The 57,529-nt window shown below is 41.7% G+C and overlaps 1 long non-coding RNA gene and 1 pseudogene across 2 annotated transcripts; one reads left to right on the top strand and one right to left on the bottom strand.

Moving 5' to 3' along the window:
• Window positions 1-2,051: 2,051 nt before the first annotated feature.
• LOC309841139 lies at window positions 2,052-4,140 on the top strand. The gene is made up of 2 exons (XR_014298973.1): window positions 2,052-2,549; window positions 2,945-4,140. It is a non-coding gene; the product is annotated as an uncharacterized lncRNA (long non-coding RNA).
• A 13,030-nt stretch (window positions 4,141-17,170) lies between these two features.
• On the bottom strand, window positions 17,171-18,092 carry LOC309841138 (MICOS complex subunit MIC26 pseudogene; annotated as a pseudogene). Its single transcript has one exon. The product of its transcript is annotated as an MICOS complex subunit MIC26 pseudogene (transcript).
• Window positions 18,093-57,529: the final 39,437 nt, after the last annotated feature.

Here is a 57,529-nt window from a genome sequence, read left to right as displayed (position 1 = left end):
CGTGATCTCAGGGTTATGGGATGGAGCCCTGCATTGGGCAAACAAAAAACCCCAAAGCTATGTACTCATGTTTTATAGATGAGAAATAAAAGACCCAGCTCACGCAGCTCATAGATGGTGATGCTGGCACTCTGTCTGGGCTTTCTGATCTAACTGCATGTCTTCGCCTTTTCACTCTGACTGCTTTTGGAATTGACCACCTCCGGGGAAGGCAAGTCCAGCATCACTGGTACCTAGTGCATTCACTCACTCTGTGACCTTGAAGGCTACAAACAGAGGTTTATGTCTCAGAGTGGGTGTTTCTGGCTTCAGTTTTCATCCTAAAACCCCCTGTTCTAGAATGAGCACCAGCTGGTCACCAGCACTGACAGGGCACACAGTGCACCATGAGTTCTAGAGAGAGAGGAGAGATTTTCAAAGGCACTACTGTATGGACATTATGGCTAGGGCACACGTTCAATGTTGTGTCGGCATCTGGGACGATGTTGTGGAGTGGACCTGTGACTTGACATACCCTTAGTTAAAATGGCATCTTTCCCAGATGCTTAGTTTCCAAACAGAAAACAGCCTGAAATTTCATTTTTTTTTTAAGTTTTTCCTCCAAAATCCTTGCCAGTGTATTGATGTTTATGGAAAGAATGTTTTTAATCAGCTAAGTGTATTGAAGTATGTAAAGTTCTCGGAAGGAATATAGCCCACCAGGGAGGCAGAGAGAAGGGGCTTCTGGCAAAAACAAATGGAGGACCCCATACTCAACATCACTGGAAAGAAACTAAGTCCAATAAAAGGATAGTGATGGGGGCAGATTATGGAAAAAAAAAAAAATCTGTGAGACTGGAACACATGGCATGCAAATAGTCCAAAGAAGAACATGTAAATTAGCATCAGATTTCCAAAGAATCTGTGAGTTGAGAGCCTAGAGAGACCATCTCTCCAGATGATGCTACCGAACCCCAGGAAAGGAAGCAACTTGCTCTAGTAAAAACAGCTACCATCAAAGAGGGCTCACAGGACATCAGGCCTTGATTTCAATACTCCATGTGAATCAGTCCACTTCATTGTCCCAGAAAGGGCAGGGAGCCTGAGGTTTGTTCCCTACTGGCAGATGGTGAAACAGATGCTTAGGAAGGTTAAGGTCCTTGCCCAGCTCATCTCATTAGTAAGGGGCAAAGCAGTGATCCAAATCAAGGCAGTTTAGTTCCCAGCCAGCCCATCGTCACAATCAGGGCGCTCCTGGAACTGTTGCAGATCAGCCCCAGAAGCAAGACGAAAGCCCCGTGCCCCAGTCCCCTGGTCTTGTTTGTTACACCATCCGCTCTCTCCTCAGGTGGGCCCAAAAGGTTCTCCCCTCAGAGCCATGGAGGCTGATCCTTACGTGGAATGCTCTTCTCCTGCGTCTTCATGGAGCCTGCTCCCTCGGGTCCTTTTCTGACGACCCCAGATAAAAGGGCAACATATTCTGCCCTCTGCAGCTCTGGATGCCAGACACTCCTTACTTGGCTTCCTTTGTGGAGAACAGATCTCCCCATCTACTTGCTATATACGTGCTCATTGTGGCTGTGGTCCTGCAGTGTCTCCTACTGAGTACAAGCTCATGAAGGCAGCGTCTATGCTTTCTTCAATGACATATTCTGGGTGCCCAGCACATATAAGCATTCAATAAACATTTGATGAGAAAGTAAATGAATAAATGAACAAATGTGTGAATGGTAAATCATTCCCTGACCCAAAGCAGAGAACTCAGGTGCTCTGTGCAGCACCATGAAAATCAACCCCAGCTGCTTGTGACTAAGATGCTCCCCAAACATCTCACTCTGGTCCAGATCCATCCTCTTCCAGGAAATCTGAATCCTTCCACCATGAGCTCCCAGCAAGATTCATTTCTTGAATTGTAATATCATGTCTTCTATTAAACTGTAGGTACTTCTGAAAGGAAGAACATCCTACGTTAATTAACATTAATTAATTATCATAATAATTATCATTAACTAACATTAATTATCAGCCATTAACACTTGTGAATATACTAAAGTAATACATAAACAAGATTTTATATGTAACGGATCCAAACTCAAATACAGCTAGCGTGGTTGGAGTGTTTGGAACATGCCAGTCATAGTGCTAGGTACTTCACACATTGCACTAATTGCCAAGTATTTCCGGCTCTCTGCCTTCCTGGCACTTGCGGGAATTGCACTTCCCAGGCCCTTTGTGGTGGGTGGCACCGTGTGACCAGTTCCAGCCAATCAGAAGCCAATGGCCGTGTTACCCACCTAGCCTGCTAATGAAAGGCTCATGAAACCCCTCCGAGCTCTCTTTTTCTTTCTGCTAGCCAACTGGCCCCATCGAGGTGGTGACTGCTTAGTCAGCCTGGGCCCCTGAGTGACAGTGAGGAGCACAGGACCCACATGACCCCAGTGTCTACACTGCAATCTTTTGAGTTAATCTGTGCTATCTCTGCTTTATGAGAAAAGAAGAGGCTCGACATTATTAAAGGATATCCACAAGGTTACGTGGCCAGCAAGTGAGAGAGCCAGGAAGGGAACCAGGTGTGTTTGATGCTAAAGCCTATAACATTTATCTACTTTTACTCTCTCTCCCAGATCTTTATTGAATAAATAAGGATAGAGAAATGAAAATACCATCTGTTTCCTGGAAAACAGCAGCTTTGTAAGGCACCCCAGCTTTTTGGGGACAAGAAGGCACTGGGATCTTGGGGAAAATGCTTGTACAAACTGGTGATATTCTCCCTGTTCATGTTTTTGCTTGTTGGAGAGGTAGAATCCTTGTTTGATTCTTTCCCATTGCGGACTTATCCGTGAGGAAGTCAGCACTGGGCACCAGCTTTGTGCTGAGGGCTCCCTGACAAACCCAGCACTCAAGCCCGTGCTGAAGGATCTGCAGGCTGCCCACTTGATCCCACTCCTCTTCTATTTTCCTACAGGAAATGGTCACCACTGCTGAAGACAATTGCTCAACTGTTTGTTCTGAGAGCGATGCCGGGGCAAGTCTCCAACCCCCCGTGTACTCTTTATAGTATTTGGCACAAGCTACATGGAAGGGATAGAAAATTCTGAAGTCTGTATCACATAAGAACAAAACAGAAATGCTCGGGAGGCAGGGGCCTCCCGCACAAAATCTTTCACCCCTGCTAGCACGGCACCTAAATTTTTGGCCGTTAGAAATCTTTTCCTTTCGGTTAAAGCAGATTTCTCTTCTTGCCTAGGACCTGCTCAGACTGTTGTATAAAATCTTCCTTTGCCATGTACCCATAGGATTGCCCTAACAACTCATAACAACCACCTCAGCATTGAGGTCTTGCAGAAATAACCCAAAGAATCTGGCAACATAAGAAATGACGGTGCTTCTAGATATTAAACACCTCCATTTTGAAAACTAAAATGCTCCTTAAGGTGTTCTCTTGTTAAGTGGCTTTTTCCTGAAAGAACTCCCACAGAGGATTTTTGTTCTGTTATTGTTCTTTGCAACTGGGGCTGGGGAGGGGCAGAAGCCCATTTTCTCATGAGAACTAAATTGACAAGAACTATCATTGTGCTGTTTAGAACCCAAACTACCTGCACTATATCCACCACAGGCTCGGGGACCTGAGTAGATTCCCAAAGTTTGGACTGAAATTGTTCCATGAGAAGTGTGTTTCTTTCCGAGGGTCAGTGGAAGGGAGCCATGGTGGGCACCTGTGTGGTGAGGGACAGCCACGGACCAAAAGAAATGAAAAGAACTAGAAGATGATGTAGCATGAGAGGAGAGGTTTCAAGGAGAGTAAGGGGGAAATAAGGCATCAGGACTCAAAGACCAGGTCTTGAGGCTAGACATCCAGAACCTCACCTTAAAAAGCCGAGGAGATATAATGATGACCCCATGCAGAGAAGAGAGGCAACATGAGAATTTTTTGTAGACTGAACCATGACATGAAATTGTATTATTTAAGGCTGAATTTTTTTTGAATATCCTTGATTTTCTTGATCTCTTTGGTATATTATCCAAGATCATCTTGTGAAATACTTTGAACCCAGATTCAAGTTGAACATGAAACAAAGCCGAGTGTGAAAAAGAAAAATTGCACAAATCTAAATAAGAAATAATGTAAAATCATTCAATAAATCTCAAACTGGAGCAATATATAAACATTTGGCCCATTTGGAAGCCTGAGTGCAGAGTGGCTGTGGGACGTGGGGGTCCGGTGCTCTGACCCTGCTGTGAAGGAGAACTCACCCCATGTGGCCTGTGTGTGCCCAGCTCCTTCTGCAGGGGAACGGAGGTGTCCCAGAGGAGTAACAGCTGCCTGCTCTTTGTGTGTGTGTATCATGTGGCTGACCGAAAGTGGGTGCTGGCAGAGATTCCTTTGCTCTAGGTTTGCCAGAGATGGAGACGTGATGCTGACAGGGATTGATGGTTCATCCGGTTCTGTGTAATGTGTTACCATAAAGAGAGGAAGAGCTGGGGTCGTGCAGGCCTGGGCTTGATATTGGCTTTGTCATTTGTTTACTCCTCCCTGACTAGAGGCCAACCACTGATGTTTACAAAGCCTCAGTTACCCACGAATAAGATGAGGACAGCTGGATCACGCACGTACACTTTTTATAGGCATGGTAAGTGAGGGATGTGAATAAATTGTCCAGCTCATAGTGGGCACTCACATAATTCCTTTCCTCTTCTGGAGGGAGAAATGGAATTCACAAAGATGCTGAATCGTATGCTGATCTCCATATCCGTTCAGGCCACAGTCCCCGAACCCGGCTAGCGTCCCAGCCTCTTCTGGTCTTGGGTTAGTCAGTCACTCAACAGCCAGAGTGCTTTCCCTAAATCTTAACTCTCACTTCAAAGCCCCATTTGAAATTCCTCAATGGCTTCCTGTTCCCAGATCCTCAGCAGGGCATCAGGAAACCTCTCATGAATTGGCCCCACTTTCTGCTCCAATGTCACTGTTCACTGTCATGAACACCCTCCCTGGCTTTGCCCAGGTCGCACACACTTCCAACCCTTCCTGCCCAGCAGTGCACACAGGACTTGATGATTCCCCACATCTCCCTTCCATAGGCCCTTCTTCTATTTGGGTAACTTTTACCCAAACTCCAGGTCTCAGCTTAGATGTTACTTTCCACTTTCTCTGATCTTCTAATGTGCTCTTCATTGCACTGTACACAAAAGCCTGTCTCAACCTAATGTCCTACTAAAAATCCATGCATACTCATCCCATTGTGGACCAAACTCTAAGCCTCCGAGGGCAGAGTCTTTGTCTTCTTCACTACGTCTCCTCAGCTTAGAGAATGGTGTAGAATAGACAGTAAATTTATTGCTTAACCTTTTAGTTTGAAATGATAAACTCAAAGTTTCAAAAACAGTACAAAGTTCCCATGTATCTTTCACCCGTCTTCCTCTTATGTTAATATCTTATAAAATCATAGTAAAATTATTGAAAACAAGATATCATTGACCCAGGACTTTTAAGTAACCTACAGATCTCATTTGAATTTTACTAATTTTCCCACTGGGAGGTTGTGCTTTATAATATGAAACATACACTTGGTCTTCATCCCCATCCCTGGTACAGAGCTCCTAAAATCCATGGAATTTCCTCTGATGAAAACAGTAGAAATGCCTTTTGTTATGTTTATAAGACGGCCTTTGCAAAGGAGGAGGTCACAAAGGATGGAGACTGGTTGCTCTGTGGTTAGAGGGTTGGAAATTTGAGTCCCTGCCCCTCAACTCCAGGGAGGGAAAAAGGGGCAGAAATTGAGTTTGGTCACCAATGGCCAATGATTTAATCATTTGTGCCTATGTAGTGAAGCCTCTATAAAAACCAAAGGGTGGTGAACTTGGAGGTGCTGGGAGAGTGGCTGCCTGGAGAGGGCCTGGAACCCCCATACCGCTCCCCCATACCTTGCCCTATACATCTATGCATTTGGTTGTTTCTAAGTTATGGTCTTTTATAATAAACTGCTAAATGTAAGCAAATGTTTCTCTGAGTTTTGTGAGCCACTCTAGCAAACTAATGGAACCATAGGAGGGTCCTGGGAACCTCTAAACTATTGCCCAACTGTCAGAAACACAGGTCACAACTTGGACTTTTATTCTATTTTATTTTATTTTTTAAAGATTTTATTTATTTGTTTGACAGAGAGAGAGATCACAAGTAGGCAGAGAGGCAGGCAGAGAGAGAGAAAGGGAAGCAGGCGTCCTGCTGAGCAGAGAGCCCGATGTGGGGCTCAATCCCAGGACCCTGGGATCTTGACCTGAGCCGAAGGCAGAGGCTTAACCCACCGAGCCACCCAGGCGCCCCACAACTTGGACTTTTAATTGACATCTGAAGATCTGAAGTTGGGTGGGTGGCAGGGCTGGGTGCCTTGTGAGACTGGGCCCTTAACCTGTGGGATCTTATGCTCTCTCAAGGTAGATAATGTCAGAACTGAGTTAATTGCATGGTGGTGTGGAAAACACACACTGACATCAGTGTCAGCATCAAACCCGCAGGGTCCTTTTCCTCACCTCATCCTATGTTGCATTTAGCTGTAATGTCTCCTTCGTCTCCTACAACCTGAGATGTTCCTCAGTCCCGTTTTGTCTTTCATGACTTTCATACTTTTGAAGACTCCTGATCAGTTATTTTATAGAATGTTTCTCAAGGTTAGATGGAGGTTATGTATTTTTGGCAAGAAGACCACAGAGTGACGCATTGTTCTTCTCCATGCATCCTATCATGAGGTACTTGATTGTTTATGTGACTTACCCCTGCAATGCTGATGGTGATCATTTAATTAAGGTGGTGTCTGCCAGGTTTTCTATTGTAAAATTACTATTTTCCCTTTGCAATGAATAGGTATTGTGTGAGGAGATACTTTAAGATCAATAAACAATTTTGAATAAATCAATGAATGTTGGAACAAAGGACTGAATCTGAAAGAAATTTAACTAAAAGAGTTGTAAATAGGGACACCTGGGTGGTTCAGTGGGTCACTTGGCTGCCTTCAGCTCAGGTCACGATCTCAGGGTCTTGGGGATAGAGCCCCATGTGGGTCTCCCTGCTCAGCGGGAAGTCTGCTTCTCCTTCTCCCTCTGCATGCTGCTTCCCCTGCTTGTGCTTGCTCTCTCTCTCTCCATCAAAATAAGTAAAATCTAAAAAAAAAAAAAAAAGAAGAAAAAAAAGTTGTAAATGTAAGTTCTGCAATTGCATTAAAAAAATGTAGCAAGGATACAAGAGAGAAAATAAGACAATAAATAAATGAGTCAAAAACCACCATCTAAATAATGTTAAGAGAACAAGCCTAGATATATCACCATTATCTCTTCTTCTCTCATATCACATATTTATATTTAAAAAGTGCTTAAAGAGGTTTCAAGGGTGAGGTGATTAAACACATTTTTATCTTCTGCTAGAGGCCAGTTGCTGTGAAAGATGTCACTCGGCTATGCAAACAAACTGGAGCCCATTCAGAGAAGTGAGCAGTGAGATGTGGCTTTCCTGAGAAAGATCTAAGGAACAAAATATGCCCAAATTACAAAGATAGCACTCAAGACAGTACAGAGTATTATCTTCTTGGGCCATCCTCACAAAAAAACCATCATCTGGGTATCTTCTATAACAGACATGTATTTTCTCATAGTTCTGGAGGCTGGACGTCCAAGAGCATGGTGCCCATTTAGGTCCCAGTGAGGGCTCTCTTCCTGGTTTGCAGATGGCTGCCTTCTAGATGTGTCCTCACAAAGAGAGAGAAAGAGCTCTCAGTTCTCTTCTTATAAGGACACTAATCCTATTGGATCAGGTTCCCATCCTTATTATCTCATTTGACCTTAATTACCTCTATAAAAGCCCCATCTCCAAATATGGTCTTATTGGGGGTTGGGGTTTCAGCATATGAATCTGGGGGGACACACTCAATCCTTAGCCATAGTTAGGTTATCCTCAAGTGTTTCACAGCACTTCGCTGTGTAACAGGATGTTAAAGTGGAACGTCTCTTATCATCTCAGTTTCTGTCGAAACCTCACACCACATGCAATAGGTGTCAACACTCCACATTTAAAGCCAGGTTCTTGGCATGCATTAGCCCATCACCCACCTCCAAATGACAGGAAAGATTAGGAATCCATTAAGAGGCACAGTAATATGAAGTTTCTCTAGGAAAAAGCTGTGTGCTAAAGCTCTCCACAGTTCAGGCCAACTAAGAGGAGCTTCAAAGAACCTCCTAGCATGTTTGACATGTGTCCCTTGGATTGAGGGAGGATTGTGGAGCTGGTATCTAACTCACATTTGGAAGAAAGTCTGGAAGAAAGAGGCTAGGGCGTGGGGGTGGGTGAGGCTCTGTCGACAGAAGGAAGAGAAAGCTCTATCAAAGTGCACTGTGCCAAAAGCCAGACAAAAATATGTGTTTCCCAAGGTCCAAATATGGCCCCTAAGGGAAAGCCTAGCCATGAACTAGTTTGAAGAACTCTATCCAAGGGGCCACTGAAGTGGGGAGGGGTGAGGGTGGGTGACCCCAGAAGAAGAAGATTGTCCTGGGCAGGTAGAATGTCCTAAGCATCCAGCCAAGAGAGGCAACAATCCCATCTGAAAACTGCTGTGGAAAGTCCCCAGTGTGAGGAGCTCAGAGGAACGTGGTAAAGTCCCTTTGCAAAAAAGAAGAAGTACTTGGGTTCTCAACACCAAGGATACTTGTGCCAGGTCACACCTGCACCTGTCAAGTTGGGAGGCCTCTCTTGCCCACCTCTTTCCCCGAAATAGGCAGGGGCAACATGAAGAACAAGAAGGATGCATAGGCCAGAGTGGGGGAGGCAAAGAGAAGCAGTCTTGGCAGGCCTCCCAGCCCCACGCAGGCTTTGAGAGGTGAGGACAAAGGTAGTTTGTCAAAAGAGAGTTTGGCGTTTGGTAAAAGACTATACTAGCTTTTTAATATCTGAAAATGACCAGAACATTCTATAGAATCTTCAGGAAGGAAGAAGGAATTAAGAAAGGAGTGGAGGAAAAATTAAGTTCTTTCCTATTTACCTTCTACCAAGTGCAGCCTTTCAAAAACAGTTTCATGAAGTGTGGTTAGCTGAGCAGCCATGGAGGCCTACATTTAAAAAGGCTCTGGACTTGCCTTAATGCACTGCTGCTACCATCTTGAAATTCTCACCTTGTTACCAATATTTCTTAACAAGGGGTCCCACATTTTCATTTTGCATGGACCCTGCAAATCATGCAGCTGGGCCTAGTTTCTACAGAGCAGGGATGTGGCCATGTTCTATGGAACCCTAAGGGACACACAGTGGGACTGATCATTGAGAGGTGGAGAGAAACAATATTGGGAAGAGTTTTGTTTGGCTGCCCAAACTGAAATAGGCTACAAATAGGAAGGGCTTCCAGTCACCAGGATCCTCAGCTGAGGGTCAGCTACGTGGCAGGAACTGTGGAGACACAATGTAAGTTCTGGACACTGTAGCCTCCCAAATCCCTGCCGATCCTGGGATTATCTAATTCTTTGATTAATCAATCTCCTTCAAGATGTCTTTTTTTTTTTTTTTTTTTTTTTTACCAACTTCACCAGGAAATGAATTCATTAGTAACGAGAACAGGTAAGAATATTTTCAAGTCCAGCCTCTAACCGCTACATGGTTTAGGAGGTTCCCCAACTCCCTCAGTTTCTGTCCAAATTGTGAGCTGTTGTTTTCCTTTATGAGGACATTATTGCCATTACTCACTTTATTTTTGATCATTGTAAGTTGGATCTTAGTATGGCTGGCACACTGTGACTTCTTGCTTCTAAGAAAAAGGCCTAAAAAAATCTCAGAAGTGTTTTGGGCCTAAAGCCACTTTCATTAATCATCATTTTGACAATGAAACATAAACAGACATGACACATATTTATTAAATTTAACGTTCAAAATCTACAGGCGTGTTTTGGTTATTGTTATCATCATCAATATTATTATTCATGTGGGAGAGTGTTCTAGGAGAAGAAAAGAAAGCCCGTTGCTTTCTGGGATCTGCCTCATATAACCTCTCAATCTGAAAAGTACATCTTCTTTGCACCACCTTTATAGAGCTAGTCTCTGAAGGCACAACTTGAGGGTCAAAGCTCCACTACAAAGACCTACCATTGATGACAATGCTGAGTCCAGGAACTGACAGGAAATGGGTATGTTTAGTCATGGTCAGTAAACCCATTTCCTTACAGACTCACTCCCCCTTCATATTAGAAAGCTTTGAGCTTCTTTCATACCATAGTTTGGCCTTGACCTTTCTAGCACTTAGCCTCCCTACAATGGAGTCTATGTATCTCCATACCCTCAGTGCAGGCCTCCTAATTATAGCTATCAGTTAAACTGTCAGGAAGAAATTCCCAGTTCAATCACGTCTTTATCAGACTTCAGCTGCCAATGGGGTCATGTTAGGCGTCAAGTCTGACCTGCCCAGAGCCCCTGTGATGTGTTGGTCTGCATTCTCACTGGGGCCTTTGTGAGCAAGGGGGCCAGACAGCCACCTGGTTGCCCCCAGCTAAGTTCCCTGTCCCACTGCATTGCCCAGAGAGGGTGGAGTCAAGAGAAACAATGGGGCTGACTTAATGTAGGTTCTTCCCTTTGGCTCTATCTTTGGGGAATTTTGTGCACAGGAGTTATACAGGGTTGTCAAAGCCCTAAATTGGAAATGGAGACTCCTGAACAGGGAGGAATCTGGTACCAGGGGGAAATAAATTCTTCAGCTGGGATCTGCTCTCAGAGATTATAGAATCATGGAATTTTATCATTGCCTAGGAACGTAGCTATCATCTGTCTAACATTTATTTAACAGATCAGTGTAAATGTGGCCAAGGGACTTGGGTTTTACTTTTATTGCTGAGTCTGGCTTTCTTGAGTTTCAGGTGAGTAATATTTTAACTTACTATTTTAACATGAGCACCATAATAGGGGAGAATGATGGCTGTTCATATGTGACCTCATATTATTCTCTAGTTGTTTCATGCAAATATGTTTTATCTTTTATACCAGATCACAAAATATCCCAAGAACAGGTCATTTCTTTTCTGTTCCCCATAGAAAGGTACTAGCAAAGAAAATGCTTTAAAGTATTTGCTGAGAGTTAATGTGCCATCTTTACTCATTTTCCTGTTTGGGTGTGTTTCTATGTGTCTGTGTCTCCCTTTATAAATTATAAACACTATGTATAAGTTAAAATAGAACCGCCAAATTTTATAGCTGGTCATACTATCTCATCTAAATGGTGAGCACACAGAGATCCAGAGACCTGAAGTTACTTGCATAAGATCACTCAATTAACATATGATTTAAATGCAGATCCACTTTCTGCTCATTTATGTTACCTCCTTGTGATAGTCATAGATCAATATTGAAGGTCACAAAGAAAATAAGACATCAGAAGAGACAAGGAGAATCAGCCCTGATAATGTTATCATTGTTACTAGTAATACCTTAAATATGTAATTTTATTTTTTTTTCAGTGTTCCAAGATTCATTTTTTATGCACCACACCCAGTGCTCCATGCAATACGTGCCCTCCATAATACCCACCACCAGGGCCTCCCAATCCCCCATCCCTCCTCCACTCCAAAACCCTCAGTTTGTTTCTCAGTGCCCACAGTCTCTCATGGTTTGTCTCCCCCTCCATTTTTGGCCAATTCACTTCTCCTCTCTTTCATCCAATGTCCTCCATGTTATTCTTTATGCTCCACAGTAAGTGAAACCATGTAATAATTGACTCTCCCCGCTTGACTTATTTCAGTCAGCATAATTTCTTCCAGTCCCGCCCATGATGGTACAAAAGTTGGGTATTCATCCTTTCTGTGGAGGCTTAATACTCCATTGTTTATATGGACCACATCTTCTTTATCCATTTGTCTGTTGAAGGGCATCTTGGCTCTTGAGCTGTTAGAGTTTACAAAGATAAACACTGAACAGTTTCTTGTATATCCTTTAGTAACAGGAACCATAAATAAGCCTATGTCCCATGTATGCATGTTTACTTACAGAAAAGGAATTTTCCTATATACATTGCTCTGCACTTTTTTGTTTTGTTTTGTTTTTTCACTTAATGATATTACTTAGTAGGGATCCTCCTGCATTAGCACATGCAGATTTACTTTATGCTTTTTAAAAGGCACTTATGGTTGGATAGACCATAACTTATTTAACCAGTCCCCTACTGATGGGCAGTTAAGTTGTTTCCAGATTTATGCTAAGAAATGTGCATTTTTAAAAACAATCTCCCCTGGAGAGTTTTAAGTAACTAACTTGATATCAGATCAGCATTTTGGAATCACCAATAGGCTTATACCCTTATTTTAGTAGATGATAAAACTAAAGTCCAGACAAGTTTGGGACCTTCAACTATTAGGGGTAAAACCATAACTAGAACCTGGTGTTCCTGAGTCTTCTCCCACCATTCATTCCAGTGCATTTGGGCCACATAAGGGCACTGGACACACTTGCTTTGGTTATTTGTAGCAACCACCTAATATCTGGCCCAACAGAGTCTTTGTTAAAAGAACTGATTCATCAAAATATTCTCATTGTGGTTTAAATTTTACCAGCCCAAAGATCACTGAGTTAAACTTCCCTTTTCGGTAGATGAACCAAAGTGCTTTGAATGAAGACGTAATTCAATAAAAACTTAATACTCTCATAAAATTGAATATTCTCTGGTTCCCCAATGAACTCCAAAACTTATTAGCTTTCTTCTGCAGATGATGTGAGATGGCTTGTTTTACCTAAACTAACCCCATTATGCCTTTAAAAATACATTATTATTTAAATGTCTACGTTTCTTTTATCCTGCAAATGCACAAAAAGCAAGCATAGTATTTCTGGAAAAGAAAGAGCTGGTGGAGGAAATATTCACATGGGGGAAGTTTAGGACATTGATTCAAGAATTAGGAACAACAACAACAACAACAAAACCAGATAGGAGTAGTGCACATTTAGTTTATCAATGGCCCTGGGCAGTGGCTCACCTAATTGCTCATCACAGAATGAGGGAAAGGGGTTGATGTGGATAAGGATTTTCCAGGGATGAGAATCTGAATGCTACCCTGACTTTTCAGACTAAGTGCTTTTGCTTCTTTTTTGTAAAGAAACAAAGAGTCTTTCTTTATTAAACAGTAAAAACCAAAGTTCCTAGTTTGCTCTCAGTAAGGAAAATAATAGCTACCATGCACTGAGCACGTGTTCTGCAGGCATTGTCCTCAAATCTTTACGTGATCACTATTATGCATGGTAGAATGGAAGAACAATCTAAGAGACAAAAGATAAATACTCAGGAACTTCTGTATATCAATTTCTTACTGACTTCTTAAAAGCTTCCATGTGCCCACATGGTGTGGCCCATGGCATTCTTAGTGTTGGAGAAGATCTAGAGCTGATGTGTACCCTGCACCACCTCTCAGCCCTATGCAGACACTGGCAACTTTTCTTCCTACACCATTTCTGATCTTGAAGTGGCCCAGGACCCCACTCTCTGAGTATGCCCACACTTAGCATTAAAAGTGGGTATATGTGAGGTAGTTTGAATATTACTGAGCAAAATTTCGGGGTCACCCAATGTTCCTTCTGGATGATCGATGGGAAACAAGAAGTTCCTCTAAGATAGCTTCTTAGGCCCTTTCATCAAAGGACAGTAGGAGCCTGGCTCCAGTCTTGTGTAGCCCCCCACCGCCAGTAAAGGATGCTGCTGGCAGGCAGAGGCTAGGCAGTTTCTTGATGCTAACCCTAATCCCTATCCTTGTGGTTTCTCATAGCCTGGACTCTCATTTTGAAAGAACCCTACCCTTAGGCAAGGTCCTTCTCTTTCTCTTTTCTCTCTGCTAATATTCCTAGAGCAGTTTTTAATCTAATTTTTGAGTTGATGTTTTTGTTCTTTTAAAATTCTCTTTCCAATCTGTTGCTAAGTTTCCAATTTTAGTCACTACTTTCTAAAATTCCATGTGAATTTTAAGATTTTTTTCCTCTGCTATGAGTCTGAAAAGACAGTTTTGAAAACCAGGAACCCTATGGTATTCTGACTGTGTTCACTTACAGATTTAAAGAAGAGAAGATTTTTAGTAATAAATACTGTATCTATTACTGAGAGCAGATACTTCCATGCTATGCATGCTCTGTGACCTTCTCCATGTTACATCTCTGGACCCAGAAACAGGAATTTCTATTTTAATAAAATAGATTAAGACACATTTTTTGCCTATGGAAACATTCATCCCCTAACTCATTAGGCTTTCTTGTCTTGCTTCTGGGCCTTTACTTTTAAGCCAAAAGATACTACCTCTATTCATTCTCTTTGGGTAAAGTATTCAAGTAAAGTATTCAAGATCCCACTTTTTTCTCTTAGCATTTGTTCATCTCTGTTCCTTAATATATATATTGGAAATCTATGAGGAAACAAAATATTCTCTTGCTTTATGGGATCATTAATCTAGTTTCTTTCCATCAAAGCTATGATTTCCTGGTAACTGAAGCTCAAGAAAAGTATAAACATCTCCCTGGATTTTCTTGCTTCTAGAGCAGGGGTCAGCAAACTTTTTCTGCAAAGTGACAAATACTAAATATTTTAGACTTTGACAGCCCTACAATCTCTGTCACAATGACTCAGCTCTGCCCCATAATGTGAAAACTGCCACAGGAAATATATAAACAACAAGACATAGCTGTGTTCCAATAAAACTTTATTTATAAAAATGGGCAGTAGCCCATAGTGTAGCTGCCTCTGTTCTAGATGATGATGAGGAACAGGAAGAGGAGAATATTGATTACTGATTATTACTGTACAATGAGCATTGCTTTCTCTTTACAAAATATTATGCTAAGTATTCTATTAGTATTATTTCATTTAATCTCCATAATGACTTAGGTTACATATAGTTATTATACCCATTTTATAGTTGAGGAAATGAAGCTTTAAAGTGGCTAAACAATTTCCCCACAGTCAAACAATTAGTAAATGGTGGAGCCACAAATTTAGATCTGACACTAGACTTCACCAGAGTTCACCAGAGCTTTCTATCATTAAACTAAATAGCATGTATGTTCTCTGTTTAAAGCTTTTTGGTCAACTTAGAAACTATTTTTCTTTTTCAAGGTTTTATTTGTTTTACTTTTTTTAGAGAGAGAGTTGGGAGGGAGCGGGAGAGAATCTTAAGCCAATTCCATGTTAATCATAGAATCTGATGTAGGGCTCAATCTCACAACCCTGAGATCATGACCTGAGCCAAAACCAAGAGTCAGATGTTCAACCAACTGAGCTACCCAGGTGCCCCTCTAAGAAACTATTTCTAAACACAATGAACTTGTGATTTCAACTTCAGTGGAAAGATTAAACATGATTTTAATTTGCATAACCTAAGAAGATTTAGGGCTATTGAAACATTTAGTCGAACAAACATTTATTATGCCACTGCTCTAGGCTCCAAATTACTATAGTGAATTGAGGTGGAAAATAATAGAATATGGTAGCTTTACTTGCGACACACTTAGAGTCTTTGGGGGGAACTTTCCTTACTTCTCTTCAAGCCCATCTTGGTTTGAGAAAGTAGGCCCACAGCTGGTATTGCTTAAAGAAGGAAACCAAAAATTATTTGCAAATTATTATCCACAGACACACAAATGCGTTTGCCTTTCTAACATTTTATGATTGATGTTTTCATGTGGATTATTTTTTGTTCCTTTTATTATAGTGATATGATCAGCTTTTAGGGAATTTCAAATGATCTTACAAAAACAAAAGTCTTCTAAGATTTAAAACCCCAAGTCCTGACAGCCTTTCCCTGATGATCTTAGCCTGACTGTTCGCCTCTAACTATCGAACTCCAGCAAGCCTCTCGAACTTTCTGACTCAGTGTCTCCAGCTGTATTAAGAACAGAGACTCTCCTCTCAACACCTCTTTTCCACATAGCCACACTTGCACTGCACCAGGATTTTTTGGTGTTCTAGGAGATTGGGTTACTTCAACAGTACACAATCACATAAGGAAAAGTGAAAGTTCCCACTCTCATAAAGCTAATGACTCATCATAGTTTATATATCTTTCAGTTTTAGGAAAGCTTCTCTCTACTGTCATCCATAAAAGTTCTTCTCTCCTTTACTCCTTCTCCTTACTTCAAATGAAATGCCTTTTTAATTTTGTTCCCCTCCAAACACATTTGTTTAATTGTCATTATGCCTCATTTGCACTAAGTCCAAAAGGAAACCAGTATATGGTGGTGGGATTTGGTGTTGCTTTTCCCCAAAGGTCAAACCTCACACAGCTGCTCATCATGAACTATCTCCAGCTCCCAGCAGCTGCCCAGCGTTTATGTTATGTTAGTGATGTTCTCCAGTTGCAAGGTCCAGAGAGCTTGCTGTTCAGCCAAAAGAAATCCTAAGGGAAAGAGTCAGAATGAATGGCCTCACGTCACGCTTACAGGGTTGCTGGGCACCTTCTCTGTATTGCATTTCCCATATAGAAGCTAATTCAAGCCAGTACAGAGTTACCAGCTAGACCCATAGCTTTTCTTTAACCCATGAAAAGTCACCTTGGAGAGCCCAAGAATATGCTATGGACTTTACTTTGGGGTTAAGATATCCATCTCTGATCACCAGCCACAAGGACACTAGGTGAACAAGGCACAATTTACATGACAGCAGTGGCTTAGAAAAGCATGGGATTCACTTCAGTATCACTAGATTAAAAAAATAATAATAATGGAATTTGACAAGGATAAAGAGGGAAGTGAAAGAAATGGGGAAGAGATAAGATTCTACAATTACATTGTTGAGGGTTTTTTTTTGGTAGAACAGGCACATAAACTAATGGGGCTGTAGCATGACTGCCATTCTGTGAACACCTTTGGCCCTGCCCAAACCACATCACCATCTCCGGTTGTCACAGAGCACCATGTCAGCCAGCTCACACCTACCTTAGACCAATGGCAGAATCCACTGCTGCCTTACCTGCCAGGTAATACCTCAGAGATAAACAGGAGCCCATTGGACCTGGGATACACAGCTCAGAGGAGGAGTTGCAGGAGAAGTTAGTGCCCTCAGGAGAGGGCATTTACAGTCAATAAATACTCTGGCTTCCTAGCTTTTCTGTGGGCAATTCTTGGATTAGGATGATCCTGTATGCTTCTCAGGAAGTCGAAGAAAATTGAGCCCCCAAAGTTCAGAGAACCAGCATTGACCCAATATTCTTTTTTTTTTTTTTTAATTTGGAATTTTAATTATGTACATAAATAGCAACATGAGAACGAGTTCTAAGGCTAGACATTCTCTCTAGGTGAAAGGATTTCCGATTAGTCCACTTGTAGTATGGTATCACCCAAGATAACAAAGAAGCCTAGCATAGTTTATCCTGAAGAAGAAAGCCAATTTACTACATTCGGTACTGACTTCTCTGCCATTTTTCTGTAGAAATATTGGTTTACTGCATGGAGTTTCCAATGTTTACCTATAACTGATTAAAATGGGCAGAGCATGCAGCATTCTATTTATTTCCAGGTGAATTCTTCACATTTCCTGGCTTTTGAAAGTTCTCCTTCCACAAATCTTCTATGACTATGTATCCTCGTAAACCCCAGTCATATAATTTCTCCCCACTGACCTGGACAAATACGATGGCTTGTTGTGGGTAATAAAGAGAAGCAGCAAGTCCCATGAATCCAGGCAGATATACCAGCTTCTTTATTTTTGAGCCTCTAGCCAAAAGAAGTCCAACAATGCCAGCAAAACCGATAACACCAAGTCTTGGAAAAAATCCAGGAGGTGCATTTTGGAGATAGTCATAGCTGCCTAACCCCCATTGAACCAAGCTCTGCATCTTGGGCTTAGTTTGGGAGTACGTTTCCTGACACCAACTTGTATACGGCTCGCAATAATGTCGGAGATGTGAAATGCTTTCCTCAAGTGGGGTCCTTGGCTCTTCCACATATTTAGACTGACCCTCGGGAACGGAGTAGAGTGAAAGCTCATTAACCTTCACAGAAGCTTTGTGAGGTGAGTCCTTTTTAGGTGACGCATAGACTTTGAAGGTGAGCAGACTCAGGCTGGCCGGCCCCACGGCCCTCTGGATTACCTTGAACATGTTGCTGGCAGAGGTGGCTCCGGCCGACCCAATATTCTTATATTGACATTTTCACCTTCTATTTATCACTCTCTCCCATCCTTCATTTCTGCAACTTGGAATTACCTCCCAAATAAACCAACTGCCTAAATGCCCCTGTCTCATGCTCTCCTTTCAGGGAAGTAAGTCCTTTTAGGTCTGCCTACTCTGCAATTAAGACATTTCTAAGTAGCTGAGTATGTGAGGCAACAGAAAAGCCACACACAGGTCTAGGCAAGATGCCTGCTTTAAAAAGACCTGAGAAGGCCTTAGCTGTCTCTTTGGGCTGATCCATGGGCTCAGTGTGCCTGGCTAATTACTTAAGGTCTTCCTCAGCACAGAGCTAGTCTGCAAAACCAGAAGACGTGGTTTTTCTTTCAACAAAATAAAATTACAAGCATATAAAGAAGCGTACATCTTCCTTCTTCAAAGGAAGAAAACAAAATGGCAGAAGCTATCCCCAAAGAAATATAAGCATTGAATATAAGACAAAGACTTCAAAACCGCTGTTTGCTTTGTTATTTCCCCCCTAGGTTGACTGTCCAGAAATTTACAGGTTCTAGGAGTTACTGATTAACTCTCAGAGAAACACGCAAATAAGGTCCCTGTGTCTGTGAGTTTATTTCCTCCTTAAAGTATTGCAAGCAGGATTGCTTTTGGACAATGCTCCATAAAACACATTAGTTATTAACTTAGCCACTTTTGCACTTACTTACTCACTCCTGCCAGGTCCTGAGATGGGCCTGGAGAACCAAACAGGCAGAGTTTATGCCCTAAGGCCTCTGGAAATACCTGTTCATTCTCTTCTGTCTTGGCAAAAAAGATTTAAAAGCATTGTCACTTGACACATGAATTCTCTCTAAAACAAGCAAGGTGGCTTCAAGTTATTTCTTAAAGGAAATGAATGGCTGGGGGAAAGAAATTCAGATGCAGTAACTCATTCTTATCTGTTGTTTTGTTTTGTTTGGAATAATTAAGAGGGAAGAAAGTTTCTATTGGTGAAAAACCTAACTTAGAGTATTGTTTTTATTTTTTTTAAGATTTATTTGAGAGAGAGCAAAAGGGAGAATGATCACAGAGGGAGAGGGAGAAGCAGACTCACTGCTGAGTGGAAAGCCCAATGCAGGGTTTGATCCCAGGACCCTGAGATCATGCTTGAATGACTGAACCACCCAGGTGCCCCTGTAGTATAATTTTTAGGGAAATGTATTTTATTTCTTTCAACTGTCTGTAATAAATTAACATTAAAAGTATATGGATAGATAGATGTCCTGCAATATCTATGATGAATATGTATTTTATTAATATATTTTTATAATTATAAAAATAATATATATACTGTATAGAAAGTATTGAAAATGTAGAGAATATAAAGAAATAAAGCATATGATTCAAAGTACATAACACCACTTATTTTTTGAGAAGATTTAAAGACAACTATTTTTTTAAAGATTTTATTTATTATTTGACAGAGAGAGAGAGAGAAAGAGAGAGAGAGGGAGGAAACACAAGCAGGGGGAGTGGAGAGGGAGAAGCAGGCTTCCTGCTGAGCAGGGAGCTCAATATGAAGCTCAGTCCCAGAACCCTGGGATCATGACCCAAGCCAAAGGCAGATGCTTAACAACTGAGTCACCCAGGTGCCCCTAAAGACAACTATTTTTAATATAGGTCCACATCCATTATTTGATTCTTGGTACCACTTGTGTTTTGAAATACAGAATTTCTCAAATTTTAGTAAGGTAATCCAATATGTGTGCCCCAGAGTTTATTTTATTTTATTCTATTTTTTATATTGAGATGTAATTGACATATAACATATTAGTTCCAAGTATAAAATATAATAATTCAACATTTGTATATATTGCAAAATGGTCACCACAATAAGTCTAGTTAACATCTATCACCACATATAATTTTTTTCTCGTGATGAGAAATGATAAGATCTACTCTTTTGGTAACTTCCAAACACATAATATACTATTAGTAACTCTGGTCACCATGTTGCACATTATGTATCCAGGACTTATTTATTTTATAGTTAGAAGTTTGTACTTTTGACCCCCCTTCACCCATTTCCCCTGTCCCCAGGCCTTATCTCTGACAACCACCAATTTGTTTTTTATATCCATGAGAAAATAATAGTCTTAAAATTCTCAAAAAGTTAAAGTAAAACAAGGACAAAGAACTGAGAGAAATAATAAAAATAATATATGAACAAAATGGAAATATTAACACAGGGATAGAAATTATATAAAAGAATCAAACAAATTCTGGATCTGAAAAATACAATAACTGAATTAAAAAATTAACTTGGCGGGGGGTGGGGACGGGGGTTCAACAATGGAATAGACCAGGAAGAAGAAAAAATCAATGACCCTGAAGACAGGACATCTGTAATTATTGAGTCTGAGGAGCAGAAAGAAAAAAAAGAATAAGGAAAAGGGAACAGATACTAATGCACTTATGGAGCACCACCTAGCAAACTACTTATACATAATGGAAGTCCCAGAAGTAGAAGAGGGAAAAGGTTGGAGAGCTTGTTTCAAGAAATAACATCTCAAATTTAGAAAAGACATGAGTCTACAAATTCAAGAAATTCAACAAATTCCAAACGGGATAAAGTCCAAAAGACCCACACGAGACATATTGTAATCAAACTATTGAAAGACAACAAAGATTCTTTTTTTTCCATTTTTTAAAATTTCTTTTCAGCGTAACAGTATTCATTGTTTTTGCACCACACCCAGTGCTCCATGCAATACATGCCCTCCTTAATACCCACCACCTGGCTCCCCCAACCTCCCACCCCTGCCCCTTCAAAACCCTCAGGTGGTTTTTCAGAGTCCATAGTCTCTCCTGGTTCATCTCCCCTTCCAATTTCCCTCAACTCCCTTCTCCTCTCCATCTTCCATGTCCTACATGTTATTTGTTATGCTCCACAAATAAATGAAACCGTATGATAATTGACTCTCTCTGCTTGACTTATTTCACTCAGCATAATCTCTTCCAGTCCCATCCATGTTGATACAAAAGTTGGGTATTCATCCTTTCTGATGGAGGCATAATACTCCATAGTGTATATGGACCACATCTTCCTTATCCATTCGTCCATTGAAGGGCATCTTGGTTCTTTCCACAGTTTGGTGACCGTCGCCATTGATGCTATAAACATTGGGGTACAGATGGCCCTTCTTTTCACTACATCTGTACCTTTGGGGCAAATACCCAGTAGTGCAATTGCAGGGTCATAGGGAAGCTCTATTTTTAATTTCTCGAGGAATCTCCACACTCTTCTCCAAAGTGGCTACACCAACTTGCATTCCCACCAACAGTGTAAGAGGGTTCCCCTTTCTCCACATCCTCTCCAACACACGTTGTTTCCTGTCTTGCTAATTTTGGCCATTCTAATTGGTGTAAAGTGGTATCTCAATGTGGTTTTAATTGGAATCTCCCTGATGGCTAGTGATGATGAACATTTTTTCATGTGTCTGATAGCTTTTGTATGTCTTCATTGGAGAAGTGTTTGTTCATGTCTTCTTCCCATTTTTTGACATGATTATCTGTTTTATGTGTGTTGAGTTTGAGAAGTTCTTTATAGATCCTGGATATCAACCTTTTGTCTGTACTGTCATTTGCAAAGATCCTGGATATCAACCTTTTGTCTGTACTGTCATTTGCAAATATCTTCTCCCATTCTGTGGGTTGCCTCTTTGTTTTCTTGACTGTTTCCTTTGCTGTGCAGAAGCTTTTTTTTAGATTTTATTTATTTATTTGACAGAGAGAGATCACAGTAGACAGAGAGGCAGGCAGAGGGGGGGGGGAAGCAGGCTCCTGCTGAGCAGAGAGCCCGATGTGGGACTCGATCCCAGGACCCTGAGATCATGACCTGAGCCACCCAGGCGCCCTGCTGTGCAGAAGCTTTTGATCTTGATGAAGTCCCAAAAGTTCATTTTCGCTTTTGTTTCCTTTGCCTTTGGAGACATATCTTGAAAAAAGTTGCTGTGGCTGCCTATGTTCTCCTCTAGGATTCTGATGGATTCCTGTCTCACGTTGAGGTCTTTTATCCATTTTGAGTTTATCTTTGGTGTATCCATTTTGAGTTTATGTATGGTGTAAGAGAATGGTCGAGTTTCATTCTTCTACATATAGCTGTCCAATTTTCTCAGCACCATTTATTGAAGAGACTGTCTTTTTTCCACTGTATATTTTTTTCTGTTTTGTCAAGGATTACTTGACCATAGAGTTGAGGGTCCATATCTGGGCTCTCTACTCTGTTCCACTGGTCTATGTGTTTGTTTTTATGCCAGTACCATGCTGTCTTGGTGATCACAGCTTTGTAGTAAAGCTTGAAATCAGGTAACGTGATGCCACCAGTTTTATTTTTGTTTTTCAACATTTCCTTAGCAATTCAGGGGCTCTTCTGATTCCATACAAATTTCTGGATTATTTGCTCCAGCTCTTTGAAGAATACCAGTGGAATTTTGATCAGAATGGCATTAAAAGTATAGATTGCTCTAGGCAGTATAGACATTTTAACAATGTTTATTCTTCCAATCCAAGAGCATAGAATGGTCTTCCATCTTTTTGTGTCTTCTTCAATTTCTTTCATGAGTGTTCTATAGTCCTTGAGTACAGATCCTTTATATGGAAAACCCAAAAGACTCCACCCCCAAACTACTAGAACTCATACAGCAATTCAGTAACATGGCAGGATACAAAGTCAATGTACAGAAATCAGTGGCTTTCTTATACACTAACAATGAAAATACAGAAAGGGAAATTAGAGAATCAATTCCATTTACTATAGCACCAAGAACCATAAGATACCTGGGAATAAACCTAACCAAAGAGGTAAAGGACAATCAAGACTCTTGACAAGAGCAAGAGAAAAGTGACTCATTATGTACAAGGGAATCTTAGTCAGACTATCAGCCAATTTTCCTTCAGACACCTTGGAAAACAGAGGGTAATGGGATGACACATTTAAAGTCCTAAAAGCAAAAAATATTGTCAAGTCAGAATTCAACATAGGGAGAAACTAGGACATTCCCAGATGGGCAAAAACTGAGTGAATTCATTACCACTTGTTTGTGCCCTACAAGAAATGCTAAAGAGAGTCCTTCAAGTTGAAATGTAAAGACTCTATAAAGTAACTCAAAGGCCTATATTATATAGGTGTCTGCCAAAGGTAAATACATGGACAAATAGAAAAGCCAGCATTATTATAATTTTGTTGTAAAACTCCACTTTTTATTTTTGATAAGATTTAAAGACAGATGCATAAAAGTAATTATAAATCTATGCTAATGGGTACACATATTTAAACATGTAATTTGGGACTTCAGTAACATTAAGTTGGGGGGATGAAGTTATATAGGAGTACAGTTTTTGTATGTAATTTAAGATAAATTTGCATAAATTCAAAATTGATTATTATAATTTTGGGATCGTTAAATAGAATCCTTATTATAACCACAAGGAAAATACCTATAAAATATACACAAAATGAAATAAGAAGGGAATCAAAACATGTCATTACAAAAAAAAAAAATCAACTAAGGGCAAAGAAAAATAGTAATATAGGAAATGAGGGACAAAAAAACTGTAAGACATAAAAAACAAAATGGCATAAGTAAGTCATTCCCTACTATTAATCACTTTAAAAAATGTGAAATACAGGAAGGCCTTCCCTACTACCAATCACCTTAAAAAATATAAAAGGCATACATCAGCAAAATGAATTAAAAAAAAATTCAGTGTTCAACATTATGTTTCTTACAAGAAGCTCACTGTAGGTAGGGGCACCTGTGTGGCTCAGTGGGTAAAAGCCTCTGCCTTTGGCTCAGGTCATGATCCCAGGGTCCTGGGATCGATCCCTGCATTGGTCTCTCTGCTCAGCAGGAAGCCTGCTTCCCTCTCTCTCTGCCTGTCTCTCTGCCTACTTGTGATCTCTGTCTGTCAAATAAATAAATAAAATCTTAAAAAAAAAAAAAAAGAAGAAGAAGCTCACTGTAGATCTAAGGACACAAGTGGATTGAAATTAGGGACGGAAAAATATTTAACATGCAAATAGCAACCAAAAGAAAGCAGAGGTAACTATACTAATGCTAGACAAAATACACTCTAATTCAAAGACTATCAAAAGAGATAAAGGAGGACATTATATGTTGATAACTGGGTCAGTTCACCAAACACATGGCAAGTATAAACTTATATGTACCCAGAGTCTGACTTCCAAAATAAAGAAGCAAACATTGACAGGATTTAGGTGAAAAATAAACACCTTTACAATAATAATAGAAGACTTTAATATCTTACCTTCAATAATTGATAAGACAACCATATAGAAGATACATAAATAAACAGAGGACATGAACAAACCTACAAACCAATTGGACCTAATAAATACATACAAAATTCTCTACCCAATAGCAGCACAGAACACATTTTTCTAAAGGGCACATGGAACATTGTTCAGAATAGACCATATACTATGCCATGAAACAAGTCTTGATGAATTTTACTTATTTATTAAAGGATTTATTTATTTATTTATTGAGTGTAGCGTGGGGGGGGGGTGGCAAGGAAAAGGTGGGGAAGACAATCTCAAGCAGACTCTGTACTGAGTGCAGACCCTGAGATCATGACCCTGAGATCATGACCTTAGCTGAGATCAAGAGTTGGTTGCTTAACCAACTTAGCTACTCATGTGCCCAAAGTCTTGAGGACTTCTAAAGGATAGAAATTATACAAAGTATCTTTTCCAACCACAATGGAATGAAACTAGAAGTCAATAGCAGAAGGAAAACTGGAAAATCCACAAACACATAGAAATTGTACAACACATTCCTAAACAACCAATGGGTCAAAGAAAAAAAATCACAAGGGAAATTGGAAAATACCTTGAGAACATTGAAAATGAAAACACAACGTACTAAAACTGATGGATTGATGCAGCAAAAGAAGTACTAAGAGGGAAATCTATAGCTATAAATGCTTACATTTAAAAAGAGGGAAGGTCTCAAATTAACAACCTAACTTTATGCTTTTAGTATCCAGAAAAAGAAAAAATGATAATGGCTGACAGTTTATACTGCAAGACCTCAAGGAGACCATATTTCCTCTGATGATATGACCCACGCTGTCTTCCCTCCGTGTTTCAACAACTGTAGTGCCAGACTTTCTTCAGCCCAAGCTTGCAACATTTTGCAGATATTTGCACCTGGGTGCTATGTTCCCCATGTCCCAAAATGATCTCTTCATCTTCTCTGCAAAACTTGTTTTGCCTCTTATAGTTCAGATCCCAAGTTCTCTGTGGTATCTTTCTGTCCCTCACCATTTTCTACCCCACATCAAAATGGGGATCATACATGCACTGCATCACTTCCATCTGTCTCTTTTTCATAAAACTAGATAGAGTTAACTGGACTCATCATGAATACAGAATGAATGGGCAGCATCATGTTCCTTTTTCTGTCTTTGTCTCCTTATTTTGAACTATTGTTGAGCAACTCCAGTGGGGAAGACTCTGTCCTGGGCTTTGGAAATACCAAGATGAATATCACTTTACTGCCCTCAATGAGATGTCAGTTTCATAGAGGGGAAGTCAGTTTATATAAGCAATGAGCCTGACCATAGGGGCAGGTATAAGATGTTTTAGGGACACAGAGAAGATGGACTGTTCTTGGGTGGTCAAGGCTGGCGGGTAGGGAAGATCTTAGAATAGATGATGTCTGAACTGAGTCTTGAAGGATTAATTGGAATTAAGTGAGTCAGAGATGGCATATGAAGGAAAGGATAGAGCAATGCATGAGCTTGGCACTGTTCAAAGGAATTTCAGCTAATTCTGTATGACTCATGTTTTTATGACAGTTTCAAATACATTTTTACTACAACAGCCTGTGAGGTAGGGAGCAATAGCATCCCCATTTTACAGATGAAGGATTTGAGGAGAAAAGAGATTAAGTGATTTGCTCAAGATTACATTTCTACTCAGAGACAACACTCACTTGAGTTTCCAGCCTAGCAGGAGGAGTATGGATATCTGCCCTGAATCTCATGCTGAGAGCAAAAAGAGAAGTGTTTTGACACTTAAGACAAACAGCTCTGCTGAAACACTGTATTTCTTCTGTGAACCAAACCAAACTCAGACCTAAAGTTACATTTCCACCACCAGGGTCCCCTATACTCTTGCTTTCAGAACACATGGTGTCTTGTTTCTAAGGGGAAAAGAAACGCTTACAAACAAGACTGGAAAGGCATCTTAAGACAACAAATCACTCATAAAAAAAGGGAACATTCTGATGAGTTAAGTGTAAATGAATCAGAAACATATGGATTTAATATACTTTAAAAGACCCAGTGGAGTTCTCAGTGAAGGGCAAAAGCTTGGAGGAGATTATATTTGGGGATATTTCCAAACCCAGGGCCATTAGTTCTGGCCAGGCCCAGAGTTAGGCTGGTATATGGATCTCCAAGGAAACCAGCAGGATGAGAACCTCAGAAAGGTGTGAAGGTCAGTTTATCCCAAATCCTCAAACCCAGACTTGAAAATGTACAAAGCAAGAAGCCTTCTAAAAACCCCTTTGCTGAACATCTCATTCTGACCTGGGCCTGGGACACCAAGTCTCACCAACAATTTCTCCTTAGAAATTCTGCCTCTTCTAAACAGATGTAGAGGTTAAGCTGAAACCCTTCACTTCTCCCAAAGATTCCCTCTCTTTGATTGCACCTTGGATTGCACCCTTTGATATGAACAATGTCTAAGTCCTGGGTTTGGAATATGAAAAAGCAACCACAGTCCTTTTTGACAGCATCAGATGGGAAATGAATATGCACAGAAATATTGAGCACAGTCAGCTAAACAGGAAACAACATAAGAAAAGGAGAAAGATCCACTCATCAATCTGGTCGGGTAACATCACCCATGAAAATAAACACAGGCCAGCAGGCCTAGAGCCCAAAGACATCAGGCTGGTTTAATGGAAACCAGGCAATGAGCAGGTGTGTTTCCCTGGGTGTAATCATCTTTGGTGCTCCCCCATGTACCATGCCTTTTCTGGGGTCCCATATGGTCAACCACCAGGGAATTGGGGGTTCGGAGCCTGCTCAATGTTAATTCAGCCTTCATTTCTTTACCCACTCGAGAGCCCTGTTCTGAATGAAAACAGCTTGCTCTCTGTTGCTGATTTTTCCCTTGTTCACAGTGGCGGTGCTATGGAAACAGGCATTTCTCATCCACCACTGATCGAATCAAGTTTAGGAGGTGCGGGGAACCAAGAAAAATGAGCAAGTGGAACACTATTCTCCCCAAATGCTGCCTTAAATTGAAATCATCTGCCTCACAGTCCAGCCTGCCCCACTCCCCAAGCCACACCCAGGCAGCTGTGAAGGTGGGCGGGGCGTCCCTCCCTGACTGACGCGGTGGAATGGCTGCAGTAAGGTGATATGCTGAGAAGAAATTCGCTTCTGGGCTGCTTTTGTTAAGCTCCCCCCTGCACCCCTGTCATCAGCTTTCACACTCAGCATGAGCCTCACATGGAAACCTGTGCGTCACTTCCCTCAAGTGCCATACAGATAGCATAGGAAGTTCTGGGTGGGGCTGGTTGGGGAGCAGGGGAACTAGATCTCACAGCACTTTCTGTGTCCCTGGAAGCCCCCCATTATTACCCTCTCCTCAAGACAAGCCTTCTTCTCCCTTTCCAATGCCTGAAATCAGTCATCTTAGAGATTATTTCTTTAGCTTAAGCCTTTGATATTTAAGGCAAATAACCAAGGTGAGGTAGAAGATACACATGTTAGTTAACATGTAGAAAGGACTGCGAAGGAGAGGGAAGCCATGGTAATGAGGCGGCAAGGTGGTGGGGTGGCGCTGTGAAGCAGAGGCGGGCAGGGGTGGTAGGATAGGGACTGAGAGCATTAGAGATACACTGTATTCACTTCCCAGGTCCCCCACACCCACCCCTGGGCCTCTCTGAAACTGAAACAGAAGGGGCTCTGGAGCCCTAGGAAACCCCACGATGCCAGCATAGATGAGCACATCCGTCCTCAGTCAGGAAATATTTGCTGAGAGGCCGTTGTATGCGAGACATGGCTCTAGAACCTGGGGCACACCCGTAGGAAATACAAGGCTGGGCTTGAGAGACACTTTTTAGAGGAATTCAGGCACTGTGGGGAGCACAGAAAGCAGAAAAGACCAAAGATGTTCCTATCATTCCCTCCCCAGCTGGAGTGCAGAGCCCCAGGGCCTCTCTAGCTCCAGATTCTTCTTCAGTAGGTCCTGCCTTGCAGGGAGGGCTCAAGCTGTCCAACAAATTCCTTTAGATGCAGTGCTGATCTCTCTGGATTCCAGAGCTTGAGGTACTGCCTGGGGTAGATGACCAAGTTGCTCACAGCCTACCTTTGCTGTGCCTCAGTTTCCACATCTGTTGCCACAGTGCCAAGAGTCTGTACCCAGAGCAGGGAGGACAACTCCAGAAAATCATACTGTTTGGCAATGTTATTCCTTACACAGATGGCCAGGACTTTTGGCGGAAGCTGTCCCAGCTTCTCAAGAGAGAGATGCTTCATAACCCAGTTATCCCTTCCCCAGCACTCTAGAATCTCCAGATCCACAGGACTGAGTGGGTGCCTTTGGAACTAGTACATTATTGGCCAGTGTTCTCATCTGGTCTACGGATGGAAAGAAAAGGTGACTCAGAAAAGGATAAAAAAGATGGGCTGAGGGTGCAAAGCAGGGGACAGGATTTGGTAGTGGGCTTCTTGCCCGGCTTAATTATTTTCATCCTCAAAATTATTCCCAACAGCTGGGCCGGTGATCAGCCTGCTCATGTTCCCGGCATGGCTCAGGGTTGAGGAGAGCCAAGGCACTTGGCAGAGGAGCTACAAGGACAGGGCCTGCACCAGCACCAGTAAGCTCAGTATAGGGGGAAGGGGAGAAGGAAGCTGGGAACCCACTGCTTAGTTATGGTTGTTTGTGGTCTCTTTGAGGAGGAGGAATGGTTGGGGACAGCCCAAGTTGAGTATAGGCCCCTCTGCCAGGCTGTCCTTCCCTCCACACGACACCCAGGATGGTCACCCTCAGGCTCCCTGGCCAGCTGACCTGTGACATAGACTCTGATTTCCTGTCATCTTTGGCCAGCTTTCTCAGGTGGCCAGAACATTTGGCCAACAAATCCAAGGGCTAAGTACAAATTTCCAAGGAGATAAGTGAGCTGAATTCTGCCTGAGGATCCAGGTGCCTGTTCCAGCCCAGAAAAAACATTTGATCAATGCTGGCCTCTGGTCACAAGAAGAGCCAAGCAATGTAACCCAGCACTGCCCAGCCATCTGCAGTCCATCAGTGACAGAGAACTGCGCATTTCCGCTCCCCAGCATGGAGCTGGAGAAAGGACATGGCTGGTCCTAGCTAAGTGCCTCGAGGTGGAAGACTTTTCAGCACATGTGCTAGTTTCTTTGGAGCTGCCTTGGTTATATGACTTAAATAATTTGAAAACTCCCCAATGTAGAAAATAATTGACAAACACCAGGTTAAATTTAAGCACCAGAGAACAGGGACTGGGAACTATGAATTTAGCCATTGCACAGTATAATCCCATCTGAATTATGGCTGCTCATTCAACCAATCCCTCCTGTATGTCTAACAGTAATAGCGAATGGCGCCAGACACCATTCTAATTGCTGGTCATCTCATTTAATCCTTGCAACTATATTGTGAAACAGGTATTCTCACAATCTCCATTTAGCAGATGAGTGCATTGAGGTACAGGAAGGGGAATTAACTTGCCCAAGTCATAAAGCTAAATGGTAGAACAGGGATTCAAACCCAGGCAGCCTAGATCCAGGCTTCTTGACCATAGAGCTAGTCTGTCTGCTCTGGGCAAAGCACCATGCTGGGTTACGTGAGGGAATTCAAATAAATACATGATGTGGTCATTGCCCTTGGGGAGTTTAGCATCGCCAAGACTTAACCAGTCTTTCCAGACTGGCCTGCACAAATCTCCTGCCTGAGTGGAATTCTTCAATCTTTGTTGTATATCTTTGAGTCTTTGAATTTCAGTGCTATTGCTAGACCATCATCAGCCCCCTCTCCTATCCCTGAACATCAAATCCCACAGCCACTGAAATCCCACCGTACATACCTCAAACTATTCTTACAGACAAGTCAGCCAGAGCTCCTTCCTTCCCCAACCACGACTCTTGAAACAACAGAAGGAATTAAGCAGTCCCTTGCCAACCTTCATGACAAAGATATTGTGTGAAGGCCAGAGGACACAGCTGAGTCGGGCCTGCTGCCTGGGCTGCCGCCGCAGCCAAATATGAACCAGGTCAAACAGCAAAGTAACAGAACACACTGCCCTGCCTGAGCCTGCCCGGCCCAGCTCAACCAGGAAGGTCACCCCCGGCCACCCATATGCAAATAGGTCATTTGGCATTTTAGATACTTCCTGACTGCACTTGCCTGCAGGTTTGGGGGATGCAGCTTGGCATTTGGTCCAGATGGGACTCTCAGGGTGACAAGAGGTGTATAGTGAGTTAGCAAAAGTCAAAGAGAGGATTTCATTAGGAGCTTGAGCATTAAGGCTCCAATCAAGGTTGAGCCCAAAAGGTAGAAGGAACCTGATGCCAGGTCGACCCAGACACACAAAGAAGGCCCGAAAAGCACAGGATTTCTTCTGGAGCATTGAGCCTACTAATTAGGGCTACTGGAGGCCAAAGTAGAATGTTTGACCGAGAGCCAGATCTCCTTCCTGGAGGGACCATTAAAAAGCAGTTACGTTTTGGAGACAGGGAGTTAGAGATGATCTGTCAGTCTCACTATTCACTTTTGGCTCTAGAGTCCCTGAGGGTCTTTTTAAAGGGCCAGTGCCTCTCCTTTTCCATAGGGGGGCACCTACATCACAGAGATACCAGGGCATGAGAGTGAGGAGGGGGGCCTCTATGAGAATCTTGTAACAGCACCCTGGCTCTGGACTGAGGAAATGATGCTTAGAAAAAAATGCAGGGTTTTCAGGGCATATTGTGAATGAGAAAGAGGGGCATGATAAATAAAAGGTGACAGTAAGGACACAATCCCCCTCTTTTCCTGCAATCTGGCTTGGTTCTGTAAACTTCCAGGAGGTGCAAGTCTCTTCCAGGAGGAAAGCCTGTTGGTACCAAGGCAAGGCATACTGGCTGAGCCCCTAGGCCACCAAGAGCTGAAACAACCTCCATTGTTACTGCAGAGTAAAGAGCACTAATACCCATCCACCCCTGCCCTTCCTTGCAGTCCCCATCGCTGCCCACACAAGTAAAAATCTAGAATCTGGGGAGACACCTGGATTCAGGCAAGTTCCAGGAGGTATCAGCCATGTGCTGGATATGGCCCATCCCCAGGGTACAAGCTTAGAGGGAAGCACCTTACCAAAAGAATGCCCGGGAGGGTGGAAGACCAGACTCACAAGCCACAGACAGACTCAAAGAGATAGCATGCCCGTGGTGCATAAAGTGTGCCTTCTGAGGGTTTAGAGGTTGCATTCTGGAGTAGCCATAAATAAGCTCAGCTTATTTCCAGAAAAGCAGGCAGGATGCAGGGGCTCAAAGATTTAGCCTACTGCTCTTAGCATTGCCATTCCAGGTGTAGCTGGCCCAAAGGGCAGCTCCAAATCATCTGAGTAGTTACAGCTTCACCTCTGATCCTTGCATCTTCCCCAGAAGGTAGGTTATATAATTCTTATTGCAACTCACCTGCAATCATTTAACTCCTGCTTCTTCAAAATTAGAAAGCGAAAGAAGAATTAGTTAGGACCTCAGAGTACCTTGTAAAAATGAATGATAAACCAGGACAAGAACAATATGGGCTTTCCAGGATTTTAGCAGCTTGTGCAATTTTGCTATGTTTATAAAGCATTGGGCCCCATTTCCCCAGAGTCACTAGGATGAAATTCTCAAGTAAAAAGTGGTCTTGTCTCCGAGAAACAAACTGAGGGTATTGCAAGAGAGGGGGCTGAAGGGTTAGGTGAGCCCTGGATGTGGTGCATAAACAATGAATCTTGGAGCACTTTAAAAATAAAATTAAATTAAGGGAAAAAAGGTGGTCCTGTGATGGTTCTTTCTGAAGCAGCAAAGAAGGGAAGGACCTTGGAAATTCATTGTTGCTGTTGTTTTCCACACCGTAAGAAAACATCATATGGGAAAGGAGTCCCCAGTAAGTGGTTGTGATTTTTAAAACATAGTTGCTCGATGTTTTTTGTTTTGTTTTGCTTTGTTTTAAGATTTTATTGATTTGGAAAAGAGAGAGAGAGAGAGCAGGAGCGTGGGGAGAGAGGCAGAGCGAGAGGGAGAAGCAGACTCCCCGCTGAGCAGGGAGCCCCAAAGAGTTGCTCAATGTTTTTACACAATCTCAAAGCATTCAAATTTGAAAGGACATTGGAAATCACGTAGGCACACCTTCTGTCTGGTGTGGCCTGTCAGTCCTGTGGCATAACCAGCAGGATGGTGCAGATGTCTGCCTCCAGAGGCGGAAACTCATCCCCTCAAGGGGCAGCTCAAACATTTCTGGATAGTGCTATGTTTTAGATAGTTTTTCCTTATATGAAGCCAAAATTAATTTTCCTATACCTTCTAGCCAGCGTTGCAAACTGCGTTCTCTAGAGTCGCTATAAATACCTCCACCCTTTCCCCCATGACGGCCTTCAGATCTCTGAAGATAGCTGCACTGTACCACACCCGCCCATGCCTTCTCCAGACTAGAGTCATTGGTTTGTCAAAACAACCCGGCTTTATAAGCCATTAGCTGCCTAGATCTTTTCCAGTGAAGGGCAGTTTTTGGCAGGGCCACACTTATTGTTGCTGTTCCTTCTCTGCCAGCATCCATCCCTGCCTTCTACCGTGCCCCATGGTTGTTGTGCATATGGACAAGCACCCTTTCCAATTGGCAACTTAGCTCAGCCTCCGTTAGACCATGGGGGTGGAGTTAGATTCCAGAAGTAGAATGACTTACCTTACAGTGCCTTTCTTCAAAAGGGCAGAGAACTGAAAACTGTGTGAGGAGAAGAAATATGCATGTCTTATATACTGTTGTGTCCCTAGGAGCTGGTACATGGGACTTATATTTTCTGAGGTGTGAATGCATAAAGGAATTATGGAAAGTAAGCTGGGATCAGAGGTAGAGAGAGAGAAATACTTCCATAATCTGAAAATGTTTGCCTGAAATGTCTTGAATCCCCTGCTCTCATCCTGGAGCCCCTCCTAATCCAAGACACTAGCCTAAGTTCTGCCCATGGCTGTGCATAACCACCTCACTTCGATCCTTTATCACTTAAACTTCCATCATCTCCTCCTCCTCACAGCCTCATCAACCTCCTCCCATTTCCTCCTCCTTCTCTCCCCATCTCTCCCCAAGGTCACAGTCCACAATCTTCATTTGTAAAAGTCCTGTGGTGTTCCTCTGGAACAGAAAATCCAGAGAGAACCCAGCAAGAGAAACCAAACATACAGAAGAGTTTGCATTGTTTCAGGGCACCACTGACACCCTTTGGCCCTGGGCTAATTTGTGAAAGATCCCAAGCCAGTGCTCATTGCCCTGGCTACATGGACAGAAGTCCCTGCCATGGGAGGCTGTCTGGGCTGTGTCTGTCTGCACACAGATCTCTAGTAATGAGGCCTGGCTCAAAGGCATTCTAGGGCCATATGTTGTTGAACAGCACAAGATGCAATTGATCTGTAAGTGTGCAGTTTTATTTTTTATTTTTCCTCTCTGGAGTAAAAAGAAAAAGGAACTCTGGCCACTGGTGACATATAATCTCTGCAAGCGTCCGGACTGAGTCCATCTACACATGGAAAATAACTCCCCAGGCCTCCCTTCTCCACCCCCACCTCTGGAGATAAACTTTAATAAAGTATTAACAACTGGCTCTGCTCTTCTGACAGATAAGGGATGACTTTCTTTAAAAGACCTTTGTGCTCTGTTACTGCCAAAGATATTTAAACTGCAATCATTAGTGACTTCTCTGCTTACTGCACAGGCCAAGGCAAATTTCTCTGGGAGAGGCTCTATCAATCACATGCTCTAGGAGTGAGCAGCTGTCTGAAGCTGGGGGGCAGGAGGAGGATGCTGTAGGGAACAGTAGGGAACATGGAGTTAGTTTTAAGCCTCAAGTGTGCCCAGCTGGGAGGTGCCTAACAGCACAGTGGGGTGCAGGAAGCACTGGGACCCATGCCTCCTCATTCCCAAGCAGCCCAAGTGGGTGGCAGAGGCATGCCTACAGAGAGGGAGAAGGCTAAACTAGAGCCTGAGATATTGTGATATCTCTGCAGAAGGGGGCCAGGGAACGGAAGGGACTTTCAATGACAGCTAACTTCTCTTTTGTTCCTGTTCAAGTCTTTCAAATTCCCAGAAGCTCTTGGGATGGTGCGCCCTGAGAGGTAGGAAGCTGGAGTAAGGCATGTGGAAAGGGTGGGGAAACTGAGAGTTAAGGTGAGGGGAGAAAAGAGAATAGAGCAAGGACAAGGCTGAGAAACAAGAGGGAGAGTACAAGGGAAGAGGGAGTGAGGGAGAAGGAAGGAGCACCAAGGCAAAAGACAGTGAGGGGAGGCGTTAAGAATGTAGTGTCATGAGATACTGTCAGACAGCTTATAAATAGAAATAAGTGAAGGAGAAAGAGACTGATTTCCTTTTATTTAAGGCTGAATTATATTTTGCCATATACATATATAAAAAATCTGGCATATATATATATATATATATATATATATATATATGCGCCACATTTTGGGGGTGGGTCCTTTGAGCTGTTGATGGGTACTGGGTGCCATTTGCAAAAACATGGATGAACACAATGGACATTGTTTTAAGTGAAATAAGCCCATCACAGGATGATATGTGGTACCTAAAATAGTCATAGAAGCAGAGAGAGAAGCACCTGGGAAGTGGGGGCAGGATGGGGAGTTGTTCCATTGGTATAAAGTTTCAGTTATGCAAGATGAATTAATTCTAGAGATCTGCTGTACGGCAAAAGGCCTCTGGTCAACAATATTGTATTGCCCATGCCAAGTGTTCTTACTATACACAAAAAAACGTCAAACAAGTAAAAGAGATGATGGATATATTTATTATCCTTGATATTGTGGTGATGGTCACACAAGTATATGCATATGTTCAAATGTATCAAACTGTGTACATTAAATATGTACAGTTTATTGTATGTTAATTCTACCTCAATAATGCTGTTTTTAAAAAGAAGAAGAAAGGGACTGTAATTAGAGAAGTCTGAGTTTTGCGGGGAGAGAAAGGTTAAAAATTGGAAGCCCTTTCTAAACCTGTGAAACTCAGAAACATTCCTGAATGTAATTTTTCCAAGTCAGAGAATGTTCCTCTTTTTTTTTTTTTCCTTTGGTCTTAGTTTCCAGAATTTTAAAGTCAAATTTATTGCCTCAGTTTTGTGAGCTGTTCAAATCAGGAGACTGAAACATCTATATCTGCTTATTTGAGAGAGTTGTGTAAAGTTTGCCCCCAGATGTCTCACCTACATCACATTTCAGACTCTCAGCCTGTTAAAAAATGGGTGGAGAACAAATCCTGAATGAAACACAAAACATACACTGGGAGACCAGGAAGAGAAGTTCTCCCAACCCATCTTGTCTTGGGAAAAGAATAACCCATGACCTATGAAAATAAGATACAGTTCAACATTAAAAGGACTCCAGAGAAGAGGAAGACATGGGAAAGGCAGGGATCTCAGTGGAGCAGTCTTGCAGACATGCAGTAACTAGAAATATCAGTCAACCTATCAGGATTGTTGTAGTTGTCTGATTACTTTGACTTGCTTTTAATTACTTAATATATTTAGTTGGTAACACAAGAACATGGCATATATTTCCCCAAAACATCTGTAGTGAGAAGTAAGTCATTCTCCCAGCCTTGTCCTCCAACTGTATAGTCCCTCTCCCCCTATGTGGGCAGATGCTGACCCCAGTTCCTTCTGCATACAGCCATATTAAGATTGAAATCTGAAACCTGATCTAAGCCCTAAATATTGAGAGGGTATTTGTGACAGATCCTTTTACATTTTGAAAGCGCAATCACTATAGCTCCTGTTTAGGGAAGAGAAAGGAATCAACATTCATGAAGATAGAGCAGTTAGGAGGTTGTACAGGAAAACTTGGGTTCCCTGCCCCACATTGCATCATCTCCTTTGAGTTCAGCCATGGCCCTGGAGGATATTCCCACATGGGCTCCACCTCTCCTCATACTGGCAGCCACAACCTTAAGTACATCCTTCCCCAGGGCTTTTCCAATGATACTGATGCCAGGGGAGACTACTAGTGCATGTGCAGGAATGATCTGGGAGTGCAGGGGAATTCACGCTTCCAGGAACAACCCTCAGCCAGTGGAGAAAGAAAGCTGACAGATAAATGCTCCTCCTGGGCAATCCACAGAACACATTCCTCAGAAGCTCATGGATGGGTCCTGGTGCCCTCAGCAGTGACTTCTGTTATATACTTTTATTTTATCTTCCCTTCTCCCATCCTGCCCATTTCTCACTTCTGATCCCTGAGATAGATTATCTCCTAAATAGACAACCAGCAAAGAAGCCTTTGTAGACAGGCTCTGCTTTCTGAGTGTACCACAAAGTAATATCAGTTGTTCAGGTGAGAAGTGATAGGAGCTTGGACTATAGTGGTAGACATAGGAATGGATAGATTTGAAAGATGTTTGGAAAGTTAAATAATTTCAAGCTTTACTACAAAGCTGTGATCACCAAGACAGCACGCTACTGGCATAAAAACAGACACATAGACCAATGAGACAGAGTAGAGAGCCCAGATATGGACCCTCAACTCTATGGTCAAATAATCCTTGACAAAACAGGAAAAAATATACAGTGGAAAAAAGACAGTCTCTTCAATAAATGGTGCTGAGAAAATTGGACAGCTATATGTAGAAGAATGAAACTCAACCATTCTCTTATACCATACACAAAGATAAACTCAAAATGGATAAAAGACCTCAACGTGAGACAGGAATCCATCAGAATCCTAGAGGAGAACATAGGCAGTAACCTCTTCGATATCAGCCACAGCAAGTTCTTTCAAGATATGTCTCCAAAGGCAAAGGAAACAAAAGTGAAAATGAACTTTTGGGACTTCATCAAGATCAAAAGCTTCTGCACAGCAAAGGAAACAGTCAAGAAAACAAAGAGGCAACCCACAGAATGGGAGAAGATATTTGCAAATAACAGTACAGACAAAAGGTTGATATCCAGGATCTATAAAGAACTTCTCAAACTCAACACACATAAAACAGATAATCATGTCAAAAAATGGGAAGAAGACATGAACAAACACTTCTCCAATGAAGACATACAAAGGCTATCAGACACGTGAAAAAATGTTCATCATCACTCTCCATCAGGGAGATTCCAATTAAAACCACATTGAGATACCACCTTACACCAATTAGAATGGCCAAAATTAGCAAGACAGGAAACAACGTGTGTTGGAGAGGATGTGGAGAAAGGGGAACCCTCTTACACTGTTGGTGGGAATGCAAGTTGGTGTAGCCACTTTGGAGAAGAGTGTGGAGATTCCTCGAGAAATTAAAGTAGAGCTTCCCTATGACCCTGCAATTGCACTACTGGGTATTTGCCCCAAAGGTACAGATGTAGTGAAAAGAAGGGCCATCTGTACCCAATGTTTATAGCATCAATGGCGACGGTCACCAAACTGTGGAAAGAACCAAGATGCCCTTCAATGGACGAATGGATAAGGAAGGATAAGGAAGATGTGGTCCATATACACTATGGAGTATTATGCCTCCATCAGAAAGGATGAATACCCAACTTTTGTATCAACATGGATGGGACTGGAAGAGATTATGCTAAGTGAAATAAGTCAAACAGAGAGAGTCAATTATCATATGGTTTACTTTATTTGTGGAGCATAAAAATAGCATGGAGGACATGGGGAGATGGATAGGAGAAGGGAGTTGAGGGAAATGGAAGGGGAGATGAACCATGAGAGACTATGGACTCTGAAAAACAATCTGATCGTTTTGAAGGGGCAGGGGTGGGAGGTTGGGGGAGCCAGGTGGTGGGTATTAAGGAGGGCACGTATTGCATGGAGAACTGGGTATGGTGCATAAACAATGAATTCTGTTACGCTGAAAATAAATTTTTAAAAAAAGATAGTAAAAAAAAAAAAAAACCTGATGCAGCTATGTTCTTTGGTACCACTCTCTTTTATATTACCTTTTACATTATTTTATAATCATTATAGCTAGTCCAGGCTCACAGTTTGTGGTAAGTTCAAGATGGAAGAAGTCTGGTGATAAGCCACAACCCTATTTTATAGCTCTGCAATTGGCCACCATATACGGAGGTAAAACTCAAAACCTTGCAAAACTAGTTACAGGTGATGAAGATGGTATTTCCAGGCAGTCCCTAATTTAATTGAATTTAAAATGGGGCCTTTGGGAGATAGCCATGACATGAGATAGGCAATATCACATAGCCAGGACCATGGTAGTGGAGAAAGAAGTAGGAGTATAATAAGGGGAAGGGGAAGAAGATGTTCTTAACTGAGCCATGCACATTTATGCCCACACTTGCCCTGTGGAGGAAATATCATTTACCCCTATTTTGTAGATGAAGAAATGGAGACTCAGAGTGGTATGGTATATTCTCAGGGTAAGTGATAGATAAGGACATACCTTGGTCCAAATGGCTCCAAAGGCCATGCTTTCAACAACTATCTCCTTTAAAATTTCCTTCTACTCCAAAGTGGGCAGAAAACCCTTGGAGAGTCCAGCCATTTTTGCTTATGCTGGATTATCAGATTAATTAATTGTTGGTTAGATTCTGTTACTTAGTAGCTGAGGCTCAAGATGACATTTGGCATGTTATGGTGATAATAATATTGCAATAAATCAGTGTATCAAATCAACATGTTGCACACCTTAAATATACACAATGTTATAGGTCAATTATGTCATCAAAATTTAATTAATTATTTTTAAGAAGATGACATTTGGTGGGAGTGGAGAATGGAGATGACAGTAAGTGGACTTGGCAGCCCTGAATGCCTCTCAGTTATTTATTTAACAAACCATTTATGTCAGTTCATTTAATCATTAACAACTCCATGATATATGTACTGTTATTATCCTCCTTTTGTAGATGAGGAAACTGAGGCAAAATAAAATACCTTAACAATTTGCCCAGGGAATCATATTTAGTAAGTAGTGGAACTGTGATTTTTCACCCAGGAATCCCAAATCTGGTTTCTTACTCAGTGTTCCACATTGCTCCTCCTTCACTGATTCAGTCTACAGAGAAACACTTGTGGGTGTTTGCTCCATATCAGTTTAGTTAGATACTGTGGGAGTAAGGACTAGAAAAATATAAAAATAAACCAAGCAAGAATTCAGCTCCCAAGTAATTTATTCTCCAATAGATGTTAAGTATTTCCATAAAAGATCATGAGTAAAAGTAGAAAGTGACAAGCTGTCCAGTGAAAGATCCTATAAAATACGATGGAGATTCAAAAAAGGAGAGAGATTCCAACTTAGGATAATGTGACAGGATGGTACAACAGTTTTGTTTCATTTTTAAAAAAGATTTTATTTATTTATTTGTCATAAAGAGGGAGAGAAAGAGAGCAAACACAGGTAGGGGAGGGGCCGGGGAAGAAGTAGGCAAAGAGCCCGATGTGGGATTCAATCCCAGGACCCTGGGATCATGACCTGAGCTGAATGCAGATGCTTAACCATCTGAGCCACACAGGTGTGCCAAGTGTCCAACAGTTTGTTTTGTTTTAACGAATCCCTCCAAAATTTAGTGGCTCAGAAGTCACCTATTTATTTATTATTTCTCACTATTCTGTGGTAGGCCAGGCAGTCCTTCTGTTGGGTTTGCTCCATGGTGCTGGATGACCTAGGCTGTCCTCATTTACTTGTGGAGGCTAGGACCTCCCTACTTATGACCTCTTGCCCTGCAGATGCATAGTGTAGCCTCTCTTCTGGTGGAAAACCCTTCCTAATAGCAAGAAGGAAAGCCCTGATGCACAAACACTTTTCAAGTCCCACACTATGCCACATTTGCTAATAAAACTAGCCACATGGGGGCACCTGGGTGGCTCGGTGTGTTAAAGCCTCTGCCTTAGGCTCAGGTCATGATCCCAGGGTTCTGGGATCGAGCCCCGCATTGGGCTCTCTGCTCAGCGGGGAGCCTGCTTCCTCTCTCTCTGCCTGCCTCTCTGCCTACCTGTGATCTCTGTCTGTCAAAAAAATAAATAAAATCTTAAAAAAAAAAAAAAAACTAGCCACATGTCCTAGTTCAAGGTTCAAAGTTTGGAGAAATAGATTCCACTTTTTGATAGGAAGAGCTGCAACATTACAGTACAAGATGACATGCTTGGAGGGATTGGAGGGATAGATGGTCTTCTTTCTTTTACCCCCACTTAGTCAGGACCAGAAAAAGCATTACAGGAAGGATGAGCCTTGGAAGGGGCTGAGGAATGTGGAAGACTTCTCGTATGTGTGTATAAAACCATAGAAGCAAAAGAGCTGAGAGGTCCTCATGGACCAGTAAGGGCTTCATTTGTGCTAAAGAAAGGTGGAAGGGTAAGTTGGAATTGAGTCCTAGAAGGGATGGAGTTTTCCAATGACTGAGGAAGAGACTGATCTTTGCTTACAGACCACTTCTCCTCCAAGAACCTGCTACATCTACACATTTGGCTGCCATGGAAACACGTTTTTTATGTCCTTGCAGTGCCCCCACTCCCTGGCCTGAGTGGCAGGCAAAGCACCTATAGTAGCCAGTCTAGAGGCTGCCAAAGTTCTATGGTGATCCATCCAGAAAAGGTGAGCTGGCACTGTGTTACACAGAGGGTGGCATATCTTAGCAGGGGTGAAATGAGGAGTGCACTGCAATTAAGTCAAAGCCAGTCATCAAAAGTCATGTTCAACATTTTCACATGGGAGCTGAGAACGAGGGAGCCAGCTGGTTGAGAGAGGAGATGTAGAATATACAAAGAGAGAAACTCTTTCTCACCCATGCATAGGTGTTTGTTTACAGGTAATTGTTTTCTCTTCAGGTTTTCAATGGTCCTGTCCCTGCATTAGATGATGGATAGTCTGTCTCTGCATCAAGTGATGGGTGGTTCTCTCCCTTTCATCCCTGGCTAGAACAGTGAATAGAATAAAATTTTGAAAAGAAGCAAGGAAACCAGGGATGGAAATATGTCTTGGTCAGGTTGCAAAGTGAAATTGAACCCCAAATGGGATGGGTATGCAGGAATCAAGTTGTTTTTAAAATGAGCTATTCTTTTTCTATCTCTCCTAACAACTAGTCATACCATAAAATGAAAACTGAAGCCATCACATTTTCAGGCAAATCCTGTGATTAGGTGAAGTCTTGAAAGCTTAGAGAATATTAGTTTGAAGTCTCTTTCTTTCTTTCTTTCTTTCTTTCTTTCTTTCTTTCTTTCTTTCTTTCTTTCTTTCTTTTTTCTTTCAAATATTTTATCAGTTCTCACTCCAGTTGTTAAAGAAGCCAGGCACCATTCCGTTCTGCATTTTTCCTGTTGGGAACATTCACCAAGTACATCTCATCAGTGGCACAGGAAAATATATTTCCCTGGAAACCAAAAGTCACACAATAGTCCTCACCCTCAAAAGCCCCATGGGGTGGAGAAATCCCCATTATAATTAAAATCCGATTATTCTGCTTTTATGTCACCTCCTTTTGCTGTAAATGAGGGCCAGTCCAGCTGTCAGAGCACAAAAAGACATAGATACAATGTGGTCTGTCAACCACTTATGTTTCTCTTTTATGAAATCAACTTTTATAACTTTGCAGTCAGCCCACTGACAGACTGTAAAACTTGGCTTATTGGAAACAGATTCATCAACCATGAGACATACTTGTCAGAGACTGATCCAGTCTTCCTGGAGATGGGTCCATCCTCAGAGAAGACACCATTGGGAATGAGAGCCAGAGTTTCATCGAAAAATGTGTAGACACCTGTCCTGAGTCACCCCAGCCATCACACCTTGTGGAAAGCACACACGCTGAGCCCTCTTAGAATTTGTGAGATATTTATTGGTTATGTACCAGGGTTATGGCTGCCTATGAATCTTATTCCAGTAGGATTCATTGTCCACAAATCCAGCCAAATATTACTTTCAAAAGCATTTCTAGTCTATTTGTGGCAACAGAAATGTCTCCTCTTTTGGGAACCCACAATGTTGGCAACAGGGGCCAGTTTCCACTTCAAAGGAAGTGTGTTCAAAGCAGATGCCCCTTTGGACTAGAGTAACAGTAGGAGTGGTCTGACATGCCTAGTTTTCATGCATATTCAATTACTCGTGCTCTGTCTTACCTTCACTGCATGCTCAGAAGCAACCTCTGACCCCAAATTGGTCTGCTTCTGCACAAATGGGACTTTGGAGCCAAAGACAGAAAGAGCTTGAAGAGTCTCCCTTTTACCACAGCTTTGTTCTCTTTTAGGGACTGACTTACCTTGTACATGACTCTCTTCCCTCAATATCCAGAGGCTCAGCTGCAGAGAAGAAGCAATGATGCAGGCACTACTGGAAAACACATCTCCATGGCAACCCTGGAGTTACCTCATCCAACAGCGTTCAGATGTTACTGACCACAGAAGTATTTTTTTTAATGTAGAGAAAGCATCAGCTATGTCTACATAGCCAAGAGGTTTTTATGTTTTGTTTTGTTTTGTTTTTTCCTTTTGGTTTGCTTTTAATGTTATATCACTCCATTCATATCTCTTGGGATAACATCATATATTGGGGGAGAATTTTGTATGTAGACAGCATTTTTCCCTGTGCCTCTGTCTCAGCACATGTACATTTCTTTCCTACAAAAAAAAGAGAGATTCTTCTAAGGAGACAGTGTCATTATTCATCTCTGCTCTAGTTGCCAAAGAGATTTTTTTTAATGTTTTGAATCCAGAATTTATGTTTTCTCACAGCTTCAGCAGGATCCAGCCCATTCAACATGTGATCAGGATTGTTCACAGAAAACCAGGTGCTTGGGGTCAAAGTGGGAGTGACTGCTGCCATGATGACCCTTGACCCTACAGACTGGAATCATTAACTCAAGAACACACGTGGTTAGCACTTCTCCACTTTATTCAGCCTGCTGGTGGTTAGCATTATTGGGAATGATGTCTCTTGTCCCCAAAGAGCTAACTTAATTGTTGCGAAGCATTAGAGAAAAAAGATGCTGTTTCTCTATGCCAGTGGCTCTCAACACGCGGAGAGGAGGGGTTTTATCCCCCAGGAACATTTGGCAATGTCTGGAAACCTTCTTGGTTGCCGCAAATGGGAGATGGTATCTTATGGGTAGAAGATGGGATGCTGTTAAACATCCTCCAAAGTAGAAGATATTTGCAAGCGACATATCAGATAAAGGACTAGTGTCCAGAATATATAAAGAACTTAGCAAACTCAACACCCAAAGAACAAATAATCCAATCAAGAAATGGGCAGAGGACATGAACAGACATTTCTGCAAAGAAGACATCCAGATGGCCAACAGACACATGAAAAAGTGCTCCATATCACTCGGCATCAGGGAAATACAAATCAAAACCACAATAAGATATCACTTCACACCAGTTAGAATGGCTAAAATCAACAAGTCAGGAAATGACAGATGCTGGCGAGGATGCGGAGAAAGGGGAACCCTCCTACACTGTTGGTGGGAATGCAAGCTGGTGCAGCCACTCTGGAAAACAGCATGGAGGTTCCTCAAAATGTTGAAAATAGAACTGCCCTATGACCCAGCAATTGCACTACTGGGTATTTACCCTAAAGATACAAACGTAGTGATCCAAAGGGGCACATGCACCCGAATGTTTATAGCAGCAATGTCCACGATAGCCAAACTATGGAAAGAACCTAGATGTCCATCAACAGATGAATGGATCAAGAAGATGTGGTATATATACACAATGGAATACTATGCAGCCATCAAAAGAAATGAAATCTTGCCATTTGTGACAACATGGATGGAACTAGAGCGCATCATGCTAAGTGAAATAAGTCAAGCAGAGAAAGACAACTATCATATGATCTCCCTGATATGAGGAAGTGGTGATGCAACATAGGGGCTTAAGTGGGTAGGAGAAGAATCAATGAAACAAGATGGGATTGGGAGGGAGACAAACCATAAGTGACTCTTAATCTCACAAAACAAACTGAGGGGGTTTGGGAGAAGGGGGTGGGATTATGGACATTGGGGAGGGTATGTGCTTTGGTGAGTGCTGTGAAGTGTGTAAACCTGGTGATTCACAGACCTGTACCCCTGGGGATAAAAATATATGTTTATAAAAAATAAAAAATTAAAAAAAAAACATCCTCCAAAGCAAATAACCAGCCCCACTCCCCAATACTAAATGATCTAACTCAGAATGTAATTAGTGCTTAGACTGAGTAACTGTGCTCTACATAGTCAAACTGGAAACCCAGCAAGGTGTACATTCACAGCGCTTCAGATCTCTATTTTTATCAATGGGAGGCAAACAATGGGTTATTTATTAACTGCAAGTACATTCACTAGAGAACTCCAGTACATAGAAGTACTTTCTTGTGACTGCTAATCCCTTCTGGAAAGACTTTTCTTCTCTGAATTATGATCTCAGTCTACATTGTCTCACACTGCCTATTGTTAACATTCCTTTCTGCACAGTTCATATGAACATAAATCCTTCCTTTAAGGTCTAACCAATTAGGCTTAAAGAAAATAAAAGTAGATTCTTGATTTAAAAGCAATATGCTCACTTCCAATCTCTCTCTATCTCTTTCCCTCTCTCTCTCTCTCCCCCTTTCTGGAAATCTCAGGACAGGTGGAGCCAGGAGAAAGGGTGGAGTGACCTTCAGGAACCCATCTCATGGCCACATCTGTAATCTGCTGTTCATGCTTAATTGCCATTTCTTTGCTATCACTAGACTTCTAGTCATACATCCTAGAATTATTACCTAAATGTGATTCATATGCTGCATAAATATGGCCAAATTTTTTGTTTTCCTCTGACGGAAATAGGAGGAAGCATGAGAGCAGCTTAGCTCCTGGGATCCACCAGCATAGAAACCAGCAACAGAGATCATGCTTAGACAAGTTCTCAGAGTCAGTCACACCAAATTCCACACTGGCCTTCTCACCAGGAATACTTTTCTTCCAAAGCACGAGTGGCTAAGTCATATCAAGGCAAACTTAGGTCAAAATTACAAATATGTAGGCCCTCTGAATGTTACACCCACTTGCTCACTGCCATGGAGGCAGATGATATAAGGCTAAGGGAAGAAACTTGCTTAGTGAGCTCTCACTCAAGACAGAGTGGGCTCGGTCAAGCTACCTTGTGGAGGGTTCCATCCAACAAGATGGCGATTCTCTGAAAAGTGCTACGGATTAGAGAGGGCCAGCTAGAGTGTGTTGCAGGATTTCTGCTCCAGTTCCTCATAGTTGTTACATTTAAGAAAATGCTTAAGGTGTTAAAGCAAAGAAAGCATTTTAGAAGTTGATATAGATACATGGATAAGCATATAAACAGAAGAAGATGATCTCCAAAGTCTTCAGTAGCTTAATGCCACCTCACTAAGGAAATTAAAAAGAAAAAATAAGAAGAAAAGATCATATTTGTGTATCTTAAATTGTAAGGGATGCTCAAATTACCTCTGGGAATCCTACCGCAGAGGAAGCCGTATAGCATGCAACTCCTAGAATTCAGCAGTATCACACCTGAGATAAATAAGCAGCAGGTTCCATAGGGAGCCGGAAGCACAGCCTACTGACATTTGGAACAGAGTCTGGGCCTGCCAGACTCTCCCTCTTTGGATTCACCACAGTTCTCAAGGCAGAATTTGATTGGCTTATTTCATCCTTCGAGCAGAGGTTATTTCTTGGTCCCACTATGACCCCAGGAGTAATATGGATCTCACCCAGGCCCCCTTAGCCACTTCCTGCAGAAAGAATCTCCTGGGCCACTTTCTTTTGTGGAGAGCAGAACGTGAGGCAGGCCCAGGATGCTTCACGGACGTCCCTCCAAAGCAGGGTCCGGTTTAAGGTCTTCATCCATCAAGCTCCTCACTCTTAACCCGAATGGCTGTTCCTCCCATCAGTTGCTCTGCAGCCTAGATCTGGAAGAATAGAGCCACTTTTTAACAGAGGAAGAACCGTCTTTGCATCTGCTTGCACGGCCTGTCAGCAACTTTGCTGCACAAGGCCCGGAGGAGCTGAGCTGGCCCTTCTGTTATGGAAAGCCAGAAAATCCATACAGATGTTTTTCTGAAAGTTGTTCTGACCAGGGCTCAGGGAATTAGCCCTGCCTGGTATCACATAGCATGGGGGGAGGTAGGGAATTCTCTTTGGGGAGCAGGAAGTATATTACATGAAATCAAAATGTAAGTGTGTTCTTTTTGGATTAGGCAATATTTTTCCTTCTATTTTTCTTTATATAACCTTATCACTTAGCTTCCTTATTTCTTTTTCCTATGCCTTCCTTGGCTCCCAAGCCAGCACTGGGTCTGCAGGATAGACTCAGCTCACTGGGCAGCCCTAAACAGCATGGTTTTGTAGTCACTCTATACTTCAACCTCATCTAAGTTTCATTAGGGCCTTTCTAATCTCGTTTTCTTTTCTTACTCCATCTGGATTATCAGATCTTAAAAGACCTCTGACTTACAACCCAGAGTGTGAGATGCATGACTTTGCTTGCTATCTGACTCCCTGTTCTTGTGATGCTCCACACTGGCCTCCCTCTCACACTCTCTCCTTCCATACCAGCACCTGTCTTCAGACAAGAAGACAAAGAAGACCCCCCACCCCTAGTGTTCATTTATGATCACAGAAGACATTTCATTTCATAATTTGAGATGAACTTTAAATGTATGCACCCCCAAGAGAGGAATGCCAAACTAAACTCAAAGGAAGGCATGAATTGTGCACAGTCTCACCTCGAAACAGAGATTTCCTTTGTGTTTGTTTGCATGTCTGTTGGGTTTAGCATTGGACTTCTTGGGGATTGGGGATGAGGGGACGGAGTACAGAAAGACCAGAAAAGCGCTGAACAACAATGGGGAATCAAACCTCATTTTCTTCACCATTTTGATTTTCTCCTCTGCTTAATTAAGCATCTTCCTTCCTCACGTTTTCCTGGTCATCTCATGAGTCAGCCAGACCTGAGCTGATATCGCTTGGCACAGGTAAATGCAGACTCTGAGATGGAGGTGGTTCTCTCCTTTGCCTTTCATGCATTCCCTATCCATTCTTTTTTTTTTTTTAATTAAATTTAATTTTTTTTTCAAGGTTCCAAGATTCATTGTTTATGTACCACACCCAGTGCTCCATGCAATACATGCTCTCCTTAATACTAACGACGAGGGCCTCCCAACTCCCTCCATAAAACCCTCAGTTTGTTTCTCAGAGTCCACAATCTCATGGTTTGTCTCTCCCTCCAATTTCCCCCAACTCACTTCTCCTCTCCATCTTCCAATATCCTCCATGTTATTTGTTATGCTCCATGAGTAAGTGAAACCATATGATAATTGACTCTCTCTGCTTGGCTTATTTCACTCAGCATAATCTCCTCCAGTCATGGCCATCTGTACCCCAATGTTCATAGCAGCAATGGCCTTTGTATCACTATCCATTTTTTTTAAGAAAAATTTTTTAAAGATTTTATTTATTTACATGAGAAAGAGAGAGCGTGAGCATGAGAAGGGGAGGGTCAGAGGGAGAAGCAGACTCCCTGCTGAGCAGGGAGCCCCATGCAGAGCTCTATCCTGGGACTCTAAGATTATGACCTGAGCCAAAGGCAGTCGCTTAACCAACTGAGCCACCCACGTGCCCCATGTATCCCTATCCATTCTTACATTCAAAGTGGCTTTCCCCAGGTATTGAGAAATAAGCCTGTGTGCCTGAAGGCAAAGATTTGACTTCTTTACTGATCAAGAAATTTTGAAAAGAACAGAGGTAGGAAGAAACCAAAGCAGAGAAGGGATGAGCCCTAGGATGGAAGAAATGAAAGACCAAGTAAGAATCTGTTGGAAACACAAAGTATGAAATTAAATAATGACACGATGTATCTTTATGCCAGTCCTGGGTTTGTTTGTCAACTCACACATCCCCTTCATTCCCCATCTGCTTTTTTTTTTTAATCACAGGGGTCGACCACTGCAAGCTGTTGATCAAAGTCCTGTAGTAGTAGGGTTCTGGCTGGATTTGGCCATGGGGGCATCAGTGGGAGACAGGAGGGCAGGAGGAGAGGAAAAGGTAAGTGTCTCTCCCTCCCTCTCTGCCTTACACAATTTGTATGTCAGTATCTTTAGAGTCATTCCCCCCTCAAAAAATAAGACTTTTCAGGGAACTCTAAGATTTTGATGACCTAAATATCAAGGGAGAAATAGAAAGGCATCCAGAGAGAATAACCTCTTGCTCTCATTTTCCTTAAACACTAATTTGAGAGGAGGCTCTATTCAGCTCTTTCTCATTCACCTTTTTTTGGGGGGGGGCGGGTATCCCCTTATATGAGCAAGTGACTGAGGGCCTCCACACTAGGTCTGGTGAACGAAATTAACCTTTAACCTCACTTCATACAGGTCACTATGGCACATTTGTTCCAAGACAAACTGCGTGAATGAGTGGTCACCTCTTGCTTTAGAGAATTTAGCATTTTGATTTCCTTGCTTATTCCTATGATGTTGCTAGACCTGTGTATAGAATATCCATACTACTTAAAAATATGGCCCAGACCCTGGGCCATGTTCTCTTTCTTTTACACTTGTATTAGCTAGTTTATACTCATCAACCCACTTGTTCCAAATGGGCATTTTACTACTCTATATAGAAAAAAGGTATGATTTCCAAATTTGCTTCACTGTTAAAAACTATTCAGAAACTAAGCAATGGAGTGACTCTAATTAGTATGGTTAACTCTTGGGGTCTGGACTCTGGTTTGGATGTTGTAAGAAATGTGGTAGGAATTTGGGATGCAAATCTCAATTCCCAACTCCCCCACCCTAAACTCTCAAGCCAACATTTTATTTTATTCTATTTTATTTTCAAACATTAAGGTAGTTTTGTACTCGAAGCAGCTGACTCGCTGTATGTTATGTTAAGGATAATTTTTTCAGGGCAAGAGTTCTGGAGAGAAGGAGAGAGGAATCATGAGAATGCAGAATGCTGTCCCATCCACTCCTTCATCTGCTGTTATCTTTTTGGCAGTGTCTTTGGTCCCATTTTGGCCAGGAGTTGTCCAAGGGCCAGATGGTAACCTAGGGAGTCAGATTTGGGAAAATTCACAATGTCACTCCAACCCTCCAATTTAATCTTCCAGCTTTAGCTTTTCCATGAAGGCTAAGGAGTGGCCAGTGAGATAAGAAGAAAACTAGGAGATAGGTTGCCTCAGAGGTCAGGTGTCTTTCAAGGAGTGGTCATTCTCAAAACGAATAAGCAAACAACAACAAAATATTATTCCTAAAACAGCTTTTGCTCTAGTGACAGCTCTTCCCATTCCATTACCACCAAGGTCCTAGATGGTGTACCCACCTTTGAGCCCTCATGACTCCCACTCATCTCCTGGAATTGCTCTTCAAATGTCACCACCAACATTCTGATAATTAAATTCGGGAACATCTTGGTTTTCATCTGCCAGATGCAACAGCAGGACTTGATGAATTTGTTTGGTCTTTATTTTCTCCATTTTGTCACTCTCTTCATCCAGTCTGGGGCCAAACATGGTCTCTCCTCCTTCTTTTTTCCATTGGCCCCTTGGAAAGCAGGCAATTTGAGCCAGATTTCTACATTAGTTTATTTGCAACTTCTTAAAAATAGCGAAGCTCTCCTTTTGCTCACATGTCTGCTTTTTTGATGCTTGCACCATCTGCCCGTACTGCTTCCCGCTTGGTGTTCTCATTCAGGGAAGCCCTGGTCACTGCTCTTCAGTCTTTAAACCTGGTTCAGCAACATTCCCACTTCATTCCTGTCCTCCTTCTGTGACTTAAATATACCCGAGAACCACCAATCCAACTCTGGTCTTTCTGATTTTTTCATGGTCTTCTTCTACCCACTGATATTTCTTCCATTTCACTTCAATCACACATAATGGTCACATTCTGGACCTTGCTGTGAACAGAATGACCACCTTCAAAATCATGAATACAAACACCCTACTCTGGGACACTATCTTCCAGCTTTCCCCTCATTTGATCACATACCCCCTGAAACCTCTAACCTGTGGACCCTACCACTCTCTGATCTACTTTCACCTCTGGTCTTCATTTCTCCCCATTTAGTTGTTTCTCAATGATGACCATTCTGATCTTTGGCACATAGTCTGACCCTAGAGGTGCAGAGCCTTCTGCTGTCAATACTAACCTCCTCTCAGCATCTCCCCTATGTATACTTAACCCCATACTCGCACACTCCATCTATCTTTTTTTTTTTTTTTAAGATTTTATTCATTTATTTGACAGAGAGAAATCACAAGTAGATGGAGAGGCAGGCAGAGAGAGAGAGAGGGAAGCAGGCTCCCTGCTGAGCAGAGAGCCCGATGCGGGACTCGATCCCAGGACCCTGAGATCATGACCTGAGCCGAAGGCAGCAGCCTAAACCACTGAGCCACCCAGGCACCCACACTCCATCTATCTTGAAACACTTTACATTAGGCATTTATGACACCTCCCATTTTTCTGAGTACCCTCTCTATGGATTCCTTTTGGGATTCTTTCTTTTTCTACCCAACATTTAAACTTAACTTCCCAAGGACTCAGACCTGGGATTCCTTCTCTTCTCTATTCACACCCTTTTCCTAGATGATGTCATCCATCCTTAAGGCTTCAAACGTCATCTGTATAGTTATGATATCAAAATTCATACCACAGCCCAGGATTTCCTGCACTCCAGGACCCAAGCTGCCCACTCGATGTTACTATTACTTTGTACAGTTATCACAAACATAACATGTTCAAAACTGAACTCTTGATTCCATATTATTCTCATCCAGTTGCTCAAGCCAGAAGCTTGAGAGTTATCAGCGACCTTTCCTTCCTTTTCATATATACAACATCACCAATTCTTAACAGTTCTACTTCCAAAAAACATCTTAGATATGTTGACTTTCTCCATTTCCATGCCAATTCTCTAGTCCAAGCCTTAATTATTACTCAACTGGACTACTTCAAAAGCCTCCTAATTGGTTTCTTCATATGCACTCTTGTTTTCCTATAATCAATTCTCTTTACAGAAGTCAGTATTGTAGAGATCATTATGAAATAAAAAAATATATAGAGGCACCTGGGTGGCTCAGTGGGTTAAAGCCTCTGCCTTCAGCTCAGGTCATGATACCAGGGTCCTGGGACTCTCTGCTCAGCAGGGAGTCTGCCTCCCCGTCTCTCTCTGCCTGCCTCTCTGCCTTCTTGTGATCTCTATCTGATAAATAATAAAATCTATAAAATGTATATATATATATATGTGTGTGTGTGTGTGTGTGTGTGTGTATCTTCCCTCAGTTCCTGACACAGAGCTTCTAAAATCCTTGTAATCCCAAGTTTTAGGGATGCTAAGAGCATCTTTTGTTCTAGTATTTGTTTTCTTTAACCCTGATGCCTGACAAAGAGCTCCTAAAACTCTTGTAGTTTCGTAAGTGACAGGAGCATATTATATAGAGCTCCTAAATTCCTTAGAATTTCCTAGGTGATAGGACACCTTTTTTCCTAATGAGACAATTCTCTATGGGCTCCTTGATAGAGGTTTGTCACAAGAAAGTCCAAACCTGATTAGAAGTTTGGAACTTTTAGCCTCACACTCCATCCTCTAGGTAAGGGAGAGGAGATCAAGATTGGCCTACACGGTGATAATAATCATGCCTACACGGTGAAACCACCATAAAAATCCCTCCAGTACAGGTTCAGAGAGTTTTTGTGTTGGTGAACATATGGAGACCTAGGAGGTTGTCATGCCCAGAGAGGACATGGAAACTCTTACCCCTTTCCCATCCTCCTCCCATCCCCCTACCTCTTCATCTGTATTCTTTATCATATTCTTTTTTTTTTTTAGATTTTTATTTATTTATTTGACAGAGAGAGATCACAAGTAGGCAGAGAGGCAGGCAGAGAGAGAGGAGGAAGCAGGCTCCTCGCTGAGCAGAGAGCCCGATGCGGGACTCGATCCCAGGACCCTGAGATCATGACCTGAGCCGAAGGCAGCGGCTTAACCCACTGAGCCACCCAGGCGCTCCATATTCTTTATCTTAAAAATTAATAAACATATATGCTCCCTGAGTTCTGTGAGATTTTTCAGCAAATTATTAAGGAGAGGGTTTTGGGAACCCCCAATTCGTAGCCAAATCAAACAGAAGTGAAGGTAACCTGGGGACTTACTACTTTTGGTTGGCAAGTGAAATGGGGAAGTCTTGTGGGACAAGCCTTTAGCTGGGGTTGGGAGGGGTCTTCACAAAAACTGGTTAGTGTCATATTGAGTTAAATTGTAAGACACCCAGTTACCAGTTAATATCTGGAGAGTTAGAGAATTTGTTGCACCCCAATCTGATGTCAAAGTGCTGAAGAGTAGAGTGGAAAAGAAAAACAGGTGTTTTTTCTTTTAATTATAAATCAGATTATATAACTCATCTGCTTAAAAATTTTATTATGGTCCCAAAGGCCCTGCATGATTAAGCCCCAATTCACACTTAATCTTATCCCAGGCTACTCTCCCTTTTAATTACTGTGCTCAACTCTGCTGTCCTTCTTCCCACTCCTGAAATATTCTGTGCTCCTTCTTGGCATGGACCTTGGCACATGAGATCTCTTGCCCTTCATTAGTGCCTCTCATCCTTCTTTTCTCAGCCCAAATATAATTTCATCAGAGAAGCCATCTAGTCAGATCTTGCAGTGGTAAATAATCTATCAGCATGTAGAATTAATAACAATTTAACTATGAATTACTTAATGACAAGAACTCTATTTCTTGCTCTCTCCTATTCTCCCTTGTTTCTCCCCTTGTCTCCCCTTAGCAGACATTCAACAATTTACTGAATAAATGTATAAAGCACTTTATAATTAGATATATTTGTTTAATTATTTAATGTCTCTTTCTACACTGTAGTCAAGAACCATGAGTATCTTACTCACCACTATATACCCTGGAAATTACTACAATATCTGGAACATAATAGAATCTCCATATTCATTAAATGAATGAATGGGTGAATATTCCACAATAATAAAAGAATTCTTAAAAATACAGTTGAGGGGCACCTGAGTGACTCAGATGGTTGAGCAGCCAACCCTTGGTTTGAGCTAAGGTCATGATCTTGGAGTCATGAAGTCCAGCCCATGTCCATGTTCCATGGGGAGTCTGCTTGGGATTCTCTCCCTTCCCCTCTGCCCCTCCCCCCCACTCATGTGCCCATGCAGGAACATGCTCTCTCAAATAAATAATTAAATAAAATCTTAAAAAAAATACATATGGTAAGAATAGAAAACCCAACAAAAATATAAGCAAAGTGTGTAAACAGCAAATTCAGACAAAAAACGTACAAATATACAAAAAGATGTTTATTTTCATAATAATAAATAGGAATTTTAAGACATTCCACTTTTTGCCTATCATATTGGCAAAGGATTACAAGGTTGAATAGCAGTCAATGCTGGTGACAGATGAAGAAACAGGAATTCAGTGAGAGTGTGAACTGGTGCAACATTTTGCCCGATATTTTATAGCATATATTAAAATTTAAAGGTGCATACTGCATAACTTCATAACCCCAAAATGCCATTTTCTCTCTAGACTACTCCATGAATGAATAGGTGAAAATATATTTAGTGCAATGGTATGTCTAATATAAATATTCAATGGGAATGAATGGGATATAAAAATAGGATATTGACACAAAGGAATACTGTGCAACCACTAATAAAATGAAGTAGATCTGTTGGCATTAATGTGAAGATGTCTAAACTACATCACTCAGTTTTAAAAATTTGTGTTGCAAAACAGGATGAATTATATATATAAATGTAAATGTATATAACCAACAGTTCACATTGATTTCTAGAATAGGGATAGAATTATGGAGGAATTTCAAACTTTAAATTATGCTTGTATTCTTGTATGTATATGAGTATATATCACCTTTATACTCAGAATATATATAAATAATTTGTAAAAAGATCATGTAATAATTTTTCAGCTAAAATACAAGATCAAGGGATGCCTGGGTGGCTCAGTGGGTTAAAACTTCTGCCTTCGGCTCAGGTCATGATCCCAGGGTCCAGGGATTGAGCCCCACATCAAGCTCTCTGCTCAACAGAGAGCCTGCTTCCCCCCTTTCTCTGCCTGCCTCTCTGCCTACTTGTGATCTCTGTCAAATAAATAAATAAAATATTTTTAAGAAAAAGAATACAAGATCAAGAGTGTTTTCTAATAATTGCTTTAACATAGGGTTCAGGTAGAAGCTAATACAGGAGTTCCATAATTTGCAAATTCTATAGTAGGGAATTATCCAAAATAATGAAACACACTTACTGATATAAACTGCCTTTTCAGCTAACCTTTAAGTCAGAGTACCTTTTTTTCCCATGAGATTCAAAATACAACTTGCTCCCTAGGAAGATCCCTGGGAAGAATCTAATCACTTAATACCACCTGCAGTGACAATGTTCACAAAGGTGTAACTGTTGCTAAGACAACAACAGGATGCCATGGGTCCTGATAACAATAAACTGCAAAGAAGCAGTGGCTTTCTGTGGACAAAAGAGTGTCCAAGAGAATATCTGTGTGTCCCTAGGGAAGATGAACCAATGTTTTGTTGGCCAAGAAGATATTATCTAAAAAGGCAAATTGTTGATGTTTCAGCATCCTTCCATTTCATTCTAGTTCTGCCTGGTCCCTAATTCTTGGCTTTGTCTCACAAATTCTCCCCCAACGCACGCGCGCGCGCGCACACACACACACACACACACACACACACACTTTTGGGATTTATTTCCAATCTTTGGATTTATCAACTAATCTGGGTTTCCCCTGTGTGGCCCCTTGGGACTCTATGATAACTGTTGCCTCAGACTTACCATTTGGCTCTTTCTGTTCTTAATCACTTGAGGAAAATCCTCATTTCTAGTTCAAGAAGTCTGAATCCTGCCATTTCCCAGCTTGTTCATCCCCAGGTGCCTTCCCTATTTCCCTGTGGTGGTTCAGAGAGAGGAAATAAACATTTCTTCAAAATTATCTGCCGAGGGGGGGCCTGGGGGTTTAGTTGGTTAACTGTCTGCCTTCAGCTCAGGTCATGATCCCAGGGTCCTAGGATGGCGCCTCAGTCAAGCTCCCTGCTCAGCAGGAAGTCTGCTTTTCCCTCTTCCTGCCCCCTGCTCATGCTCTGCCTATATAAAATAAATAAATAAAATTTAAAAAAAAAAAAAAACCTTGCCCTATAATCAGAGGAATACCCATGAATCCCAATGAATTTGCAATACAAATCATTTCTGCTATAGTGTGTATGCACTGTCTATAGTTTTTATGCAAAGCTATATAAAATAACCAATATGTGGGTTGTACCTGATATAAATATAAAACATGACATAAGTATAAATAGTATTAGTTATAAACAAAGTTACCTTCACAGTGGTTGCACCAGAACTCCCCTTGGGTAGAGAATTATCTTTCAGAAGACAAAAATTTCCTTTTTAAAAAAGTTTACTTGTTTATGTATTTATTTAAGTGATCTCTACACCCAATTCAGGGCTCAAACTCACAGCCCCAGGATCAAGAGTTGCACATTCCTCCGCTGGAGACAACCAGGCACCCTGAGAGGGACAAAACTTTTCTAAATTTCCTTTGGTTAAGTGCTAACATACCAGAGAAAGATAAAAGGTGCTCCCTGTATCTTTGGGGTAAATACCCAGAAGGGAAGATGAATCATGAGAGACTATGGACTCTGAAAAACAATCTGAGGGGTTTGAAGGGGCGTGGGGGGGGGTGGAAGGTTGGGGTACCAGGTGGTGGGTATTATAGAGGGCACGGATTGCATGGAGCACTGGGTGTGGTGAAAAAATAATGAATACTGTTATGCTGAAAATAAATAAGTTAATTAAAAAAAAAAAAAAGGTGCTCCCTGTGAAATGAGAATTTGTAGTTTTTGTTCTCAAACGGAAAGGAAAGATAGGAGCCAAGAAGATGGCAAAGTTTTGTGTTAGGATGAGAGCCAGTGAAATTTCCAGAGGACAGTATGGCTAAAGTACATTTTAAGAATGGTGAGCTCCACTCTTCTGCTTGAGGTTGTATTTCTATTCTATACACCCAATTTAGTAGCCTTTCTCCTTAGCCTTCAAAATGTTCAGAAATGTCTTCCCTGCTTACTTTTATTTTTTTTTATAAGTGGGGGAGTTTAGGGTCTATTTGATCACAGAATAAATAGAGCTTTATGAGCTATAAATGAAGACAAAACCATAAGCAGGAAAGGTGTCACCCAGGAAGCAGAAGAGACCTTAAGCAAACAAACTCCACTCTGCTCCGTCCCCAGAAATTCAGAGAAATATTGGGGAGAACTTTGGAAATCCATAGAAAATGGAATTGGGAAGTTCCTGTAGTTTTGCTCAATCTCAAGACAGGTTGGGAGGCCTTAACTGGCCCCTAGAAATAAAAAGCAGAATGCAAAATCAGATATGGATACAATGTACCCATCTGACATATTACAGCTTTCATATGCATATTATATATTACATATCATATTACAGCTTTCATATGCATAGATATAAAGAATATTAATATACATATCAAAGGGGGGATGGAGTGTCCTGAAGAATAAGTGCCCATGATTGGATAATTATGGCTGAATAAAGCGCCTTCAGCCTTCCTTTCCAGTCCCCCCAGAATGTATTTCTTTAAGTGTAGAACAGTACTGGAGAAATGAAGAATTAAAAAAAAAGAACTAACATAAAGGAATAAAGGAATTTTGTAAATCACAGCTAAATATAAAGTAGTGTAGACAGGATCTAATGCTATGAAGTTAGCCAAATCCAATTAATAGGAGGGAGAAAAATATACCAATTTCGAGGCAGTTGAATTTGAAAGAATATATTAGTAGTAAGGTATTCCAATTACACTTAGAAAAAATGTACTTATTTAACTATTGTATTTAATGCCTTTGTTTTAAGGTAGAGAAAAGTTCTAGGATCTATGTGTTATGTGCAAAGTTGTAATAGTGCGTGAATTGACTGGTTGAGCCCTGCTTCCATCAGTTACTCAACCCCTGATAGAAATTCCAGAAGGATAAACCTGACCAGTCATCTTCACGCTTTACCAATTAATATTCTCCCCTCAGTCAGATCATCTTAATTCTGATATAAAACAGAGAAAGAGAAAACTGAGAAAGGCCCAAATAAATATCCCTTGTAAGCAAGATCCCTAGAAATTTGGAGTATAGGATAGAAGGCTCTGTAGCTTTCTTTTTT

The sequence above is a fragment of the Mustela nivalis genome (assembly GCF_964662115.1).
Source record: "Mustela nivalis genome assembly, chromosome: 9".
Taxonomy (NCBI): Eukaryota; Metazoa; Chordata; class Mammalia; order Carnivora; family Mustelidae; genus Mustela; species Mustela nivalis.
Note: the sequence above shows the minus strand (reverse complement) of the source record. Positions and strands in the feature narration are given on the sequence as shown.